The 72,089-nt window shown below is 36.0% G+C and overlaps 4 protein-coding genes across 4 annotated transcripts; 3 read left to right on the forward strand and 1 right to left on the reverse strand.

Moving 5' to 3' along the window:
* Positions 1–22,410: 22,410 nt before the first annotated feature.
* On the forward strand, positions 22,411–22,869 carry LOC122504844. The gene has a single exon (XM_043616135.1). The coding sequence runs from the start codon at positions 22,411–22,413 to the stop codon at positions 22,867–22,869; it is 459 nt and encodes a 152-aa protein (XP_043472070.1).
* A 30,826-nt stretch (positions 22,870–53,695) lies between these two features.
* Positions 53,696–54,559, forward strand: LOC122504846. Its single transcript, XM_043616136.1, has one exon. It carries the CDS (start codon positions 53,696–53,698, stop codon positions 54,557–54,559), a length of 864 nt encoding a protein of 287 aa, XP_043472071.1.
* A 108-nt stretch (positions 54,560–54,667) lies between these two features.
* Positions 54,668–56,392, forward strand: LOC122504847. Its single transcript, XM_043616137.1, has one exon. It carries the CDS (start codon positions 54,668–54,670, stop codon positions 56,390–56,392), a length of 1,725 nt encoding a protein of 574 aa, XP_043472072.1.
* Positions 56,393–66,365: 9,973 nt separating this feature from the next.
* Positions 66,366–69,926, reverse strand: LOC122504848 (odorant receptor Or2-like). Its single transcript, XM_043616138.1, has 3 exons — positions 69,796–69,926; positions 66,605–66,737; positions 66,366–66,478 (listed from the first exon to the last, which is right to left on the reverse strand). The coding sequence occupies exons 1-3, from the start codon at positions 69,924–69,926 to the stop codon at positions 66,425–66,427; spliced, it is 318 nt and encodes a 105-aa protein (XP_043472073.1). The 3' UTR covers positions 66,366–66,424.
* Positions 69,927–72,089: the final 2,163 nt, after the last annotated feature.

Here is a 72,089-nt window from a genome sequence, read left to right on the forward strand (position 1 = left end):
CTTATGGTTTTAGTACAAAATCAAATCCAAAGAAATTTTGAGAAATTTTGACCCCCTCCCCAAGGGGGGTGTTCCAAATTTTTGGTTTTAAGCTAGTCACATGTCCATACTTGATGTTAACAGTCTGATGTTCGGAAGTCTAAAGTTCTGGGCTTCCAGTATATATGTATAAATGATTTTACTGCATGTTACGTTCATGTTTGTTAAAATTATTTTTAAGTTTTATAAAATTGTTTTAAGATACTTCAAACGTCAATGTCCTATTTTACAGTATTGATGTCTATGAGAAAACGCAAAGAAAATCTTGCTGATGAAATGTAAAATAATTGCAGAAAAATTCAACTGGTCTTTCGGAAATACATAGAACATCAATGATTATAACAAAAAAGTTAAAAAACATTTTATTTGAATATATTTTTAATCATTATTTTTTCACGTTTTTAACATTTAGTCGAGGAGCTTCTCAGTTAAGATTCCGTTAGATTCATTTAAACATTGCTTGACAGATTTTTACGAAATAATGCTAAGTTGAGCGTTTTACCTAGTTCCTTGCGCACGTGTTCAATGACAGACTTTCACGAAATCTAACATAATTGTAGTATTGTTGATACAGAGTATGACAAGATCAGAACCAGAATTTTACGTTATTTCATGAGTGAGAAACCCCTCGCATTTAGTAAAGAATTTTAAAAAGTTCTTTTAGTGTTTTTTTGTAGAATCACGGTTTAAAAGCAAATAAAATGAAACTTGTTAATCTATCTTGTTGTTTCTTGTAAGTATTATAAATGATAGTATTTAATTGAAGAATTTCGTTTTCATTACTTCCTATTTCCCTTATTATAAGCTGACTGACACAGTCAGCAGAAAAACAAAATAGTAACTGTAGTACAACAAAAAATAGTAATTTTAGTTTTTAAAAAAATTGATCATTTGTAGGTTTGCATAGAATAAGGAGAAGAGCGCGTGGTTGGAAGAAATAATATCAGTCAGGTAGCAGTGATCGAGTCATGGCTTGTCACTACTACCCGACTGTTAATATCCCTTCCAAACCGCGCGCTCGTCCCTTTATTTTATGGAGAACATGGGAAAGAATGTTCGATTTACGGAGAGTGCTCAAAACTTCGCTCGATCGTAAATCGACTCTTCCCCACATTATACAATATATTTTTTTATCACGAATGCACGATTTAGCCAGTTACGACCTGGTTCAAGCGAACCTAAATTTTAGTTTTTCGATTCGGTGCGAGAGACGAATGTAAATATACTACCCGTCTGAAAACATTTATCACTACAGAGCATGCGCGCAGCTCATGACAGCTGACTACAAGGTATGTGTAAATGGTTCGTTTCATGCATGTGACGTCACGTTTTTACTCCCTAGAGAGTAAATTGTGAATTTAAGCGCATCTGCGCACGCCGATCGAAAAGCTGAGATTTAGGCTCGCTCGGCGGGTCGGAAAACTGGCTAAATCATGCATGAGTGATGAAATTTTTTTTTTCATACACGGAAAAAATCTTGGGTGACGTGCCGTTCCAAGTAGACCGAAAATGTACGAATGCGATACGACTTTAGTTTGGAGGAGCTGCATTTCCAACTTGGGCGTGCTGAACGCCCAAGATGCGGCTATTGCAGTCCCAAGGTTTTGAGTCTCAAATCTTGGGTGTTCAGCGCCACCAATATGGGAACTTAGATTTCCCGAATTGAGAACGTAGCACATCCAAACTATAGTTCCCCCACTTTCCGACGATTGGGATTGCACGTCACCCAAGATTTTTTCCGTGTATGCATAAACATTAAGGCACTTTTCCTATGTGACGGCCGAAATTTCAGGCTTTTTTCAGGAATTTTTTTTTTCACTTAAAATAAAATATAATTCTATAACTGATTTTACATGTTATAATTGGTGTCTAAAAGTATACAAAAAAATTTTTTTTAGTGATTTTTCAAATCATTTAATAATTATTTTTGTGAGTCAAAGGTGACTCCTTTGAAAATGCACGGGTGAACGGTGACAACGATACCTTTTTTCAGTATTGTCTGAAATAAAAAAATCAATAGTAGTTTTACTCAGTAGGATTACTGTTATCTTGTGAACCTCAATAAACAATTTATTTTAATAAATAACAAAATGGCGGACTAACAAAAATCGATTTTTGAAATTTTTTTTTAGTCCGCCATTTTGTTATTTATTAAGATAAATTGTTTATTGAGCTTCACAAGAGAACAGTAATCCTACTGCGTAAAACTACTATTGATTTTTTTATTTTAGACAATACTGAAAAAAGTTATCGTTGTCACCGTTCACCCGAGCATTTTCATAGGAGTCACCTTTGACTCACAAAAATAATTATTAAATGATTTAAAAAATCACTAAAAAAATTTTTTTTGTATACTTTTAGACACCAATTATAACTTGTAAAATAAGTTATAGAATTATATTTTATTTTAAGTGAAAAAAAATTCCTGAAAAAAGCCTGAAATTTCGGCCGTCACATAGGAAAAGTGCCTTAAATGTATGTTTTTACCAGTTGAATTGTTTTTACAAAAGAAAATTAACTTACCTTAAATTTTTATAACTTAAACGAAAAACTGGAGTGGTTTGGCTGCCTAAATGACGTTTAACGTCACACAAATCAAAATTAAAGTCGCATTAGCCGCTGACAAGGATCGAATTTGACTGTCAAATAGAGAAAATAAATTATGGATAGAGTCTCAGACCCAATCTTACCTCGGCCGGGTTAGGGGCGTACCGTAAATACGGGCGTAAATATGACCATGAATACGACCCTAAATACGGGCATAAATACGAGCCTCAGTAGGGTGGTGTAATTGAAACAGTAAATACAGCCGTATTTATCCCGCATTTAGGGTCGTATTTACGGTCGTATATGAATACTATTTTTCCCATATATATTAAATATAATATTGCACTAAAATAATATATTTTTTCAGATAAGTACTAAAATATAATTTGTTCTTAATTAATTTGAAATTTTTAAGTGTTAAAATAAAAGAAATGCAAAATGAAAAAAACTATTTAAGGATATAGTTAGGAATAAGGATAGCATTATTTAACATTAGTAGAAGATGATGTTTTATTAGTATCCCTGGTAAAAATTTCGAAATAATTCCGGATTATATATGGACAGATAAGTACGCAATAGTCCGAAAAATGTACGAAAAAGGTCCGAAAGTGATCCGCGCTAGTCTGATATCAATCTGAACGAAAACCTAAATCCAAAAACACTCCGGAGTAATCCTAAATGTCTACGAATTCAGTCCGTAATTAGTCCGCAACAATCCAAATTTATGCCCGGTGATGAATTCTTCTAAAATAAGTACGGAATTATCCAATATCAATATGTAAAGAATACGGAATCAGTCCGCAACAATCCGAGTTTAATCTAGTTAAAAAAAACTTAATCCGCAAATTGTCCGGAGCAATCCGAATTCTGTAAGCAAGAAATTTGGTATTAGTCCGCAACAATTTGAAATTAAGTGTGGGAAAATCCTATTCCGAAAGAAGTACGAAACAATCCGAAATCTGTATGCTAAGAATTCGAAAATTGTCTGCAACAATCCGGATTTAATCCAACTAAAAGGTATAATCCGAAACAAATACGAAATAATCCGAAATCTATACACAAAGAATCCGACATTAGTCCGCTTCAATTCGGAATTAGTGTGGTAAATTCATATTCCGAAACAAATACGAAACAATCCGAAATATGTATTCTAAGAATCCGGTAATAGACGGCCACCCGAATCATATTATATCCCTGGTAAAAATTTCGGACTAATCCGGATTAAATCCGGGTATATTAGTGTGGATTCGTCCGATAATTGTACGAAAATGATCCGCGTTAATCTAACATCAGTACGAGTAAAATTGTGAATCATAAATCAGTTTGGAGTAATCTTAAATGCCTATGAATTAAGTCCGTAATTATTACGCAACAATCCGAAATTATGTCCGTTGAAAAACTCATTTAAAATAAATACGAAATAATCCGAAATCAATATGTAAAGAATACGAAATCAGTCCGCAATAATCCGAATTTAATCCAGTTAAAAGATTTAATCCGAAACAAGTATGGAACAATCCAAAATCTGTATGCAAAGAATCCGGTAAAAGTCAGCGTCAATCCGAATAATACCCGATCAAAATGCCCCAGTCCGAAGTAAGTCTTACTATTATAAGAATTTGTAAATATATACAATCCACAGACAGTTCAATACAATCCATATTCAATCTAATTCAAAGACTTAATCCGGAATGATTTTAGAACAAAAACCTGTCCATAAGCAGACTGTTTCGGATTAGCTGCGGATTCACTGGTTTAACCAACCGGATTACTTCTGCATTTACTAGTTGCATATGATCTGACTAACTGCAGACTAAACCGGACTAATTACGGATTCAATAGTTATAAAAAACGGTATTGATTTCAAACTTAATTCATGGTAAAAAATCTCCACAATAAACCGTACTGTTGTGGACAAATTTCGGATTAGTCCGAAATCGATCTAATTTTTTATTCAGGGTACTAACTTATGGTAAATAAAATATTTAATTCTGCAGTCAATTTGTTTTTAAAAATTTACTAGTATTATTCGATTTCGGTGAGTTATAATGTTAGATAGGTGTAGGTTCAAATCCCCAAGCGTTAGAAATTTTCAGTTAATGTAATTAAAATTGCGATAGGTAAATCGAAAAATATGTTGAATGTACCATAAAGTAATAATAATAATTAATATGTGTAACTTGTATAATTATTTTTTTATTAACATTCACTAAATTCGGACTAACTTTTGACTGTTTCGGACTAATTTCGCATTCACTAGTTAAAATTAACTAATTAATTGCGGACTTCATCGAACCAACTCCAGTTTCACTAGTTGTTCACAAACCGTAAAGAATTTGGATTTTTTCGGATTAATTTCGGTTGACAAAAACCTGACCTATTTCGGACAAATTTCGGATTAGTCCGAAATCCGCCGGCTTTATAATCAGGGATTATAATTATACTATAATTATAATTATTATTTAACATATAGAAAATATAACACAAACAAATATATATATCACTTTATTTTATTCACAGTCAGAAAAATACACATAATACAATTTTTGTAAAAAAATGGTAATTTTGATTATTTAACATATAATTTCCAAAATGAACAGTAGACACTACACTAAATCTAAAATAAATTAAAACGCCTTACTTGTAAGTTTTTCTAAATAAAAAAAATCTGTAAAATTTTAAAAAATGAGAATTTAAAAAGTTTTACATTAATTTCCACAATTTTAACAGTTTTTTTTAAACTCAGTACATATCTTGCAATGTACTTCATTTTGACAGAATTCACAGCGGACAAAAAATTTAAGATTTACGAAACAATCGAAGTCTACTTTGTAAAGGAACGAAGTTAATTCGTTTTCAGCAAAACTTTTTAAAGAATTTGTTTTTACGAAAGTTAACAGCCTTTTTAATAGTTGTCACATATTTATTAAAAAGAAAAGATCACTTGAACTTAATTAACTTTTTTATACTTTCACTTTTTAAAAGATTAGTATTAAAAACGCAAAACAAAATTAATTAACGGAAGCGAATCACAACACCGCAAGTAAACACTACTCTTAAAGAGGTTAGATATACAGAGATGGGAAGTTACGTGTAACTTGAAATATTGAGATGTATATATATATATATTATGTGTATTTTTGTGACTGTGAATAAAATAAAGTGATATATATTTGTTTGTATTAAATTTTTTATATGTTAAATAATAATTATAATTATAATACTAATAAAACATCATCAGCTACTAATGTTAAATAATACTATCCTTATTCTATATGTACTGTGCCAATAAAAATTGTCACTTTTAGTGACATTTAGTAGTATAATTCAGATATTGTATAACTACTAACAAAAGTTAACAAACACTAACAAAAGTGTGATTGGCCCTTATTTTCTGTTTAAACCTTGTTTACCTTTAGTCCATCATTGATTACCATGTAGACATTCTGATGATGGTTAAAATGACTTAAATCATAGATTAACTTTTAATCGGAGTTGGTGAAACTGGCCCTCAACATTTAGGGCCAGTTTCACCAACTCCGATTAAAAATTAATCAACGATTAAATTCTTAACCGACCAATCATGGGCGATTAAAATGACTTTAATCATTGATTAACTTTTAATCGGAGTTGTATAATGATGTGCACTGTCGATTATTGTCCGGTACACACCATTAGAACTCGACTGTTGATAAACCGGTTGAACTCAGGAGAGGTTTTCTACAGTTTCCCTCTCCACTGGCGAGAAAACCTATTAGACGGGTGGTCCAGGCAAATGCGAGTACTCCTAATTTTCAAGTCGTTCTGTAGCCGCAAAAATTTAGAATAAGTTTATAGTACGTAAGAAAATTTCTTTGGGGATACTTGTAAACGCTAGTATTAAGGCATAAAGATGAGTGTTTAAATAAATAAATAATAAGAATTTTTAGTTTATTATATCAATAAAAATATCATTTATTAGACTTTTACGTGACACAATTTTTTGCTTTTTACCTAGCCGCAGTAAGTTAATAAAAAGTCAATTTTTGTTGGAAACTTTCTTTTCTCCAGATCCCAAGTAGTACCTATCTGTTAATTATAGAGAACTGCTTCGTTCAATCACGGAGAAAACTGGAGTGTTAAATTTTCATAGTTAAAAATTTGTTTAGTAAATCAGACCTTATTTATAATACAACTTACACTCTATCATATTTTTCTTTTAATAAATAATACATATGAGGCATTCCATTTTAAAACGACCCCCTTCGTAAACAATTGCCAATATAAGACAATTTTTAAATGAATATTTCTTCCATTCTGTAGAACCAAATTACTTTTTATATTAGTGATTTTGAGAGTAGAATTTCTGAACTTTCTAAAATAAAAAAATATATTTTTTTAATAATTTAATTTAAATAGAAAATTGAGTTTAAAAGTTAAACTTTGAAAAATCTCAAAACACGTTACCTCCGATTTTAATAAAATTCATATCAAACGAAAGCTTGAATATTCTACTTTTTATTTATCAAGCGATAATAATGGACGTTTCAGTAAATTTTAATTAATTAATTAAATTTTACAGACATTTAGAAGGTTATTATGTGTCACATGCCACGTGTGTGACCTTTAAGTAACCTTAGACCAGACCTGTTACCAAGCAAACTTGACAAACACCCATCGATGAGCAATCTTTTTACAACCCTATTACGTCGATACACGGATGTGATCTGGGTATATAAGGCCCTAAATTTGGATCCAAAAGTCAGTATCTAGTCAGCATCCAGTCAGTATCTAGTCAGCATCCAGTCAGTATCTAATTTAAATCAAACCGATCGACATCATCTCTGTACCAGTAGTCAGTGCGAATCTATACTCGTTACCTACGATTATCCCAGTCTAAGTAATACCCATCTCGTGTGTGACCGAGCCATTGTCAAATCTCCAAGCAGTAAAAATTGGAAAGGCGGTGCATCTGAACTGACTGTGGACGCACGAGCGGAGAACGGGTTTTCAGCTTCGAATAGAAGCAATAAAGGTAATTAATTAAATCTTTTCATCATATCCATTCAATACAATTTCTATATCTAATAAACGCCTATTTGTTAAAGGTGTTTATGGGAAAAGGAACTGGTCTTCTCTCGGCAACATACAAATAACGAACTTCAAGAAATCATTATATACAATTTTATAATAAATTTCATTTGAACTAATTCTTAACTTTTATTCATTGATTCTTTTTTTTCCTCATTCCCAAATAAGATTTCTTCGGAATTTCTTATTTAAAACGAGGATAACAAATGTTAAGAGGTAAGTTACTTTTCACGTAACATACCCTCTTTTCTTGGTGCATCGGCCGGGAAATTCCAGTGGCGGAACTACCATAGGGCAAACCGGGCGAAATCCCGGGGCCCCGCGACTTTGGGGGCCCCGCGATTAAGACGATTTAAATATGAAACTTAGATTATTATTAATTTTTTAAATTATTTTATTTATTTATTATATTTATTATTATTTTTCATTTTATTAAATTAATAAATTATTATTGATATTTAATATGAACATATTTGAAACTAAAAATCTTGTTTAAGGGGGCAGTCTGGGTATTTTGCACGTATTTTGAAGAATTTTTTTTTCATAGTAAAATTTATTTAAAAACATTTAAAAATTTTTACATATTATTACACATATATCAAACTAAATAAAAAAAAAAATTTCTATTTTTTTTGTTCTTATTAGCGAAGAAATGTCGACTTGAAAAAAAAATCTCGAAAATCTGGTTGACATGATATCTTTAGTCAGAACAGACGGAATCAAAAAATTCAAACGGATTAGTAAAATATAGGTAAGTGGTTACAGCCGGAACTAAAATAAAAAATTTTCATTGAAAAATAACAAAATGGTGGACTTTTTACTTTTTTAAACCTTCTTTTGCAACTAAAATTGTTTAAAAACAGGTTAAAAATTATTTAAAAATTATGATTTTAGTTCCGGCTGTAACCACTTACCTATATTTTAATAAATCCGTTTGAATTTTGAGATTCCGTCTGTTCTGACTGAAGATATCATGTCAACCAGATTTTCGAGATTTTTTTTTCAAGTCGCCATTTCTTTGCTATTAAGAACAAAAAAAATAGAAAAAAAAAATTTTTATTTAGTTTAATATATGTGTAATAATATGTAAAAATTTTAAAATGTTTAAATAAATTTCACTTTGAAAAAAAAAATTCTTCAGAATACGTGCAAAAGACCCAGACTGCCGCCTTAAATAAATTCTAAAGATAAAATTTTTACTTTAATAAATATTGTAATTATTCTATTATCAAATTGTTATAATAAATTATACTAAAATTTTTATTTATGACTTTGAGTAAATATACTTTAAGCTTGTTATCTAGTCTCAACATTCTTCCATAAATATTTCTTACGACTAGAAAAACTTAATAAATGTTTTGAAAGAGAATCAGGAGTAATTTTATTATTGCTGTAAGGTATTTGGTATTTCCCACTGTTAATCAAATTTCATTTCTACTAGTGGGCCCCAAGGCTTTACTCGCCCCAGGGCCCCGGCCTTTCTTGTTACGCTACTGCCGGGAAAGCCATAAAGAATCAATGATATTATTTTTTCTAATTCTTATTTTTTCCAAAAATTTATTTTGAGATATAAAAAATATACATGTTTTTAACAATTCTAAAATTTTCTATTAAAATTTGAAACATTTAAAATCAATTTTTAACTCTTATTTTTAACAATTCTAAAATTTAATAAAAAATTGAAACACAAACCGAGAGAGAATCAATTCCAATGATTAAATCATTTCTTTTAAAAATTAATGTCTACTTCTAAGGAAAATATTACACAAGATAAACATACAACTCGATCAAAAATCAAAGAAAACCCTACTTTAAAACTTAACCCAGGAATTTCCTATTTTAAACCTTTAGCTACTGGTACACCTAGATACTCTAACGAAAATCCAAACCCTTTTTGCAAATCCGAATTAGATTCAGGAATTTGTCATTAATTATTTGATAACAATTCTTTTAATACTGACGAAGAAAGTGATAATACAATTTTAGAAAATAACGGTTCTTTAAATTCTACATTACGAAATAATTTTAAACAAAGACTCGAAAATTCCATAATTAGCACACACGATAGTGACGACGAAAACAGTCACGACGAGAACAGTGATAGTGAAAATTTAACTGAAAATAACGAAATGGCTCTACCAACAAACCAACAAGTATCTTTACGTGACGCTTTAGAAATAGTTCCTTGGTTTGACGGGACTAACATTCCAATTTCACATTTTATTGAAGGGTGTTTAGAAGCAGAGCAAATGCTTCCAGAAGGAGTAGCTCGAAATAATTTAGCAAAATTATTAAGGGCAAAATTAAGTGGGGATGCGCGAAAATGTATTTACGGAACTCAAATAGCAAATGTAGGCGAATTAATAAATAAATTAAAACGCGTATATTTGCCAGTTAAAACAGTGTACCAATTACAGGGAGAATTAGGAAATATATATATGTGGGAAAAGGAAAATATTACATCTTATGCTGCGCAAATAAAAGAAATTGCTGATAAAATTGAAGATGTTCACAGGTTAGGTAATAACAATGCAGTTGACGATGTTTTTAAAGAAAATCTAGAAAAAGACGTGAAGCATTGCTTTGTGCGCGGATTAAGACCCGAAATAGAAATTCGTATGAAAGAAAAACCCACATTCCGAGAGATAGTAAACGACGCGATTGATATAGAAATGAATTTAAGTGCTAGTTCAGATGTTCGAAAAAGCAAAATTAATGAGGATTATAAAGCTATAAAAATACACTCCTTACAAGATTCTGATTTACCTTGTTCGATTTGTAAGAGACGAAATCATAAAACAGAAAATTGTTTTTATTTACCACAAAATAAAACATACAGTTCACCAAGACAAACACAAGGATTTTCAAAACCCTATTTTAATAATCAAAATTTTTCAGAAAATAGAAATCCCTTTAACAATGGTAACAATTTTTATAGAAATAATAATAACTCTAATAATTTTATGAACAATCGTTCAAGACATTTTCCAAATCAACGATATAATAATAATTATTTTTACAATAACAATAATCAGAGATTTCCTAAAAAAGATATTACTTGTACTTATTGTAACAAATCAGGTCACTATATTTATGAATGTAGAATTAGACATCCTAGAAGAGAAGAATCATACAATAAACAACAATCTCAACCACAACATATTCAAAAATCACAAGAACAACAACCTCATTTTTCGGGAAACTTGAATTCAACCCCCAGCAAGGGTGGACTGAGGGTAGAATAAATTTAAAAACACCCGTTTCAAAAGAACAAATTACTTTAAACAATTCGCAAACAAATACAATTCCCTCAATTATTATCTCTGCCGACGGTTTAAAATTTCCAGCTCGAATGATGATAGATACTGGAGCTGGAAGAAATTTATTAAAATTAAAAGCAATTGATCCAAGAATTCCAATTGACACAGAAAATATTTTAAAATTAATCGGAATAAATGATTCACGTCTTTACACTTTAGGGCAAATAAAATTAAATATTTTTGGTCATCAAACAATATTTAATATTATCCCAGATGCAGTCCCAGTAGACGAAGACGGTGTTTTAGGGACAGAATTTTTTCGAGACAATAACGTAAACATTAATTACACTTCAAAATGTTTAGAGATAGATAATAATCTTTATCCTTTTGTTTCCACAAAAATTTTAACAATACCAGCACGAACGATAATAACAACTACAGTTTTTTTTGACGAAACTAATAAAAATGAAGGTTACATACCAAGATTGAATATAGGTTCAGGAATTTATGCCGGAGACGCAGTAGTAAAAAATTACGACAATAAAACATTTTTAAAATTTGCAAACACTAATGAAACTTCAGTAACTATTTCAATTCCTACAATCAAATTAGAAGAGTTTGAAGAAATCAACCCTTATACATCTATCACACAAACTCAAAAATTTGATAACAATGACATGACTAATAATTTACTAAATAATTTTTTAATATCAGAAAATTTTTGTACTTTTAATAAAATGACAATTGAAGACAGAATAGAAGAAATAAAACGACTTCTTCGTTTAGACCATTTAAACCAAGACGAATACGATCATGTAGAAAATCTTATAAAAAATAACGCTGACAGATTTCAAATGCCTGGAGAACCTTTAGAAGCAACTAATATTTTAAGACATTCAATACCAACTACAGATGACTGCCCAATATTTTCAAGACAATACCGTTTTCCTCAAATTCACAAAGACGAAATAACTAAACAAGTAAATGAACTTTTAAAAAATAAAATAATTAAACCTTCTCAATCACCTTATAACACACCGGTATGGATCGTACCTAAAAAACCTGACTCAAGCGTAAATTTAAAATGGCGAATGGTATTAGATTTTCGAAAATTAAACGAAAAAACTATAGGTGACTCATATCCATTACCTCATATAAATGATATACTTGACTCAATTTCTTCCGCAAAATATGTACTTTTCTGTTTTCGACCTAGCAACCGGATTTCATCATATAAGAATGAATCCCAATGACTCACACAAGACAGCTTTTTCAACACCTCATGGTCATTAAGAATTTGATAGAATGCCATTTGGTTTAAAAACAGCACCCGCGACATTCCAAAGACTTATGGACTTAACATTAACTGGACTAATTGGAACAGAACTTTTTGTTTACCTTGATGACATTGTTATTTACGCAGACACACTCGAAGAACATGAAAGAAAATTTAATAATTTAGCTGAACGACTTAGAAACGCAAATCTTCATTTACAACCAGACAAATGCGAATTCTTACGACCGGAAGTAGGATATTTAGGACACATTATTGATAAAAATGGTGTTCGACCCGATCCAAGGAAAATTATTGCGGTTAAAAATTTTCCTATACCGAAAACAACAAAGAACATTAAACAATTTTTAGGTTTAGCAGGATATTATAGAAGATTTATTAAAAATTTTTCTAAAATTGCACATCCACTAAACCAACTTTTAAAAAAGGATACACCTTTTATTTGGTCAGACAAACAACAATTAGCTTTTGACACATTAAAACAACTTTTTTCCGAAGAAACTCTTTTACAAAGACCAGATTTTTCCCAACCCTTCGTGCTTACAACAGACGCATCAGGTTACGCGATTGGAGGAATACTTTCACAAGGGAAAATAGGAAAAGACAAGCCTATTGCATATGCATCTCGAAGCTTAAGCGATACGGAAAAGAAATATGACACTTACGAGAAGGAAGCATTAGCTATTATTTTTTGCGTATCTCATTTTCGACCATATTTATACGGTAGAAAATTTACTTTAGTAACTGATCATAAACCATTAGTATGGTTTCAAAATTCGAAGGATCCTTGTTCACGTGTTTCGCGTTGGAGATTAAAATTAGCAGAATATAACTATGAAGTAGTGTACAAGGCAGGTAAAATGAACGTCAATGCAGACGCTCTTTCAAGAAATCCAATTCCTAACGAAGAAGAATTATTTAGGAATCAAAAGGTGCTTGACGGTGACACATTTTTAACATTCGGGGATAATAAAAAATCAGGTGAAAATATTCGCGATAGTGATAATAATACGTCTACATTATTACTCTTATTAACTTCTTTGCTTAACCCAATACTTACAAAAGCGCAATGGAAAACCATTCTCACTAGGGCACAACGAAAATTAGAAGAAAGGGGAATTCAAGAAAAACTTACGGAAAACGTAGAAGAAATATTGCAGCCCATTATCAAGAGGTCGTCCTAAAAAATTAAAAAATAAACTTCCCATACAAGAAGACAAGGTTGGTACCAAAAGAAGAGGAAGGCCGAGGAAAGACAAGAAGCCAATCTCAGAAGCTGAATAAGAAACTGATCCAGAATACTTCGATGAATTAAGAAGAAATAAACGACTTAAAAAGACAAAGGGGAAGAAGAAAAACAAAATCGTAATTCAAGAAAAACAAAATGAAGACAATGAAAATTACTTTTCATCCACAGAAGATGATAGTTCAGAAGAAGATGACGACATATTCGAAGAATCCCTAGATGAAGAATTTTATGAAGAAGAAAATGAAATCTTTCAAGACGCCATGGATAACGAAGAAATTTTTGAAGAAAAAGATAAAATACAAGAAAGTGAAATTGAAGAAAATAACAAAAACAAAGGGCGTAATCTAAGAAGAAAAGAAGAAATTACTCAAGCACCTCCTATTCAAGAAAAACAATCTACGAGTAATAAAATTTTGATAGAATGTCGTGACCAATTAACAATGCGAAAAGACAATTATTTATATTTTGTAAGTACTAACGGTACCCCTCTCGACAATGGATCTAAGAGTTTAACAAAAAAATCAATTCTACCCAAATTTAATAATTTACAAAAGGGTTTAGTAAAAGAATTTAAAAAGGGAAAATATTATCATTTTGCACTTCCAATTCAAGAAAATGTCAAAGAAAGCTTAACTGATACTCTAAATACAATCAAATCATGTTTTAAGTCTTTACTTTCAATTAGTGATAAATTAAACATTCGGACTATTAGTATAGCAAAAACATCTCAAATTAATCACATTCCTTGGGAAGATATTAAAATTTTAATTCAAGATATTTTTTCAAACTCTAAAACAAAATTTATAATCTGTAATGGGATTACGCAATACCCTAATAAAGAAATTAGACAACAGATATTAGAAGAAAATCATTCATCGGCAATCGGAGGCCATAAGGGAGTAACAAAAACTTTAGCTAGAATTCGTCAAAAGTACTATTGGGAAAATTTAAAATTAGATATTCAAAAATACATAAACGGATGTTTACAATGTCAATTAAAGAAATTAGTTCGCGTGAAAACTAAAAATCCAATGATTATCACAGACACACCTACAACTGCTTTTGAAAAAATTTCTATGGATATTGTAGGACCTTTTAACCCTCCAACTAAATCTGGCAACACGTACATTTTAACAATTCAAGATAACTTCACAAAATACTCTTTAGCAATCCCTTTACCTAATCATCAAGCTGCTACAATAGCAGACGCATTCGTGAAAAAATTCATTTGCATATTCGGTTCACCTAAAGGCGTACTAACAGACCAGGGAAGAGACTTTTTGAGCAATTTATTAAAAAGATTAGCAAAACGTTTTAGAATTAAACAATTTCGTACAACAGCTTTTCACCCTCAATCTAATGGGTCACTCGAACGTTCGCATCATGTTTTAGCAGAATACTTAAAACAATTTATTGAGAAAATTTCTGAATGGGACGATTGGTTAGAATTAGCAATGTTTTCTTACAATACTAGCATACACGAAGGAACAAAATGCACACCATACGAACTTGTCTTTGGAAAATTAGCTCGTGAACCCTCTAGCGAATCTCCTTCTCAAAACGAAAAATTACAAACATACGATGAATATTTAACTACCTTTGTTACACAATTACACGAAATGAGAGCACAAGCAAGGGAAAATTTAATTTCGGCAAAGGAAAAATCGAAATTTTATCATGATAGAAAAATTAATCCCCTAGAAATAAAAAATGGCGACTTTGTATTTTTATTAAACGGAGGAAAAATTAAAAAACTAGAAAACCAATACTCAGGTCCTTATGAAATTTTAGAAATATTAGGAAAAGGTAATGTAAAAATTAACTTTAAAGGAAAACCTTTAATAGTCCATATTAATAGATTAAAGAAATCAAAAATTAATTCTTAACTTAACAAATATAAAACAATTATCTAATATAATTTTTTCTCGTTTCAGATCTGAGAAGCAGAACATATATTTTCAACAGGAGTACTAATCATATATTTTTTCTATTTTTCACCAATCCTTATTTAGCAATACCCATTTTCCTCACCTGGGAGGAATGTATTTTGAAAATGATAATTACCGATAAATTTATCTTTTCTGAGATACACATGAAATACAAACTCATATTTAAAACTAATTCATATTTCCAAATGATTATGAGATTCAATATTCTTTAAAAATTATTTACAAAGTCATTTTCTGTATTAAAAAGACCTTCCTCCAGATTTCCACGGATATATTATAAATAAAAGATTAAAATTTTTATCAAACCTTAACGTGTAAGGTTACATCAACCTTAACGTGTAAGGTTATCTCAACCTTAACGTGTAAGGTTACCATAGCCTTATCATATATACTTACCACACCCTAACATGTAACCTTACCTCCATGGCGGAAGTTTTTAGTTCACCTTAGGTCTACCACAGCAATATCGTGTAACCTTATGAGCCTTACGATTAGTATTAAACATAACGTTACCTCATACTATTGTGCTATGTGGGGTAACTACTAACAAAAGTTAACAAACACTAACAAAAGTGTGATTGGCCCTTATTTTCTGTTTAAACCTTGTTTACCTTTAGTCCATCATTGATTACCATGTAGACATTCTGATGATGGTTAAAATGACTTAAATCATAGATTAACTTTTAATCGGAGTTGGTGAAACTGGCCCTCAACATTTAGGGCCAGTTTCACCAACTCCGATTAAAAATTAATCAACGATTAAATTCTTAACCGACCAATCATGGGCGATTAAAATGACTTTAATCATTGATTAACTTTTAATCGGAGTTGTATAATGATGTGCACTGTCGATTATTGTCCGGTACACACCATTAGAACTCGACTGTTGATAAACCGGTTGAACTCAGGAGAGGTTTTCTACAGTTTCCCTCTCCACTGGCGAGAAAACCTATTAGACGGGTGGTCCAGGCAAATGCGAGTACTCCTAATTTTCAAGTCGTTCTGTAGCCGCAAAAATTTAGAATAAGTTTATAGTACGTAAGAAAATTTCTTTGGGGATACTTGTAAACGCTAGTATTAAGGCATAAAGATGAGTGTTTAAATAAATAAATAATAAGAATTTTTAGTTTATTATATCAATAAAAATATCATTTATTAGACTTTTACGTGACACAATTTTTTGCTTTTTACCTAGCCGCAGTAAGTTAATAAAAAGTCAATTTTTGTTGGAAACTTTCTTTTCTCCAGATCCCAAGTAGTACCTATCTGTTAATTATAGAGAACTGCTTCGTTCAATCACGGAGAAAACTGGAGTGTTAAATTTTCATAGTTAAAAATTTGTTTAGTAAATCAGACCTTATTTATAATACAACTTACACTCTATCATATTTTTCTTTTAGTAAATAATACATATGAGGCATTCCATTTTAAAACGACCCCCTTCGTAAACAATTGCCAATGTAAGACAATTTTTAAATGAATATTTCTTCCATTCTGTAGAACCAAATTACTTTTTATATTAGTGATTTTGAGAGTAGAATTTCTGAACTTTCTAAAATAAAAAAATATATTTTTTTAATAATTTAATTTAAATAGAAAATTGAGTTTAAAAGTTAAACTTTGAAAAATCTCAAAACACGTTACCTCCGATTTTAATAAAATTCATATCAAACGAAAGCTTGAATATTCTACTTTTTATTTATCAAGCGATAATAATGGACGTTTCAGTAAATTTTAATTAATTAATTAAATTTTACAGACATTTAGAAGGTTATTATGTGTCACATGCCACGTGTGTGACCTTTAAGTAACCTTAGACCAGACCTGTTACCAAGCAAACTTGACAAACACCCATCGATGAGCAATCTTTTTACAACCCTATTACGTCGATACACGGATGTGATCTGGGTATATAAGGCCCTAAATTTGGATCCAAAAGTCAGTATCTAGTCAGCATCCAGTCAGTATCTAGTCAGCATCCAGTCAGGATCTAATTTAAATCAAACCGATCGACATCATCTCTGTACCAGTAGTCAGTGCGAATCTATACTCGTTACCTACGATTATCCCAGTCTAAGTAATACCCATCTAGTGTGTGACCGAGCCATTGTCAAATCTCCAAGCAGTAAAAATTGGATAGGCGGTGCATCTGAACTGACTGTGGACGCACGAGCAAAGAACGGGTTTTCAGCTTCGAATAGAAGCAATAAAGGTAATTAATTAAATCTTTTCATCATATCCATTCAATACAATTTCTATATCTAATAAACGCCTATTTGTTAAAGGTGTTTATTGGAAAAGGAACTGGTCTTCTCTCGGCAACATACAAATAACGAACTTCAAGAAATCATTATATACAATTTTATAATAAATTTCATTTTAACTAATTCTTAACTTTTATTTATTGATTCTTTTTTTTCCTCATTCCCAAATAAGATTTCTTCGGAATTTCTTATTTAAAACGAGGATAACAAATGTTAAGAGGTAAGTTACTTTTCACGTAACATATGCATAAATGGAGAAAAACAAATGCCGCCCTATACTTAATAAATGGTTCTCTCAATATAACCTTCGAAATGTTTGTAAAATTTTATTATTTTCTCAAAATCCACTGAAATGTCCATTATTATCGCTTGATAAATAAAAAGTAGAATGTTCAAGCTTTCGTTTGATATGAATTTTATTAAAATCGGAGGTAACGTGTTTTGAGATTTTTCAAAGTTTAACTTTTAAACTCAATTTTCTATTTTAATTAAATTATTAAAAAAATATATTTTTTTATTTTTAGAAAGTTCAGAAATTCTACTTTCAAAATCACTAATATAAAAAGTAATTTTCTCCAACACTTGCTCTGAAAGGAGTACTTTTCTTGGTAGAAAAGTGTGGCGAAAGTAGAACTTTTCTCTACTGCTCTGAAGAGCGTGGCGAAAGTAAAATTCGTCTTTTATTATATTAAACATAAGAACATTTTTAATTAAAATTATACGAAACTCACGAAGAAACCTTTCCTCGCAAGGCGTTGGAGAAATCGTAGTGCACAACTCGTGGTGAAAGAATGATTTTTCGCCACTAGTTGTACAATGTACTATGGTTCTACAGAATGGAAGAAATATTCATTTAAAAATTGTTTTACATTGGCAATTGTTTACGAAGGGGGTCGTTTTGAAATGGAATGCCTCATATATACTATAATTTGTTTTACACTACAGAATATTTATTTTCATCAATCCGATATTCAATTGTGCAATACGCGAGTACAAAAGAATTTGAAATAATAAGTGAATGTTGATATACAAATTTGACATTTGTCAGTTTGACATTTAAAAACTGTGGTTAGTTTTTGGCAGTAAGTGTATGAAAACATTGATTTATAATAATATTAGAGTGCTTAAATTATATAAATAAATAATTATTATATAAATAATAATATTTCTATAAATTAAAATTAATTTATAGAATATGACAGCCTGTAAATACACCTACATTGATCGCATGAAAACCGGGAACATCAGTAAAAATATATTCAAAAAACCGCTGCCAAGTTGTACATACTTATAATTTTTGTGTTCATTTCATGAACACTTTGCTTCCTCATAGAAATAATAATAATTGAAATATAAAAATTACTTTTTATTAAAGGGTTAAAAATCTTTAAATCTTGGTCTAAAAAATGTGTTTTTATATATTCTATAAGATGGTAATAATAGTTTAATAATTACACATAAATTAATAAACAAGAATGTTGAAAAAATGATATTTTCCACAATTTTTTATTTTTCAAATACCAATAATTTCATAATTTCTGACCGATTCAGGATCAAAAATAGGTCAATCGAAGCGTTTTTTAATGCTCTTCAAGTTGGTAATAATTTTTTGAAGTTAATTTTACATAATTTTAAAAAAATCTTATAAAAGTCTTATTTTTCAAAATTTTAGATTTTTAAAAGTTTAATATCTTCGGTTAATATGGACGAAAAATGTTAAATTGGGGCTTAAAAGATGCGTTTAAAAATACTCTACAAAAATAAATACAAAACGAAACTAAACTTCTACACTTTTTAACAAAATTTTTAAAAAAGTCTTATTTTCCAAAATTTTTGATTTTTAAAAGTTTAATATCTCCGGTTAATATGGACGAAAAATGTTTAATTAGGGCTCAAAAGATGCGTCTGAAAAAACTCTACAAAACTAAAGAAAAAGATTTATAAGTGTCCTAATATTTTTTTAAGTTATGTCCTAAAAACGTTTTTTTACTAAATGAAAAATGCAAAAAAAAATAGTTAAACTTCATGAATCGGGCTGAAAATACTCTTATTTTATGTCCCTAAGGGAGACCTACAATTTAAAAAAAATTGATGCCTTCAGCTCTTTCTCGTTCTGAGATATTGAGGCAAATGTAATGTTAGTACACACACACACACATCGGGACAAATTTTTAAAATCCGTTTTTTGGACTTCGGAGGTCAAAATATGTCGAAATTTTTTTTTATTTATTTAGAACATTTATACGGGGAGTTCCTGTGCATATATAAAGTACTAAAGTATTAGGCATAATAAAAAAAATTTATAAATATGTCAAAAAATGACAATCCAAAATTTTGCTAATACAAAGCTTCCTTTATGAGGAAGCAATATTTCAAGGTTGGTAATATGTATACAATAATAATTTCTATTAATTCTAAATGTGTTTAATAGTAATCGATTTTTCCTTGTCGTTTGAATAAAAATAAGAACTGTAAAATCAAGGTTATAAACAATCTACTTACATAAAAATATGTTTTAGTTTTTAATCTCGTATATTTCGAAAATAATTTTTCAGAAAACGAGATTGATGACGAATCATTTAATCTTCTAAGTAATAAAGACATTAAAAATATGATTGCAAATTTTTGAAATATTATAATTTATTTAAAGAATTGGTAGATTTTATGTTTTTTATAAAACTTTTTATTATTATTATTATTTTTATTATTATTTCTTTTGCTTAGAGGCTTTTGAGAAATCTGCCTACAGATACCTTGGATTCCGCACTCCAAGGTTATGTGGTGTTGGTTCAATGAAAGAAAAAAAAATTATAAAAAAAGTAAATAAATAAATATTATAATAATTTTAATAAACTGGCGACCTACTGCCAGCCCGACCCACTAAAACTCGTAACCCTTCTTTTGGAGCCCTATACCCATCCTTGGAACTGTCGTAAGACTTTAGCCTTCGAGGGCGGCGCTCTAACTCCGTCGCTGATGCGACCTTGTTCGTTCCCTGCGGCTCTCCTGCGTCAATAGTTAAAATGTAAAACCATTTTAATGTCAAAGCGGCATTAACAACACAACAATAAAAAAAAAGTCTAAAAATAAAATTGTAATTAAATTAATTAAATTAAACAGAACAAAGTAAAATGTTGATTAAAGACATAAAAGTTGTGGTGTGAAATTACACCTTTTTTCTACTTTTGGTCCTTGCGAAAGTCTTCTTCGCCTCCTCAAGGGCAGTTCGGAAGACCCTGCAAGTTCCACTTCCCGCAACGTGATGAACGTTTTTCGTTTCTGGGAACTTCTCCTTACACAAAAAGCAAGAAGCAATCCACAGCCTTGTGATCGACTTCACCGCACTTAAGGCACGCAGTTGATCTATCCGTCCTGTTACATTCTCTTGCTAGGTAACCATAGCCGAGGCATCGGTGACACCTCACCATCATAAGCCTCCTTCTGATCGGGCATGACATAAAACCAATTTTTATGCGTCCGAGTACCTCCAGCTTTGCAGTCTGATCCTGGTCGGTGACCACAACTGAGAGTTTCATTCCTCGCTTGTTAGGTCCAAGAACCGTCACTCTTCTGCTTTCTGCCGGTTCACTTATAAGACCCGATAGTGTCTCCTGCACCTCGTCCTCCTGGGTAAGGCAATCCAGGTCGCGAATTTCCAGAGTAATCCTTCGGTCCGCGTTTTGCACCTTACCCAAATCACCCACAACTATGGTCACTTCCTCAGTAAACCCGTTCTTGTCTGTGGAACCACCTATCCTAATGAGGAGGTCTCCATTCTTGGTTGGTCTTGCTCTAACTACTCTAGTCTGACTTTTCTCCGAGTTTACCTCCTTGCGGACCTTTCCCAGCACCTCGCAATAGCGAGAAAATCTTCTTAGACAAAAGAAGATCGAATTAGATGATCGAGACACAAATCTCGCTAATTAAGGAACTTATCAGAAAACCCAAGCAGGATGAAGCAAGTCGAAGTACGGCTTAAGCATCGCCAACCACTTTATTCTCACGATGTAATGTGAAAACGGTTTCCGGAGAATTAAGATAGGCGAGGTCGAGGAACGTTCTTTTTTAGTGCATACTATTGTGAAAATACTTTTTGTTTTTATATCTCTTTTTTTCATAATGTATCGTGTACATTAATTTGAGCTTTAAGGCAAACTGAAGGAGATTTCCTTCCCCTCCTTTCGGGCAGTAAAACTTTACCGGTTTTCCTATATCTAAGATCAGCCACTGACATGGAGAACTGTTTAAAAGAATTTGTAGATAAATAGAAAGAGGTATTAAGAAGTGGATTGTTTAGGGACCATTCTCCTCTGCGGCCGATCGGATTCCTGTTTGTTTTCCGCTTCTTGCTCCTGCAGTTCTTAGTACCGATGAGGATGGATTTGCTATCTGTGCGAATAATCCTGTGTTCTAACACTCGATTTTCAAACGGAAGCGATGACTACTTGCTTGGGCTAAACCCCGCTGTCCTTGTGGTTCCAGTAACCCTATGAAGAAATGTTCGTTTGGTCGTTCTTTCAGACTGGGGAAGCTGGTCATCCAACTCTGGAAATAGAACTGTTGGACTCTTAGAGAGGGGAAGCACCGGGTCTCCGTCCTGCGGTCGACGGGAATGGTGCACGGTACAGATCCCACCTCTGATAAGTTACTCCAGAAGACACAAACACACTGACATCTTTTTTCCACACGCGCATGTTAAATTTAAAAAGTAAAGTACACACAAAGACACAAAACACGCATGAACCTCGACGAAACCATAGTCCAAGAAGATGTTGTATTGGCGGTCCGAGGTGCACTTGGCAGGCCAGACTTAGAAGTTCTGTGTCAGCTTTTCGCTCGGTATGGTAACACGAAGAAGGCCATTCTGCGGCTTTCGGAAACGGAAGCGGAGTCGTTACTGAAGGCCAGGCGAGTAAAAATAGGGTGGGTCAACTGCAGAGTCCACGCCAGAGTGGAAGTAGAGAGGTGCTTTAGATGCCTCTGTTACGGCCATCTGGCTGGAGGATGCAGTGGGCCGGACCGAAAGGAGGCTTGCTGGAGGTGTGGCGGTCTCGACCACAGGAAGAGTCAGTGCAAAGGGGTAGCCCAGTGCATTGACTGTTCCGATCGTGGGATGGAAGACACAAAACATCCTTCAGGGAGCAGAGCCTGCCCGGTGTACTGGAAGATACTAAAAGATCTAAAGTCCAGAGCTTAGGTTTCTCCAGGTTAATCTCAGGAAGGGAAAAGTCGCGCAAGATCTCTTGATGCAGACTGCCAGAGAGAGGGGAGCTGATATACTGCTTTTCAATGAGCAGTATAGGAAGTTAGAATCCTCTGTCTGGTTTGAGGATGCATCCAAGAGATCAGGTATTCAAATATGTAATCCGGACATCACCATTGGTGACTTTCTGGAGACCGACGCGGGTTTTCGTTTGGGTGGAAGTGGCGGGAGTACGCGTTTACAGCTGCTACTTCTCTCCAAACGATCCTTTTAAAAAGTTCAATGCCGAGGTTCAGGCTCTTGAAGAAAGCATCAAGGCTTTCGGCGGAGATGTCCTCATTGCGGGAGACTTTAATAGTAAGTCGCCGGAATGGGAAGAGACTCGTCTAGACAAGAGGGGAACCTTGGTATCGGACATGGTCGCAGCAAACGATTCAGTGGTGGTGAACCGGGGACAAGAGTTCACGTTCAGGCGCGGGGTGTCAGGGTCTCTCATCGATTTGACAATTGCGTCGCCCCGCGTGGCCCGTAGAATAGTGCGGTGGGGAGTGCTGGACGAAACGACTATGAGTGACCACCAGTACAGAGTTTAAAGTCGCTGAGAAAAATCAGGAAGGAACACCAGGCCGCATGTTGGCCACAATAGACCCTCCTGGAACCTCAGACGGCTAAATCGGGAGAAGTTGGCGGAGTCTCTGGCCGAGGCTCGAGCTATACATGAGCTAGGCTGGATGACGAAGCCAATTTCCGTGGGTGACAAAGTGCGTGAGGCGAGGCGAGTTATTATTGCAACGTGCAATTACTCTATGCCTCGCCGGCACCAAACAAAAGCTAGGAAGGGTGCTCTGTACTGGTGGAGCGACGAATTAGCCCGCTTAAGAAGAGAATGCAACGCAGCGAGGAGGAAATACACCCATTCAAAGGGAGACCTTCTGCTGCAAGAAGAGTGGCACAAAGCCAGGCATATTTTTAAGCGGGCTATAAGGAGTAGCAAAAAATCGTGTTGGAAGGACCTGATCGGAAAAGTGGAGAAGGACCCATAGGGTTTGGCTTCACGCTGGAGGAGTTTAAAAAGGTGGCAAAAACGTTGAGGAACGGCAAAGCGCCAGGCAACGACAGAATACCCAACGAGATCCTCAAAAAGGTAATCGCTGTGTATCCAGAGTTACTCCTCGACGTCTTTAATACATGTCTCGAGAGTAGAGAGTTTTTCAGTGACTAGAAAACACAGAGTTTGGTCCTCCTGAGAAAAGGAGATAAACCTTTAGATAAGGTCTCATCGTTTAGACCAATTTGTTTATTGGACACGATGGGTAAACTTCTAAAGGGAATGATTCTAGAACGACTTCAGGGAATTCTAGTAGGCGAAAATAGCCTATTAGAGAATCAATTCGGTTTTAGGAAAGGCCGGTCGACAGTAGACGCGATCTTAGCAGTTCTCGAAAAGGCGAAAAAAGTCAAAGAGGAGCGGAAGAAGGGCTTTTGCGCGCTCGTTTCAATCGATATCCGTAACACGTTTAATTCCGCGAAATGGGACATTTGTATGAAAGCAATTAAATGTAAAGGGGTACCAACGTATCTGTTGCGAATGATAGACAACTATCTTAGCGACAGATGGGTTGTCTACGAGAGCGATGCATGTCATATCAAAGAGAAAATGACATGCGGAGCTCCCCAAGGATCAAAGGTGGGACCAACCATCTGGAACGTTATGTATGAAGGTTTTCTGAGGTTGGACTTACCCAAAGATACGTCTATATCCGGGTTCGCGGACGACGTGCTTTTGATATGTTACGACGAGAATTTGAAACTGCTAAAAATAAAACTTGAAGATAGTCTGCGGCGAGCTGAGTTTTGGTTATATCGGCATGGTCTGAAAATGGCCCTCGAGAAGACCGAAGCTCTACTCGTCACAGACAGGAGAGTTTATGAAGCCCCGAAGATTAAAATGGGAGGAACTGAAGTCGCATGGGGAAATAAGCTTAAGTACCTGGGAGTGTGGTTGGACAAACGTTTAAGTTTTGGCCAACATATTAACATCTCAACACTCAAAGCCACCGAATGCATGGGAAACCTCTCGAGGATGATGCCCAATATCGGTGGCCCCAGGGAAAATAAACGAAGACTGGTGGCGACTGTGTTTCAATCAAAGCAGCTTTATGTTGCCCCTGTATGGGCTTCAGCCCTTAAGATCCACAGCATCTCTGACAGACTTCTCTCGGCCCAGAGAGAGCCAGCAAGGAGAATAACTTCAGCCTTCAGAACGGTGTCTGATTGCGCTCTTCGGGTGCTTGCTAGATTACCGCCAATGGATTTGTTGGTGATGGAAAGGCAGGAGAATTTCCAGCTCTCGAAAAATCTAGTAGGCAACCCGGAGCGTAGAGAAAGACTCAAAGCTTTAATCCGCTTAGAGTCAAGAAAAAGATTCGTTCTGAGTTGGCAGGAGAGATGGGATGGGGAATTGAAAGGTAGATGGACCCATCGCCTGATTCCCCACCTCGACACATGGTTGAAAAGACAACACGGTGAAGTAGGCTACTACCTTACACAAGCGATTTCGGGTCATGGTTGTTTCAAACAGTACTTTTATCGGTTGAAAATAGAAGCAGACGCGAAATGTGTGTACTGCAACGGTTCGGGTGACGACGAAGCAGAGCACACTGACGACGCGGAGCACACGCTTTTTTCCTGCGGGCACTGGCGTGAACTTAGGGAAGCCATGTTTTCGGCCGTGGGCACTGAAGTCACGGTCGAGAATATGGTTTCAATTATGTTGCAGAGCGCGGACTCATGGCGAGAAGTCGAGACTTTTGTCATCGAAGTTATGAGGAGGAAGGAGAACAACTGAAGGGCGAGATTACCCTGGAGAATTCCTGCTGCTCGGCGGGGCGCTCGCGGAAGACGGAGGAGACCTTAATTGGAACTCTTACCTCTTCAGCTGGCGCCTTGTTAAGGACTTGGATCTGGAAAAAAAGAAAAATAAATATATAAAATAGTAAATTAAATAAACTGGCGACCTACTGCCAGCCCGACCCACTAAAACCCGTAACCCTTCTTTTGGAGTCCTTTACCCTCCCTCGGAACTGTCGTAAGACTTTAGCCTTCGAGGGGGGCGCTCCAACTCTGTCGCTAATGCGATTTTCAGCTTTTCTCTGCGGTTCTCCTGCGTTAATAGTTAAAAATTTAAAACTATTTCAATATAAAAACGGAATTAACAGCACAACAATAACAAAAAAAACAAATGTTTAATTAAGTGTTAAAAAGTCAAAAGATAAAATTGTAAACGGATATATAAAAAAAAATAAACGCGTATATAAGATTGAAAACATAATACTGTATAAAGACAAATACAAACATAAAACAAACTAAAAAAGAAAAAAATGTATAAGGACAAATAAATCACATAATGAGTTAAAATTGTATAAGGACAAATAAAACACAAAATAAATGCCAATTCTCTTCTGACTGGGTCATCAGCGATACCATGTTCTCCGGTGTAACTTGACTGTTTACACCTTCGAACATGGCCTGCCTCTCCAAGTCCCATTTCTTGCATGAGAAGAGGGTGTGCTCCGCGCGTCCTCAGGGAACTGGCAATATGCACACACCTCGTCCTCGCGTAATTTAAAGCGACACAGGTACGAGTTAAAACACCCGTGACATGTGAGCGCCTGAGTCATATAATAGGAAACCTGACCGTGTTTCCTATTTATCCAAGTGGCGAGTGCCGGGATAAGGCGATAAGTCCATCGACCTTTTCCTCACCATCCCATCTTTCTTGCCATCTTTCTATGAGCCTGTGCCTCGCTTCTTTGCGGATCAGGCCCTTGCTTAGTCTTAATTCCTCATTCAAGGAACTGCTTTCTTTAGAAAAGAGAAACATTTCTTCCCTTTCCCTCGCCAAAAGATCTGCTGGCGGGACACTTGCAAGGACCTGCACAGCACTCGTAGATACCGTCTTATATGCAGAGATGATACGCGTTGTTATCGATCTCTGCGCAGACAGTATCTTTTCTTAGATGGTCACACATCTTTTACTCCTCAGGGATAAGGCCCACGCTGGTGCTGCATAGAGCATTTTAGCGTGAGCGACACTCGCCACCAGTCTTCTTTTTTGTTCACTGGGTCCGCCAACATTTGGCATTAGCCGTGAAAGATTATCCGCACACTCGATCGCCTTATTTGACGCCGTAGCCATGTGGTGGTGAAAGTTTAACCTTCCATCTAACTCCACACCAAGATATTTAATTTGCTTACTCCACTTGACCTCGAATCCGTCTATCACGATTCGTAGGAGCTCATAACCACGTCTGTCTGTGAGCAGCAGTGCCTCGGTCTTTTCCAGGGCCATTTCAAGACCTCTGGTATCCAGCCAGCTTTTAGCTAGTCGCAGACATTCGTTCACCAATGTCCCAAGAGCCTCCTCACTTTCGGCAGTGCACACGAACAACGCGTCGTCCGCAAAGCCGATGATCACCGCACCTTCGGGCAGATCCATTCGCAGAAAATCATCGTAAGATACATTCCATACAAATGGACCCACCCTCGAGCCTTGAGGAGCCCCACGCTGCATCTCTTCCTTGAGAGTGCAGGTGTCTCCCTCATATATAACCCACCTGTCGCTAAGATAATTATACATTATCCGCAACAAGTAGGGCGGCATGTTTTTCTTTTCCATCGACTCGATGAGATCTTTCCATCTTGCGGAATTAAACGCGTTGCGTATGTCAATTGCTACCAACGCGCAGAAGCTCTTCTTTTTCCCAGGTCCCAATTTGTTTTTTCCTGCTTTGGCTATGTCCACAACTGCCTGGATGGCATCGACCGTGGACTTGCCTTTATGGAAACCAAATTGGTGATCGGATAGACGATTCTCTTCGGTCAAGTGGCTTTGCATTCTCTGCAGAACCATATCCTCTAGAAGTTTACCCATCGTATCTAGCAGGCATATAGGCCTGTACGATGAAACCTTATCTAGAGGTTTTTCACCTTTCCTTAGGAGGACTAACCTCTGTCGCTTCCAGTCGCGGAAGAACTCTCCTCTGTCAAGGCAAAGATTGAAGCATCGAAGCAGAATCTGGGGTGAAGTGTCGATTACCAACTTTAGGATCTCGTTACTTATCCCATCGATTCCAGGCGCCTTGCCTGTTTTCAATCTTTTGCCTGCTTTTTGCAGTTCACTAAGTGTGAAGAGTTCTTCCTCTTCGACTTTGCAAAAACTCCAGTCCCTTCTAAGGTATGGTTCCGCAGGAGGAAACAAAGAATTTATTATCTTTCTGACCCAATCGGGATTGTCCAGGCCGCGGGTCTTTTGCCTCGTCGCTAATTTCTTAGTAACAATTTTAAAAGCCAGACTTCATGGGTCCTTATCGACTTCCTCGATTAGGTCCTTCCAGCTACGGCGTCGCGACTTGCGGATCTCTTTCTTGAGGTTCTTTTTCGCCTCCTTAAAAGCCTCTTTCAGCAAGGGATCTCCCTTAGATCGGGTATATGTCCTTCTTGCTTTGAGGCATTCCTTCCTCAAGGAGGCTAGCTCCTCTGACCACCAGTGCAAGGATTTTCTTACGGGAATGGCGCCTTTGCGTGGCATTGACGCATTGCAAGCGGTGACTATCATGTTTCTCACCGCTCGCACCTTCCCATCCAGACTGCTCGGCCTCTTCACCCAGCCCAAGTCCTCAATCAAAAGGGCTTCTCTTAGGGACCGGCCGAACTTTTCTTTGTCGAGTCTCTTCATACTCCACGAGAAGGTTTTGCGACTAGGAACATCCTGTCTTTTTTCTCCTCGTATGCCTCCCATCGAGACTGAGAACTCAATGTACTGGTGGTCACTTGCGGTATATTCCTCTGAGACCCGCCAGTCGCTTATGCGGCTAAATAGTTTAGACGATGCGATCGTTAGATCTATAATTGATCCGATCGCACCTCGTCTAAAAGTCCATGTATTGCCTCGGTTCACAGCTAATAAGTCGTTTCTAAAGATCATTTTTCCAATACGAATTCCTCTCTTGTCGAGTCTCGTCTCACCCCACTCTGGCGACTTTGCGTTAAAATCGCCAGTGATGATGACATCCAGCCTGGATTCTGTGAGGCTCGCTTCTAGGTCTTCGATATTGGCTTCGAAGTTTGTCAGTGGGACGTTGGGTGAGAAGTAGCAGCTATACATACGTATATTAGCTACCTCTATCCACACGAACCCACTGCTCGTCTCCAGAAACTTGTCAACCTGCAATTCTGGGTTGCACAGCTTTATGGCGGCTCTCTTCGCTTTATCCTGATACCAAGGGGCGAGGTCGCTTCCTTGATACTGCTCACTGCAGAACAGGACTTCGACCTCATTTTCCCTTGCCGTTTGCATTAGGAGCAACTGTGCATCCTTACTTGTATGCAGGTTGACCTGCAAAAATTTTAAGGATTTGCCTTTTTAATCTTTTGCAGTTCTTCCCAGTAAACCGGGCAGGCTCTCTTTCCGGACTCATGATTTGTTTCTGGCTTTCCCAGGTCCAAGCATGTAAGGCACTTCGGCTTAACGTTACAGCTCTTCGCGAGGTGTCCCTCTCCGCCGCATCTCCGACAGTTTTTACTTCTGTCGGGGCCTTTGCAGAATAGGGTTCTGTGTCCGTAACCTAGGCACTTTTGGCACCTAATTACTTCAACATGCTCACGAATTGGAGCGTTTATCCAGCCGATTTTGATTCGGCCAAGTTTAAGCAGAATGTCACTTTCTGCTTCTGCTAAGCGGATTAGAGCCACCTTAGTACTTCTAAAGCGCGTCAAAAGGTGGCACTCTATCTTCAGATCAGGTTTGCCCAGCTTATCTCTCAGAACTGAAATCACCTCATCCTCCGTCGTGGTTTCATCCAGCTCCTTGATCTCAAGAGATCTTTTATTTACGAGAGCAGTGACGTCGCATGGCAAGGCGCCATGCAGAGCCGAGGACAGTGCTTCCGCAAACTTCAAGGTATCTCCAACCTTTTCACTATCACAAGAACCTCCTGTTTAAAGGTTCTCCTGATTTTATGAATTACGGTACCAGTGTCTTCTGGTTTAACCTTTGCTTTTATCAGCGGCAAGATACCCTCATAAGATTTTGGGTCTCTTGCCGTGATCTTTACCGCTTCCGTGGTTCTAAGCTTCAAAGGGTGTTTTGGGAGCTCTTTTTTCTCGCCTGGGGGCTTTTTTCTTGGAGCCCGTTCCCTTCTCTTTCCAACAACCTTAAAGCCGTCCTCATTGTCCGCTCCGTCTTTTAATACGGTCTCAGCATACGTCTTGCTGGGACTACTTGAGGGCGCCTCTTTTGCTCCAACTAGCGACCCAGAATTAAGCTGTGGAGCATCCTTTCGCTTAATCCTCTTTCCGCTCCGAGTCACTTGTTAAGGACTCTTATCCGGGCTTACACCTTCTCTGGGGCGCTTACTCACCTTCTTTTCCTTATTAGAATCTGTAGCTGCTGCACTATCAAGAGTTGCAGCAGCACTTCTCTTTTGCCTTGGAGTTCCCACAGTTGAAGTCCGTGGCTCCTGATCTCTGAACGGTTCAGGGATAAAACGCAGATTCCTACAAATTGTTAAGAACGCACTCTCCAAAACCGCCACACCATCCTGGATGTCGCGACTGACGTTTTTTTGGCGCTTGAATGCCTGGTGCACGCTCTTAAAAATCCCGGGAATAGCCAGGAACTGATTTGCGACATTTGATTCGTAGCATGTCAGCTGGCTATCTATTTGGCTTTCTCCAAAATCCTTGGAGCCATCTGCACCGACTATCGGGGCTTGCACCCGATCAGAATCGGTGGTGGGATTACCCTCTTTCGAGGTACCCACTATTATTATTATTATTATTATTATTATTATTATTATTATTATAATTATTATTATTATTATTATTATTATTATTATTTTTTTTTTTTTTTTTGCTTAGGGACTTTTGGGAAATCTGCCTACAGATACCTTGGATTCCGCACTCCAAGGTTATGTGGGGTTGGTGTGATAAAACAAAAGGAGATAAAAAAAGAAAAATAAATAAAAATAAATATATAACATAGTAAATTTAATAAACTGGCGACCTACTGCCAGCCCGACCCACTAAAACCCGTAACCCTTCTTCTGGAGCCCTTTACCCTCCCTCGGAACTGTCGTAAGACTTTAGCCTTCGAGGGTGGCGCTCCAACTCTGTCGCTAATGCGACCTTTTGCTTTTCTCTGCGGTTAACCTGCGTCCATAGTTAAAAAATTTTTTTTTTAACTATTTCAAAGTATAAGCGGAATTTACAGCACAACAATAAAAAAGCAAATTCTAAAAAGTGTAAAAAGTCAAAAGATAAAATTACAAACGGATATATAAAAAAAAGAAAAAATAAACGCGTATAAAATATTGAAAACATAAAACTGTACAAAGATGAATTAAAAACACAAACAATTAAAAACTGTATAAGGACAAATAAATCACAAAATAAACTAATAAAAAACAAACAAAACAAATTAAAAGCTGTTTAAATTACGCTTTTTGGCGGCCGTCGAGATCCTTCCTCGACATAACCGAGATTATGAAGTTCTCGACTTCCCGCCAATTCTCTTCCGACTGGGTCATCAGCGATACCATGTTCTCCGGTGTAACTTGACTGTTTACACCTTCGAACATGGCCCGCCTCTCCAAGTCCCATTTTCTGCATGAGAAGAGGATAAGGCGATAAGTCCATCGACCTTTTTCCTCACCATCCCATCTTTCTTGCCATCTTTCTATGAGCCTGTGCCTCGCTTCTTTGCGAATCAGGCCCTTGCTTGGTTTTAATTCCTCATCCAAGGAACTTCTTTCTTTAGAAAAGAGAAACATTTCTTCCCTTTCCCTCGCCAAAAGATCTGCTGGCGGGACACTTGCAAGGACCTGCACAGCACTCGTAGATACCGTCTTATATGCAGAGATGATACGCGTTGTTATCGATCTCTGCGCCGACAGTATCTTTTCACAGATGGTAACACATCTTTTGCTACTCAGGGATGGGGCCCATGCTGGTGCTGCGTAGAGCATTTTAGCATGGGCGACACTCGCCACCAGTCTTCTTTTTTGTTTACGGGGTCCGCCAACATTTGGCATTAACCGTGAAAGATTAGCCGCACACTCGATCGCCTTATTTGACGCCGTAGCCATGTGGTGGTGGAAGTTTAACCTTCCATCCAACTCCACACCAAGGTATTTAATTTGTTTACTCCACTTGACCTCGAATCCGTCTATCACGATTCGTGGGAGCTCATAACCACGTCTGTCTGTGACCAGCAGTGCCTCGGTCTTTTCCAGGGCCATTTCAAGACTTCTGGTATCCAGCCAGCTTTTTGCTAGTCGCAGACATTCGTTCACCAATGTCCCAAGAGCCTCTCCACTTTCGGCAGTGCACACGAACAACGCGTCGTCCGCAAAGCCGATGATCACCGCACCTTCGGGTAGATCCATTCGCAGAAAATCATCGTAAGATACATTCCATACAAATGGACCCACCCTCGAGCCTTGAGGAGCCCCACGCTGCATCTCTTCCCTGAGAGTGCAGGTGTCTCCCTCATATATAACCCACCTGTCGCTAAGATAATTATCCATTATCCGCAACAAGTAGGGCAGCATGTTTTTCTTTTCCATCGACTCGATGAGATCTTTCCATCTTGCGGAATTAAACGCGTTGCGTATGTCAATTGCTACCAACGCGCAGAAGCTCTTCTTTTTCCCAGGTCCCAATTTGTTTTTTCCTGCTTTGGCTATGTCCACAACTGCCTGGATGGCATCGACCGTGGACTTGCCTTTATGGAAACCAAATTGGTAATCGGATAGACGATTCTCTTCGGTCAAGTGGCTTTGCATTCTCTGCAGAACCATATCCTCTAGAAGTTTACCCATCGTATCTAGCAGGCATATAGGCCTCGGTTCACAGCTAATAAGTCGTTTCTGGAGATCATTTCTCCAATACGAATTCCTCTCTTGTCGAGTCTCGTCTCACCCCACTCTGGCGACTTTGCGTTAAATTCGCCAGTGATGATGACATCCAGCCTGGATTCTGTGAGGCTCGCTTCTAGGTCTTCGATATTGGCTTCGAAGTTTGTCAGTGGGACGTTGGGTGAGAAGTAGCAGCTATACATACGTATATTAGCTACCTCTATCCACACGAACCCACTGCTCGTCTCCAGAAACTTGTCAACCTGCAATTCTGGGTTGCACAGCTTTATGGCGGCTCTCTTCGCTTTATCCTGATACCAAGGGGCGAGGTCGCTTCCTTGATACTGCTCACTGCAGAACAGGACTTCGACCTCATTTTCCCTTGCCGTTTGCATTAGGAGCAACTGTGCATCCTTACTTGTATGCAGGTTGACCTGCAAAAATTTTAAGGATTTGCCTTTTTAATCTTTTGCAGTTCTTCCCAGTAAACCGGGCAGGCTCTCTTTCCGGACTCATGATTTGTTTCTGACTTTCCCAGGTCCAAGCATGTAAGGCACTTCGGCTTAACGTTACAGCTCTTCGCGAGGTGTCCCTCTCCGCCGCATCTCCGACAGTTTTTACTTCTGTCGGGGCCTTTGCAGAATAGGGTTCTGTGTCCGTAACCTAGGCACTTTTGGCACCTAATTACTTCAACATGCTCACGAATTGGAGCGTTTATCCAGCCGATTTTGATTCGGCCAAGTTTAAGCAGAATGTCACTTTCTGCTTCTGCTAAGCGGATTAGAGCCACCTTAGTACTTCTAAAGCGCGTCAAAAGGTGGCACTCTATCTTCAGATCAGGTTTGCCCAGCTTATCTCTCAGAACTGAAATCACCTCATCCTCCGTCGTGGTTTCATCCAGCTCCTTGATCTCAAGAGATCTTTTATTTACGAGAGCAGTGACGTCGCATGGCAAGGCGCCATGCAGAGCCGAGGACAGTGCTTCCGCAAACTTCAAGGTATCTCCAACCTTTTCACTATCACAAGAACCTCCTGTTTAAAGGTTCTCCTGATTTTATGAATTACGGTACCAGTGTCTTCTGGTTTAACCTTTGCTTTTATCAGCGGCAAGATACCCTCATAAGATTTTGGGTCTCTTGCCGTGATCTTTACCGCTTCCGTGGTTCTAAGCTTCAAAGGGTGTTTTGGGAGCTCTTTTTTCTCGCCTGGGGGCTTTTTTCTTGGAGCCCGTTCCCTTCTCTTTCCAACAACCTTAAAGCCGTCCTCATTGTCCGCTCCGTCTTTTAATACGGTCTCAGCATACGTCTTGCTGGGACTACTTGAGGGCGCCTCTTTTGCTCCAACTAGCGACCCAGAATTAAGCTGTGGAGCATCCTTTCGCTTAATCCTCTTTCCGCTCCGAGTCACTTGTTAAGGACTCTTATCCGGGCTTACACCTTCTCTGGGGCGCTTACTCACCTTCTTTTCCTTATTAGAATCTGTAGCTGCTGCACTATCAAGAGTTGCAGCAGCACTTCTCTTTTGCCTTGGAGTTCCCACAGTTGAAGTCCGTGGCTCCTGATCTCTGAACGGTTCAGGGATAAAACGCAGATTCCTACAAATTGTTAAGAACGCACTCTCCAAAACCGCCACACCATCCTGGATGTCGCGACTGACGTTTTTTTGGCGCTTGAATGCCTGGTGCACGCTCTTAAAAATCCCGGGAATAGCCAGGAACTGATTTGCGACATTTGATTCGTAGCATGTCAGCTGGCTATCTATTTGGCTTTCTCCAAAATCCTTGGAGCCATCTGCACCGACTATCGGGGCTTGCACCCGATCAGAATCGGTGGTGGGATTACCCTCTTTCGAGGTACCCACTATTATTATTATTATTATTATTATTATTATTATTATAATTATTATTATTATTATTATTATTATTATTATTTTTTTTTTTTTTTTTTTGCTTAGGGACTTTTGGGAAATCTGCCTACAGATACCTTGGATTCCGCACTCCAAGGTTATGTGGGGTTGGTGTGATAAAACAAAAGGAGATAAAAAAAGAAAAATAAATAAAAATAAATATATAACATAGTAAATTTAATAAACTGGCGACCTACTGCCAGCCCGACCCACTAAAACCCGTAACCCTTCTTCTGGAGCCCTTTACCCTCCCTCGGAACTGTCGTAAGACTTTAGCCTTCGAGGGTGGCGCTCCAACTCTGTCGCTAATGCGACCTTTTGCTTTTCTCTGCGGTTAACCTGCGTCCATAGTTAAAAAAATTTTTTTTTAACTATTTCAAAGTATAAGCGGAATTTACAGCACAACAATAAAAAAGCAAATTCTAAAAAGTGTAAAAAGTCAAAAGATAAAATTACAAACGGATATATAAAAAAAAGAAAAAATAAACGCGTATAAAATATTGAAAACATAAAACTGTACAAAGATGAATTAAAAACACAAACAATTAAAAAATGTATAAGGACAAATAAATCACAAAATAAACTAATAAAAAACAAACAAAACAAATTAAAAGCTGTTTAAATTACGCTTTTTGGCGGCCGTCGAGATCCTTCCTCGACATAACCGAGATTATGAAGTTCTCGACTTCCCGCCAATTCTCTTCCGACTGGGTCATCAGCGATACCATGTTCTCCGGTGTAACTTGACTGTTTACACCTTCGAACATGGCCCGCCTCTCCAAGTCCCATTTTCTGCATGAGAAGAGGATAAGGCGATAAGTCCATCGACCTTTTTCCTCACCATCCCATCTTTCTTGCCATCTTTCTATGAGCCTGTGCCTCGCTTCTTTGCGAATCAGGCCCTTGCTTGGTTTTAATTCCTCATCCAAGGAACTTCTTTCTTTAGAAAAGAGAAACATTTCTTCCCTTTCCCTCGCCAAAAGATCTGCTGGCGGGACACTTGCAAGGACCTGCACAGCACTCGTAGATACCGTCTTATATGCAGAGATGATACGCGTTGTTATCGATCTCTGCGCCGACAGTATCTTTTCACAGATGGTAACACATCTTTTGCTACTCAGGGATGGGGCCCATGCTGGTGCTGCGTAGAGCATTTTAGCATGGGCGACACTCGCCACCAGTCTTCTTTTTTGTTTACGGGGTCCGCCAACATTTGGCATTAACCGTGAAAGATTAGCCGCACACTCGATCGCCTTATTTGACGCCGTAGCCATGTGGTGGTGGAAGTTTAACCTTCCATCCAACTCCACACCAAGGTATTTAATTTGTTTACTCCACTTGACCTCGAATCCGTCTATCACGATTCGTGGGAGCTCATAACCACGTCTGTCTGTGACCAGCAGTGCCTCGGTCTTTTCCAGGGCCATTTCAAGACTTCTGGTATCCAGCCAGCTTTTTGCTAGTCGCAGACATTCGTTCACCAATGTCCCAAGAGCCTCTCCACTTTCGGCAGTGCACACGAACAACGCGTCATCCGCAAAGCCGATGATCACCGCACCTTCGGGTAGATCCATTCGCAGAAAATCATCGTAAGATACATTCCATACAAATGGACCCACCCTCGAGCCTTGAGGAGCCCCACGCTGCATCTCTTCCCTGAGAGTGCAGGTGTCTCCCTCATATATAACCCACCTGTCGCTAAGATAATTATCCATTATCCGCAACAAGTAGGGCGGCATGTTTTTCTTTTCCATCGACTCGATGAGATCTTTCCATCTTGCGGAATTAAACGCGTTGCGTATGTCAATTGCTACCAACGCGCAGAAGCTCTTCTTTTTCCCAGGTCCCAATTTGTTTTTTCCTGCTTTGGCTATGTCCACAACTGCCTGGATGGCATCGACCGTGGACTTGCCTTTATGGAAACCAAATTGGTAATCGGATAGACGATTCTCTTCGGTCAAGTGGCTTTGCATTCTCTGCAGAACCATATCCTCTAGAAGTTTACCCATCGTATCTAGCAGGCATATAGGCCTGTACGATGAAACCTTACCTAGAGGTTTTTCACCTTTCCTTAGGAGGACTAACCTCTGTCGCTTCGAGTCGCGGAAGAACTCTCCTCTCTCAGGGCAAAGATTGAAGCATCGAAGCAGAATCTGGGGTGAAGTGTCGATTACCAACTTTAGGATCTCGTTACTTATCCCATCGATTCCAGGCGCCTTGCCTGTTTTCAATCTTTTGCCTGCTTTTTGCAGTTCACTAAGTGTGAAGAGTTCTTCCTCTTCGACTTTGCAAAAACTCCAGTCCCTTCTAAGGTATGGTTCCGCAGGAGGATACAAAGAATTTATTATCTTTCTGACCCAATCGGGATTGTCCAGGCCGCGGGTCTTTTGCCTCGTCGCTAATTTCTTAGTAACGATTTTAAAAGCCAGACTTCATGGGTCCTTATCGACTTCCTCGATTAGGTCCTTCCAGCTACGGCGTCGCGACTTGCGGATCTCTTTCTTGAGGTTCTTTTTCGCCTCCTTAAAAGCCTCTTTCAGCAAGGGATCTCCCTTAGATCGGGTATATGTCCTTCTTGCTTTGAGGCATTCCTTTCTCAAGGAGGCCAGCTTTTCTGACCACCAGTGCAAGGATTTTTTCCTTGGAAAGGCTCCTTTGCGACGTGGCATCGACGCATTGCAAGCGGTGAAGATTATATTTCGCACCGCTCGCACCTCTCCATTTAGACTTTTCGGCCTCCTCACCCAACCAGAATCCTCAATTAAGATAGATTCTTCTATGGACCGGCTGAACTTCTCCTTGTTGAGTTTCTTAATGTTCCACGAGGAGGTTTTGCGACTAGGAGCATCCTGTCTTTTTCCTCCTCGTGTGTCTCCTATCGAGACTGAGAACTCAATGTACTGGTGGTCACTTGCGGTATATTCCTCAGAGACCCGCCAGTCGGTTATGCGGCTAATTATATTAGACGATGCGATCGTTAGATCTATAATCGATCCGATCGCACCTTGTCTAAACGTCCATGTTTTTCCCCGGTTTACAACTAATAAATCGTTCTTGGAGATCATTTTTCCAATCAGAATTCCTCTCTTGTCGAGCCTCGTCTCACCCCACTCTGGCGACTTTGCATTAAAATCGCCAGTGATGATGACATCCAGCTTGGATTCTATGAGGCTCGATTCTAGGTCTTCTATATTGGCTTCGAAGGTGGTGAGCGGGTCGTTGGGTGAGAAGTAGCAGCTATACATACGTATATTAGCCACCTCTATCCACACAAACCCGCTGCTTGTCTCCAAGAACTTGTCAACCCGCAATTCTGGGTTGCACAGCTTGATGGCGGCTATCTTCGCCTTATCCTGATACCAAGGTGCGAGGTCGCTTCCTTGATACTGCTCACTGCAGAACAGGATATCGACCTCATTTTCCCTAGCTGTTTGCATCAGGAGCACCTGTGCATCCTTACTTGTATGCAGGTTGACTTGAAGGAGCTTTAGGGATTTGCCCTTTTAAGTTTCTCCAGTACCTCCTTGTAAACCGGGCAGGAAATTCTTCCAGGGACATGGTTGACTTCCGTTTTTCCCAAATCTGTACACGTAATGCACTTTGGCTTGTCGCTAGTACAACTCTTGGCGAAATGTCCCGCTTTGCCGCATCTCCGACAGTTTTTTGTTCTGTCGGGGCCCTTGCAAATTCGGGTCACGTGTCCATAGGCTAGGCACTTTTGACATCTTGTCACTTCTAAGTGCGTTCGGATGGATGCGTTTATCCAACCAATACGCACTTTGCCTAGCTTAAGCAGACTCTTGCTGTCCGTTTCACTCAAGCGTACTAGTGCCACTTTCGTACCACCAAAACGTGTCAGAAGTCGGCAAGTCACATCTAACTCGGGCTTTTGCAACTTCTGCTTTAAGACGGTTAAAACGTCCTCTTCTGAAGTTGTTTCGTCAAGTTCCCGAATTTCGAGGGTCTTTTTACTGACAAGAGCCGTAACCTCGGCCTTGTCCTGAAGAACGGAGGTAAGATTCTGAGCGAACTTTGAAGTTTCACCCCCCTTTTTTACCACAACGAGAACCTCCTTTTTAAGAGCTCTCCTAATTTTCACAATCTCTGTGCCAGTTTCCTCTGGATTTACCGAAGTTGTTGCCAGCTTTATAAGATCATAGTAGGTCTCTGGATTCCGGGCCGAAATTTTTATTGCCTCCGTTGTTCTAATTTTGGGGGGGGGGGCGCTTCTGAAGTCGCTCCCTCTCCTCCGCTTTCTTCAAGGCCTTTCTCTTACGGGCATCCCGTTTCCTATTGGAGACGGTTTCAAAGTCTTTTTCGTTTTCAGGCTTATTTTCCACAGTTGCCTCCGAATAAGAAGCAACCTTGGCCGAAGCAGCCTTACTCACCTCCGTCTCCATAACAGTAGGGTTTGGCTTGGTCTCCTTGCTCTTAACCCTCTTACCCTTGGGAGTGGTCACAGTAGAATCAGTCTCCGGAGCTTCATACTCTCTAGGGCGCTTCTTTGGGTCGATGGGCTTGCTCTCGCCAGATGTGGCGTGAGACATCGATCTAGGAATTTCAGGATTCGACTCTGGTTTGCTTGGGCTAATGAAGGGCCTAGGTATAAAACGCAGGTTACTGCGAAGCACCTCGTGCACCTTCCCCAATTCCACCATTCCATCCTGAACATCCTTGCTAATGTTTCTTTGTTTCCTGCAAGCACGCCACATGCTGTCAAGTATTTTTGGGATCAGATCGACCTGTTCTAAAACATATTATTATTATTATTATTATTATTATTATTTTTTTTTTTGCTTAGGGAATCTTGGGAAATCTGCCTACAGATACCTTGGATTCCGCACTCCAAGGTTATGTGGGGTTGGTATGATAAAACAAAAGGAAATAAAAAAAAAGAAAAATAAATCTATAAAAAATTAAATTTAATACACTGGCGACCTACTACCAGCCCGACCCACTAAAACCCGTAACCCTTCTTCTGGAGCCCTTTACCCTCCCTCGGAACTGTCGTAAGACTTTAGCCTTCGAGGGTGGCGCTCCAACTCTGTCGCTAATGCGACTTTCTGCTTTTCTCTGCGGTCATCCTGCGTTAATAGTTAAAAATCTAAAACTATTTCAATATAAAGCGGAATTAACAGCACAACAATAATTAAAAATAACAAATGTGTAATTAAGTGTTAAAAGTCAGAAGATAAAATTATAAACGGATATATAAAAAAAAAGAATTATTATTATTATTATTATTATTATTTTTTTTTTTGCTTAGGTCTGCCATGTCTCGATAAGTCTGTTTCTCGCGTATTTGCGGATGCGGTCCTTGCTAGGTCTTTCTTCCTCTGGGTACTCGGGATTATTTCTTCTTTTAAAAAGAAGAAATACTTCCCCCCTTTCCCTTGCCATAAGATCTGCCGGCGGGACACTTGCAAGGACTTGCACAGCACTCGTCGAGACCGTCTTATACGCAGAGACGATACGGGTAGTAACTGTTGAATGTTTAAATAAAACAACTGCAAATCCAGAGCAATTTATTTATTCAGAAAAATATGTTGAGAAAAAATAAAATTACGAGTAACGCAGTACTCTTGGTAAAGGTTCGTAGACAACTGAAAAATCAAAGGGAAAACAGGTAAAGAGACGTAGTCATTGCTCACACAGACATACACCCACACAGTTAAGTTTTCATACCTAGAAGGGCTGTACCGCAATAAAACAATATAAAAAAATATCTTTGTTATATCTTTGGCACATCTGCAGTTTTTCCTGTCCTAACACGTTTTAAGTTTATTTGCTTCTCAGGTCAAAAATATCAAAATTACAAACTTTCTCTTTTTGAAATCTACACGATTTTACTTTAAGTGAAATATTCAACACTCCCACTTAATTTTGATTGCCGGTTATCTGTAATCTACTTCTTAAACTACAAAACTGTTGCTTTGACAAAGGTTTTGTGAAAATATCTCCTAGTTGATCCTCAGATGGAACATAAAAAATTCTAATTTCATTACTATTTAACACATCTCTAACATAATGAAATCTAACATCAATGTGTTTTGATCGTTTATGAAAATCTGAATTTTTAGCTAATTTAATGGCTGATTGATTGTCAACATACATAGGAACTACAGTACAATTGCTTTTTAATTCATTAAATATACGTTTTAACCAAACAGCTTCTTTTGTGCCATGAGCCAAGGCAATATACTCTGCTTCGGCAGTTGACAGAGAAACTACGTTTTGACGTTGACTTGACCATGTTATTGGTCCATTGTTAAACAGAAATACAAATCCACTTCTAGATTTTCGCGATTCTATACAACCCGCATAATCAGCGTCAGTAAATCCCGTTAATTTGTCGAAGCTCCCACTGTTTCCATAAACAATTCCATGATCACGTGTATCAATTAAATATCTTAATATTTTCTTTACAGATTGCCAATGCTCATGGCCACAAGATTCTAAAAATTGACTCGCGTAATTAACAGCGTACTCGATGTCAGGGCGGCACACTCGTGACAAAAACAAAAGCGCCCCTACAGCTTCTCTATACGGAAAATTAACATTCTCATTCGTTTCATTTTTACATAAATACAAACCAGGCTCCGCAGGAACGCTGGATGATTTTGCATTCTTCATTCCAAAGTTATTTAAAATTTTATCAATATAAGCCGATTGACAAATTTTTAATGTACCTTTTAAACGATCACGTTTAATTTCCATACCGAGAAAATCACTTGCACAACCGGTAGTTATTTGAAAAATACTTTTCAAATAATGAAGCACTTGGTTGATAGCATCTATACTATCACAAATCAAAAGGCCATCATCAACATACAGTGCTAAATACACTGTGTGATTGTTCACTACACCCGTAAACACGCACTTGTCACTTTCCGTTGCCTTGAAGTTGAAATTTTCCAGGAACTCCACAAATTTCTTATTCCAGCATCGAGGAGACTGCTTCAATCCATAAAGGCTCTTATGCAATTTGCAAACTAGATCCTTTTTCTCTTCGTTGATAAAACCTGGTGGTTGTTCCAAATAAATTTCTTCTTGAAGTTCACCATACAGGAACGCTGTCGTGACGTCAAATTTTGCAATTTCAAAATCTTCTTTTGCCGCAATTGCCAATAGAATTCTAATTGATTCATAGCGTACCACAGGTGCGAATGTTTCAAAATAATCAACACCTTGTCGTTGCGAAAATCCTTTCGCCACAAGTCTTGCTTTGAATTTGCTGTTTTTTCCACTGGCATCTGTTTTTATCGAAAAGATCCATTTGCATCCCACCACTCTTCTTCCTGAAGGCAATTCTGCTAAACTCCAAGTTTCATTTTTATTTAAGGCTTGCATTTCATTTTTTACAGCAACTTTCCATTTTTCAGCATCTGGACCAGACATTGCTTCTTCGTAAGTCATAGGTACATTGTCAACCATGTACGCTACTGGAACTCCATAGTAATCTGGACCCTTGAGTTGATTTCTATCACGTAACACTCTGATCGGTGGTCCATCGATAGGGACATCCTCTTGACGTTGTACAGGTGCATGTTGAATAACTGCTTCATCAGGAACCGCTGCTTCTTCTGGAACCACTTGTTGAACAGGAATCACAGCTTCATCATCGTTGTTTTCAAAAAACATTTCCGGACAGAATAAATTTTCTTTGTTTACTGAAACAACTGTTTCATCTTCATTGAAATCAACATCACTGCTGATATAGATTTTGCTTGTTGATTTGTCCCATAGTCTGTAGTTTGATGACTCATTATCATAGCCAACGATAATGACCTTTTTACTTTTTGCATCAAACTTCTTCCGATGTTCCTTTGGGACATTAAGATAAGCAGTTGTTCCGAAAACTCTCAAGTGTTTGATTTGCGGGATTCTTTTAAACCATTTTTCAAAAGGTGTCTTCGTTTCACCTTGTCGTAAAATCGAACGATTTAAAACATAGCAGGCGGTATTGACTGCTTCTGGCCACAGTTTTTTATCAACATTGCTAGCAAGCAACATTGTCCTTGCACTCTCTACGATCGTCCGGATGTCTCGCTCAGCACGACCGTTTTGCTCATGAATGTAAGGCGACGAAAATTCTTGAATAATTCCTTTAGCTTTAGAATATTTAGTAAATTCTTCTGATATGTATTCACGACCGTTATCAGAGCGTAGAATTTTAATCGTGTTTCCGGTTTGATTTCGCACAATATTCTCGAACTCTTTAAATTTATCGAGCGCTTCCGATTTCTGTCTCAGGGAATATACTTTTCGATAACTGGTAGATTCATCTTTGAAAAGTATAAAATATTTTGATCCTCGCGGAGATTCGATGTTAATTGGGCCGCAGATATCGGTGTGAATTTTCTCTCCCGGTTTAAAATTATTCTCGCGGACGACCGACACATGTTGCTTTCGGGTTTGTTTACCCATCACGCACGGTTCACAAAAGAAGTCCTCATTTTTGTCAATCACGAAATTTTTATCATTAAAAACTTTTGACATGTTTTTAATTGCACTAATGTTCACATGGCCAAAACGTTCATGCCAGAGTTTCAATTTGATTTTCTCTGTTTTCACTTCCTTATTCGCGATATTACACTCTGTTGGCATTTTAACTTTAAACGACATTCTAAAGAGTTTGCCATGGCGTACACCACACAACACTAATTTTCCACTTTTGTCTTTAATCTCACATCCTTTTTCATTTGAATGAAAAGAATAATTTTTATCATTGACAGTTCCGATAGAAAAAAGATTTCTTTTTAATCCTGGCACATAAAGAACATTTTCCATTTTTCTTTCATGAATAACACCATTAATTTTTTCAACTATTGTTATAGTACCTATCCCGACCGCAGGTAAAACTTTGTCATCGGCAATTCTCACAAAATGATCATCATCAACTGGTTTCAGGATTGTGAAAAAATCCTTCCGAAATGTCATGTGCATACTGGCACCTGAATCTGCTAACCACATTTCTTGATCACTATATTTCATGTCCGAATAACACGCAGTCACATTACTATAATTTACACTTACATCACAAACCAAAGAGGAATCTTCGACCACTTTTGTATTGGTGTCACCATGTCCATTTTTATTGTTTTTTTTCTTTGGGCACTCTTTAAACCAATGTCCTATTTCCTTGCAAATTCCGCACTTGGTTCTCTTCTTCAACTCTTCTATCTTCTTTTTTCTACTCTGCTTCTTTTCTGCATTATTCTTTCTAGAGTCCTGTGGTTGATTCTTCAAATTAAACGCTTGTATTTGAAGAGCAAGTGATGAAATATTCTCATCTGATTCTGAGAGTCGCTTTTCCTCTCGTATGAGCCTTGCTATGAGAGCATCCTTTTTTCTCTCTGCTTTGGGAGTGCATTCCCAGGCCATTCTAAAAGTTGAGAATTTCTGTGGCAAACTGCTGAGTAATTTTGTCTCTATTGATGCATCTGACAGTTTCTCATTTGCATCGGTGAGCTTCCTGCAAATATTTTCAAATTGTTCAATTTGAAGAGCTACCGATTCTCCTTCTTTAATACGAAAATCATAATATTGTTGCCACGCATTATGTTTCGTATCTTCACTACTGTCCGCATATAATGCAGCAAGTTTGTCCCAAATTTGTTTAGGCGTTGAACAATTTATTAAATAAGGGAACATCGACTTTTCAACAGAACCGATGAGAATAACCGCAGCTTGCGATATTGCTTTATCCCATTTTTTCCACTTTTCCAGTTCAGTTGCCTTATTCGGCTCCGGTTCACTGTCGTCAATGTAACACGTAAGTCCTTTTGCCTTCAGTGCAAAAGTAACACCGAATTTCCATAATTGATAGTTGTTGCCATCTAACTTCGGTAAATCTAAATTCTCTTTGCTTTCCATGATGGAGAATTGCTGTATGTTTCACTATAACACTAATGACCGAAACACCAAAAAACTATCAATCACACGAGTTGTAACTTGACCGATTCACTAACTTAAACTTTTTATTTTTTTCCGACGCGATACTTGTCAAAGTATATACTATTTTCTGATAAATTTTACGCTGGCGCAGTGGAAGCGTGCTGGGCCCATAACCTGTTGAATGTTTAAATAAAACAACTGCAAATCCAGAGCAATTTATTTATTCAGAAAAATATGTTGAGAAAAAATAAAATTACGAGTAACGCAGTACTCTTGGTAAAGGTTCGTAGACAACTGAAAAATCAAAGGGAAAACAGGTAAAGAGACGTAGTCATTGCTCACACAGACATACACCCACACAGTTAAGTTTTCATACCTAGAAAGGCTGTACCGCAATAAAACAATATAAAAAAATATCTTTGTTATATCTTTGGCACATCTGCAGTTTTTCCTGTCCTAACACGTTTTAAGTTTATTTGCTTCTCAGGTCAAAAATATCAAAATTACAAACTTTCTCTTTTTGAAATCTACACGATTTTACTTTAAGTGAAATATTCAACAGTAACACATCTCTGGACAAACTATCTACGGTGCCAGCAGGAAGCAGGAAGGTGACGGTCCTCGGACCAAATAAGCGAGGTATTAAGCTCGCTGTCGTGGTCACCTCCAAAGAGGACGCTAACAAGCTGGAGAAGATAGGGCACATAAAGATTGGATTCGTCTCCTGCAAGTTAAGAAGAAGAACTATGGTCACAAGGTGTCATAGTTGCCTTGATTATGTCCATATAGGTAGAGATTGCCAAGCAGAAGATAGGTCGGATGCGTGCTTCAAGTGCGGAGAAGCCGGCCATAAGGCAGCGAATTGTAAGAAGAGCCCATGCTGCTTCTTATGCCAGGCGAAATTCGGCGAAAAGGAGAACATCCAACATGTCGCTAGATCAGGAGAATGCAGAGTCTTCAGAACTGCCATAGAGGAAGCAAAGAAGACTTTGTCAAGGACAAGGAGGAAATAAGGCCAGAACAAGAACGGCACGGAAGAGTCGCGCCGGCGACTAAATGGGACCATCCATCTGCGAAGTCTGAAGCCGAAAGGTAGTTCCGTAGGTGGATAGAAGGTTCGAAACCCAGGGGAATCAAGAAGAGGTTTTAGTCGGTATTGTGACTGCCGTAAAAGCAGGTATGTGAGGTTTCTTTTTTTTCTTTGCATTTTGTGCGAGTCCGACATACCCCAGGTAAGTGGGATCTTCCTGGGCATGCGTTAATGCATTTCCTCTTCTCCCCCGTAAATAAAAAAAAAATATTATTATTATTATTATTATTATTATTATTACTATTATTATTATTAATTTTTTTTCACGGGGGAGAAGAGGAAATGCATTAACGCATGCCCAGGAAGATCCCACTTACCTGGGGTATGTCGGACTGGCACAAAATGCAAGGAAAAAAAAGAAACCTCACATACCTGCTTTTACGGCAGTCACAATACTTTGGATCTTTTAGGAGGTCCCTTCTCCCTTTTCCTTTTTGGATCCTTCGCAAGCTCAGGATCACTTCTCTTTCGCTTCTGAGCATCCAAGACGACGTTTCTCAACACGATCGCGTTACAGCGATCTCGTCTAACTCTACGATCCTGTCTGGCCTCTTCCGACCAAGCCAATCCCTGGTAGAGACTCTCATCCTTTTTCGTAGCTGCTACGTGCTTCTCCTTGATCTCCTGTATGAGCGATTTCATGCTTTTGAGTCCGTCCTTGATTGTCATATTGACGAGGCATTACTGAAGACCGAAATGCAGCTGGCTTGACTCGTCACGCTGCTCGTACTCCCTCGTCTCTCCGACCTGTCCACGATGATCTGTGACACTACCAACGCGTTGTTGCCCTCCTGCATCCTTGGGCCACTGGCCACCGCCCTCACGCTCGAAAGCGCTTGACGATCGGAACCAGTGAGGGATTTAGCCGTAGCATTACCCCGCAGGTACTCTTCCTCGTTTTTACAATCGCTCATGATGGATGTTTCTTGTTTGCTGGTTTTGGTCCGCGTCGAGTATTTGATTTCCTCGATACTACCTATTTCTAGGAAGCTAACCTATCCGCTACCTGGCACGCGTCCGATAGAGGACCAGCAACCCCGCGCAAAAGAACAGCTCTAATGCGCCCCAGGTAGAACAAAAGTTCCAATTAGAACAAAAGTTCCAACCGGGCACGGATTTATTATTATTATTATTTTTTTTTTGTAGTAGGAAGTGGAAAATCTGCGAATTCAGATACCTGGGTAATGAATTCCAGGTTATGTGGGGGTGACCGCTCTTGTTCTGGTCTGCCCACTAAAAACCACTCCCGTCTTAATTTGGGACACTTGATCCACCTGCGGAACTACCGTCAGGCCTTCAACTTCGCAAATGGTGGTCCCCTTGTCCTACTCCTTAACTGGGCCTTGATCCGCTCTAGCTTTGTGGGAACGTGGGTGGGAGGAAAACTAAATGATTTTCTCCCCCCCACACTCACACACAGCTGAGCACTGGACTCCTCCGGTCAACATCGTCTTCCGTCTCTTGCCGCTCTTGTTCTCGCATTATTTCCTCCTTGTCCTTGACAAAGTCTTCTTTGCTTCCTCGAGGGCAGTTCTGAAGACCTTGCAACCTCCTGATCCGGCGACATGCTGGATATTCTCCTTCTCGCCGAACTTTGCCTGGCATAAGAAGCAGCATGGGCTCTTCTTACAATCTGCTGCCTTATGGCCAGCTTCTCCGCACTTGAAGCACGCAGCTGACCTATCTACACCTTGGCAATCTGTACCTAGATGGCCATAGTCAAGGCACTTATGACACCTTGTGACCATAGTTCTGCTTCTTATCTTGCAGGAGACGATCCCAATCTTTATGTGCCCAATTTTCTCCAGCTTATCAGCGTCTTCCTGATTGGTGACCACAACAGCGAGCTTTACTCCTCGCTTGTTTGGTCCTAGAACCGTCACCTTCCTACTTCCTGCTGGCACCGTAGAAATTTTCTCCAGGGCACACAGTACGTCATCTTTTTCTGTAAGGGCATCCATATCGCGGATTTCCAACGTAGTTCGCCAGTCCGCCATCTGCACCTTACCCAGATCGCCGATCACCTTTGTCACCTCTTCGGTGAACAACTTCTTGTTTGAAGACCCCCCAATTTTAATAAGCAGGTCTCCCTTTTTAGTGGGTAAAGCTCCCACAACCCTTGTCTGACTGGCCTCCAGGTCAGCCTCTTTTCGAACCTTCGCCAGCACCTCGGCGAAGGTAGCTCCTTCAGCCACTTTGACGACCACTGTGGCTCTTCCCTTCTTAACTGGATTTGGCTTTGGTGCCGGTTTGGTCTCGTTACCTTTAGACCTTCTAGAAGGTCCCTCCTCCCTCTTCTTTTTGGGTCCTTCGTACTCTCAGGATCACTTCTCTTCCGCTTCTGAGACTCCAGGACATTGACATTCTTCTGGACTTCGCAGGACTTCAGCATCTTGCTGACCTCTTCTTCCATTTCTAGAATGCTTGCTGCCTCTTCCGCCCGCAGCTTCACGCATTCATCTCGATGTTCATTGCAGCTAGCAATGTCAATCGCAGAAGCATTACTGAATACAGAAATGCAGCTGGCTTGACTCGTCACGCTGCTCGTACTCCCTCGTCTCTCCGCCCTGTCCACGATGATCTGTGGCACTCCCAACGCGTTGTTGCCCTCCTGCATCCTTGGGCCACTGGCCACCGTCCCCACGCTATGCGCTTGACGATCGGAACCAGTGAGGGATTTAGCCGTAGCATTACCCCGCAGGTACTCTTCCTCGTTTTTACAATCGCTCATGATGGATGTTTCTTGTTTGCTGGTTTTGGTCCGCGTCGAGTATTTGATTTCCTCGATACCACCTATTTCTAGGAAGCTAACCTATCCGACACCTGGCACGCGTCCGATAGAGGACCAGCTTTTAACGAACCTACAAGTATCATCAAAGAATTAATTCCATCTGCATCAGATGAGTCAAATACTGATACATTGGATGAACATTTTTCTGATGAACAACAAGACGGACTTCTGTTTAAAAATGTGTGTACAAAAATTACACAGTTGATACTTTCAATGCAATTTTTTCTTTAAATCAGCTTTTCTTAAAATGGTTTTATATTTTAAATGTTAAAAATTTTCAGGGTTTGTATGTTTATCTTTCAACAAATATTGAAGGTCGTTTGGTTTAAATAGAAAAAAATAATAAGATTTCTAAATATAAACAAAAAAGTAATAAATAAAATTATTTAAATTATTTTAGCTTACTAATTATGTCAGTATTTCAAAAGAAATATTCATAAAAGCTGCAAAAGAAATAGTCCTAGCATATCCTACCGAGAAGTCATTTATTTATTTCATACCTGCTAAACCAATAACGAAAAATGGTGTAAAAACATTTGACGTGGGAAAATTATGGCATCGATATCACAATGTGCAGAAAGCTTTAGGTGGTCGCTTTAAAAATAGTGATCTACAAGATGAAGAAGTTGTAAACTCTACACCTATCAATGAGCCTTCCGAACAATCTGAAGCGGCTTTTCAATATTTAAAAAGCAATATTGATAATTTTGAAGAAATTAAACACTTCTGGCAATATTGCATTTCACAGCGAGAAGCATTTTTGAAATCAAATAACATATTTGAATATTTCTGTTTATTCCCTGCTTTACGTGTACAATTTGGGTACCAATTATTACTGGAGGATTTTAATTACAAATATCCTGAAAAAAAACTTTGTTATATTCTGCGTGGGAATATTTTTCGCGTGGAATTATAAACTTAGGCATTAGAAACAAGCATTTGTCAGAAGAAATACGTTTAAAAAGAACTAATGGTAAACTAACATTCTCATTATCTTGTTTTCGTAATTTAGATTAAGTCTTTAACAAAAAGTTATTCCTAAATATATTAAATAAGAATTATTTACTACTTTAAAAAATGTTAAACAGAAAAGTTTTTACTATTTTTGAATATAATTTTTTTAATCAGATATTTTTTTTAGATTCTGTAGTGCTAAAGTTTTTTGCCGCAAGTTTTTTGTTCCGGAACGATTCGTAACAAAAAAACCGGAAAAAACTTTAGACCATCAAAGTCAGAATTAGTAGAAACATTCTTTCTTCATGTTAAAGTAAACTATTTTCATAATTTATTTAAATGTTTGTTAGTAATATTTAAATTTAAAAAAAATTAAAAACCATTTAAAAAAGGTAATTTATTAAAAGAATTTGTATTATTCGAATAATAATTTTTAATGCAGATTAATTTATATTTAAAATTTGTTTGATATAGAACTTGACAGATCTAGAGTGTGAGCTTAATCGTATAACTCGAAGAGCCACAAAAAGAAATGATACTGTGCAAGCTTTCATTTTAGTTATTGGAAACACAATTGAAAATATTAACTCAATTTACGTTTATGTTGATTCTATTAAGTATATGATGGAAAGTTTGCTTCAAACATTGGATGTATGTTTCAAAATTTACTAATCTTTAAATGCTCAATATCCTAGTACTGCTGTACATATTTGAAACTTTATTCAGCGCTATATTTACAAAATATTTACCCCAAATGATATAGAAAGTGTCTCGCAGGCTGAAGTTTCAGTTGATCTTATCAACTTGGAGCCTGCTCTGAAGTATGTTTTATATTTATAGATTTACATATTACATGTTAATACAGTTAATACCCAATGTTAGACAAACTCCCGAGTTAAAATTTCGCCTTTATATTTTGCGTCAATGCTCTCTTCATGCTCTCTCGCCCTTTTTCACTTTCTTTCTCTCCTCCCTCCCGTGGGACCCGCTCTCCTCCTCTCTTCCCCCTTTCGACCTAATGTTACTCAAAATTGCCTTTGCCTATCATTATCCTTTGACCAGAGCGAAGAGTCATAATTGGAATTAATATTAATAGAAATCATATTTATACAACAAAAAGTACTATCTCAATCATCGTAGTGTAAAAAAAGACAAAGTGCATCTCAAACTTATAATTATATAATATCAAAGTATTTCTCAAACAAAACCAGTGTATTTTTCGCTTTTAAAATTAATGCCAACTAATTAAAATAAATTAACATTATATTTTGCCAGACTTCTCCTGAGTGAACTCATTTGGTGCCCTTCCCCCTTTTTTCAAAAAGTGCGTTTTCTTTATTTTCTTAACATTGGTCCTTCGAGCCGGATTGTGAAGTGAGTTAAAGTGTCGACAAATTATTGTGCGGTATAATTCAGTTTTCGCATCAGTGCGTCGCCATAGTGAAATTAGGCGTCGTCACGTACACCAGTGTTTCTCTTTCTCTCTCAGACCCGAAGACTGAGATTCCCCCCTTTCTTTTCGCTACAGTGCTTCTCCTGACCTGCTCAACTACATTGTATCTCTCTCGTTCTCGTGTACAATTTACTGCTCAGTGACTCTCCGTCTATCTAACGATGTCGGAAATGAAAATAGAACTTCAACGTAACCGTATGAGTTACATTACTGACTTAGCCGCGGAATGAAAATCAGGAATGAAAAATCCAAGAATTTAAGATCTTATAACGAGACTTGATCTTCTGCAATCCAACTGGAGTAAATTTGAGACTACTCATGAACGTCTTGCAGAAGCAAAGACGGATGCACTACTCTCGAACGAATATTATACAGAGAATATGTATAACACCTGTCTCTCTGCCTACTCTTATTCTCTCTCCGAATTACGCACGCTCAAGGACGATCTCGAGAAGACTCTCAACCCTACCGGACCTACTTTCGCTGATACCTCTCTCACTGCTCCTGCTCATTCATCTCGCTCTTTCTTACCCAAAATCACCTTAAAGAACTTCTCAGGGGAATACAATGAGTGGCAAGCATTTTCTGATCTCTTTACTACCTTAGTGGGATCCAACACAAAATTGTCGAATGTTGAAAAAATGCATTATTTGCGCTTTACTCTCACAGGTGATGCATCTCTTCCTAACTCTAGAGCATCATTCACTACAGCATGGGGAATGCTCGTAGAAGGTAGAACGTTTCGAGAATAAACGGATCCTCGTCACAGCTCAACTCAACCGACTTCTCTCCCCCCATCGACCGACTCAAAATCTGCAAATAATCTTTAGGCTCTACTCAACTCATCAGCTGATGCTGTCAATTCATTGAGACTACTAGGTGCACCAGTGGATTATTGGAATATGATGTTGGTACACTTACTCGTAAAAAATTTAGACCATGCTTCTCACGAAGCTGGTAGCTGTATCTAGAATCCCAAGTAGAATACCCCACTTTTGAGGAACTACGTACATTTCTCTTTGGAAGAGCTCGAGCCCTCGAAAATATGGAGATAGAGAAACAAAAATCCCGACCTTCTCAACCTAGTAAGGCTACACCCCCTCGACTTCCTCCCCCTCGTACAGTAACTCGTGCTCACGCTGTCACGACTGAACGCTCTCACCTGTGGCCACTCCTTCCACAAGTCATCCTTGCGACGACTGTAATGAGCCACACTTTATAGCCACATGTACAACTTTTAAGAATCGAACTCCTGAGCAACGAGCCGAGATTGTACGAGATAGATGGTTATGCTACAACTGTTTAGGACGTCATAACGCACGCTCTTGTCGGAATCCTGCTCGATGCAGATCGTGTAATGAAAAACATCATACCTCACTACATGAGTCATATCTGTAGTCATCTCTAAACAACCAGCCAGCTCTAATCAACGAGGACACGCTCAAAAACAAGACCACTCACATTCCCTAACTGGAACCGTCTCTCTTGACAGAGAAATGTCAACAGAACCAAACTCTGTCACTGATATTGATTCATCACATTGACTAACTACCTCTCTCAACTCAAGGTCTCTCGTACTTCTCGCCACTCTACAAGTACTTCTCATATCTCACAATTCTACACCTCTCAAAATTCGAGCATTGTTAGACACTGGACTCGAATTGAGCTTCATCTCGGAACAGGTGGTATCCTTATTACACCTCAGAAGAACTTTCTCAAAATTACCCATTGTGGGTATCGGTGGAACTCCCTCCGGACAGACTAGAGGAGTGGTAAGAATCAAATTACTTTCTATTAACTCACCTTCTGCTTCGCTTTCGCTTGATGCGCATGTGCTTTCTCAGCTCACTGCTTGCTTACCTTCTATATCTGTCAATTCACTTAGTTGGCCTTCTTTATCAAACCTTGCTTTAGCTGATCCCGACTTTCTTGCATCTGGACCTATTGATCTTCTCCTAGGAGTTGATTGTTATTCTTAATTGATAAAACCTAACCTTATTTGACATCCGCAAAACAATTTAATTGCACAAGAAACCCACTTTGGATGGGTTGTATTGGGCCAACTCCCTTCTTCGTACCATTCTTTCAATATTTCTATTGATAATACTGATACCTCTGACATTCATGATCTCCTTATTAAATTTTGAGAATTAGAAGAAATCCCGTTGAATCAGCCTCATTCCTCCGTACAACTCTCCCCAGACGAACTTATCTGTGAACAACACTTTATTGACACACATTCACGCAAGTCAGACGGCAGGTACGTTGTTCGTCTTCCATTTCAACGATCTCCTACGTCTCTTGGTGATTCAAAAAATATAGCTCATGCTCATTTACGAAGCTTATTGACCAGACTAGCTCGCAACCCTTCTTTCGCACGACTATATCACGATTTTATGAATGAATACCACTCTATGCAACATCTCAGAAATCTGAATTCCTCTCTACTCGACAAACACCCTTACTTCTACTTACCTCATCACGGTATCATGATTGCAATTGAAGATCTACTCAAGATTCGAGTTGTATTCAATGGCTCCTCCAAGACTTCTTCGAATGTCTCTTTGAATGATGTCCTCCATACAGGTGCAAAGTTGCAAGCCAATTTATTTGACATTCTTCTTTACTTTCGTCAATATGAATTTGTTTTCATAACTGATATCTCCAAAATGTTCAGGCAAATAGAGATGCATCCCGATGATTGGCGATTTTAAAGAATCCTTTGGTTAGATGATCAACAACAAATTTTTACTCATGAACTCACCACAGTGACTTACGGTACGCGCTCAGCTCCCTTCTTAGCAGTTTGCGTCATGAATCAACTTGTACAAGATGAAGAACATCGCTACCCCTTAGCAGTTGAACCCATGACCAAGGGACGTTATGTAGACGACATCTGTGGAGGAGCTGATGATCTTGAACAGCTCGACTGTGTGGCTCTTCAATTAATCCAATTATGCAAAGCTGGTGGATTTCCATTAGCTAAGTGGAAATCTAATCATCCTCAATTATTGTCTTCAATTGTTTCCAGTCCCGAGTCCAGTATTGAACATTTCTTCGACTCTTCTGATAGTAAGATTCTTGGGCTTCTTTGGATCAGTCACTCCGACGTTTTCAAGTTTAATCTAAAATTAACACCTAGCACTACTCTCACTAAGCGCAGTATTCTCTCTGAGATTGCACGCATTTTCGACCCACTCGGACTTATTTCACCCATCGTCATTCAAGCTAAAGTAATTTTACAGTCTCTATGGCTCGAAAAGCTCAATTGGGATGAACCCCTCTCTCCTCGCTTATCTCAAAGATGGTTTAACTTACAAAATAGCCTAAATAACCTAAGTCTCATCACAATACCTCGCTGGATTCATTTCCCATCTTCAAACCAACCAGTACAACTCCACGGATTCACTGATGCCTCTAAGGTAGCTCTATCAGCAGTAGTCTATCTAAGATCAATTCATCAGGACAACGTCAGTATACGACTCATTTGTGCCAAGACAAAAGTTGCCCCACTCAAACCATGCATCATTCCACGACTTGAACTGGCTTCCTGTGCTCTACTAGTGAAACTAGTTTCTCAAGTCTGTGCAACCCTCCCCATACCTGATCAGGAAATCTTTCTTTGGACTGACTCAAGTGTGGCACTCGCTTGGATAAAGGATCATCCATCAAGATGAAAGGACTTCGTGAGAAATAGAGTACATCTCATTCAGGAAACTCTCCCCAAAGCCAAGTGGTGTCTGACTCCAGGAACGCAGAATCCTGCAGACTGTGCTTCCCGTGACATGTCTTCCACTCAACTATCTCGTCACGATCTTTGGTGGAATGGCCCTCCTTGGCTGTCTCTAGCTAATTCACAATGGCCATCTCTCACTCCTAAAATCACGAACCCGATACTAAAGGAGGAAAGACCAGGATCATCATTGTTAGCCAGGCCTCGTGATCACCAACCATGGGACTTGTTAACCCGTTACTCGTCCTTGAAACGCCTTTTGACTATCACTTCGCTCTGTCAGAAAGCAGTGGACAAATTCAAACGTCAACCTTCATACTCAAAATCAACATTAGATCACGAGGATTATGAACGTGCTCTACTCTTCTGGATTCACTCAACTCAACATGTCTTCTTTGCTGATACCATTCATGATCTCTCCAATGACCTCTCCTTGTCCAACTCCAATCCTCTGCTTCGCTACACTCCCTTCCTTGATCATAAAGGTACCCTATGTTTGGGAGGCCGACTCAAACACTTCTACCTTGACTCCAATGCAAAACACCCAATTATTTTACCAAGACATTGCCCTCTATCTGACCTTCTCATTGCAGATGCACATGACCGGACGCTCCACGGAGGTACTCAAGTAACCATGGCAACCCTGAGACAACGCTTTTGGATTCTTGGTGGTCGAGCTTTCGTTCGCTCCCATATCCTAAAGTGCATCACTTGTGCCAGATATCGAAGTATTAGAGCTCAACAACTCATGGGTCAGCTACCGACTGTCCGAGTCACACCTTCTCGACCTTTTCTACACACCGGAGTGGACTACGCCGGACCAGACGTTCTCAAAACTCGTTTAGGTCTTGGCGCTAAAACGTATAAAGGCTGGCTTGCCATATTCACGTGTTTCTCAACATCTGCCGTCCACTTAGAAGTCGTCTCGGACTATTCAGCCAATGCATTCCTGGCTGCTTATCGACGACTAGTTGGTAGACGTGGAATTTTTCAAGTTCTATATAGTGACTGCGGTACTACTTTCCAAGGAGCAAACTCTACATTAAGACAATTATTCTCTGACGCTTCTCTAGATCATGATCATCTCAAGCAACTTCTCTTGAACGACGGCACCTTGTGGAAATTTAACCCTCCCGCAGCCCCTCATTTTCGAGGTAAATGGGAAGCCGCCGTTAAATTGGTTAAGTTTCACCTCAATCGCACCATTGGAGACACACCGATGACCTTTGAGGAACTGACCACTCTACTGATACAGATCGAATCTGTATTAAATTCGCGGCCGTTATCAGCCCTATCTGAGGACCCGGACGATCTCAAAACACTCACGCCTGGGCACTTTCTCATTGGACAAGCTCTCAACACGATCCCGAAACCTTCACTACTCGACATCTCTACTTCACGATTAGACCGCTGGCAATTTCTACAACAACGTTTGCAATACTTCTGGTCTCGTTGGTCATCGGAATGCCTTCAACGTCATCTCTCAAGATCAAAATGGTTCCATCAACGCAACGAAATACAAGTTGGCTCGTTAGTGTTAATCACCAATGAACACACACCACCTTCAAAATGGCCCTTAGCACGAGTCATCAAGTTACACCCTGGTAACGATGGATTAACGAGGGTTGTGATTATTCGGTCTGCAACAACTACTCTAAAGCGACCAATTGCCAAGCTCGCCATACTACCGCTAACACCACAAGACGACATCACTGATTCAACGCAGACCACTCCAAATTCTGACAACACAGTTGCCATCGCGGGGGAGAAATGTTAAAAAAACTTCCGAGTTAAAATTTCGCCTTTATATTTTGCGTCAATATAATATCAAAGTATTTCTCAAACAAAACCAGTGTATTTTTTGCTTTTAAAATTAATGCCAACTAATTAAAATAAATTAACATTATATTTTGCCAGACTTCTCCTGAGTGAACTCATTTGGTGCCCTTCCCCCTTTTTTCAAAAAGTGCGTTTTCTTTATTTTCTTAACACCCAATAAGATTTTTAATAAATACAATTTTTTCCAGAAAATATTTGTGGAATGGTTCAAACGTAAACAGAAAAGGATAATTTAAGAAGAAAAAAACAAGCTAGAATTAACTGATCTTGTTGGTTTTAATTTTTCAATTTACTTAGACGAATTTATTATTCTTTTGTTTTATTTCTATTTTAAAATGCGTTGTCATTTATGTAAAATACGGTAGGGTGCAAAGATGCCTTCTTAGTTTGAACGTGTCGCACTCATATGTTTCCATGGAAACATATGAGTGTGACACGTTCAAACTAAGAAGGCATCTTTGCACTCTACTGTACCTTGCAACACATCTTTAAAGGCCTTAATTTCACATTATCGTATTTTTCATAACGTTAACGAGAAGAGTAAATATTGATACCGGTCACTATAGAGGGGAGTATCTGGATCAAAGGCCAGTTTGATTCTTCAAATAAAATTCGAATTCACAAAAATTAAATAAAGAATTGAATAACCATAAAGGCGGAGTTCGGTATTCACGTTGTGTGTGTGTACTCTAATATTGAGAGGACATCTAACTCAACGTTGAAAGATATCGAGAGGCAACCAGCTCGATACTTTCCGATAATTAGAGTGCCGAGAGGCAACCAGCTCGGGGTACTCTAATATTGAGAGGATATCCAACTCAATGTTGAAAGATATCGAGAGGCAACCAGCTCGATACTTTCCGATAATTAGAGTGCTGAGAGGCAACCAGCTCGGTGTACTCTAATATTGAGAGGATATCCAACTCAATACTGTGCTATGTTTAAAGACAGCGGAGGGGGGTGCATGAAAATAAATGAATTTAATTGAGTCAAAAGCATGTAAAATTTCAAAGACAGTTTATTTTTAAAAGTACAAATCGATGAAAAAGTTTAAGTATCGGAGCTCGGGAAAATATTTTAAGTTCCTAAGGACGAAAAATACTCTGAGTTCAAAGTTCGACGAAAATATTCTAAGTTCAAAGTTAATCGAAAATATTTTAAGTCCGAAGTTGGACGAAAATATTTTAAGTTCAAAATTGGGTGAAAATATTCTAAGCCCCAAAAGTGGAAAATAGTTTAAGTCCCACAGTAGTGTTAGCAGTAGGCAAGGCTAAGGAGAGGAGGCAACCAACCTCTTAGTGAGCTCTGAGAAGAACTGACGTTTTGGTCCAGTGCATCGAGCTCCCTCGATCGCAATTTCCCAAAATGTACAGTGGGAGAATTTCTCAAAGAGAGAGGGCAAGATCGCGTCTGCGCTCCCTATCTCTGACACAAAACGATGCGCGTACGGTTCACGCATTTCGCTTGGACCAGAGGTAGAGTCGCGCGTCTTCTCGCGAGTTTTTCCTATATGTCAAAGAATTCTCTTAAAATAAAATAAAATTACTTAGCCTTTCCTAATTACTAATTAACTAAATATTTATTTGCTTCAAAAAACCCTTTGTTTAAACAATTTGCCGCGAAAGAATGTTTAAAAAAAAGTCTAAAAAGTAAACTAAAAATTGTATTACAATTTTCCTTTAGGATAGTAACATTAGCTCGGCCAAGACTATGCGGGAACGAAAAATAATGTTTTGTTTTTTTCCTACTATTTAGTGACCTGTATCAATATATTTGTTCAATATGTGAAAGATCATTTCCTTCCTTGAATTCCTTTAAACGTCATATCAAACTTGATCATTCATCTAAATTTCCTACTAAAGAACTCACTTCTCCTTTTGATAAGAACGTCTCTTGATCAAGTGTCAGTAGTGTTTGCATTAGCTCATCCTCGCCAAGTACATCAAATTTTTCTGTTAAAGTTCTTCCTGATGTATCTATTGCTAGCGCGTTTGACAGTACACACACATTAGTATCTAATTTAAAGCAGTTTTATTATAAGAATATTTCTTCTGACAAAGGTCCTAATGTCTCTTGTGTTAAAAGTAATCGCGTATTAGAATCGAGTAAGTCACATTTCCCTTCCTTTTTTTCTTCTTCTTCCACTTCTTATGATTCAACTTTAAGCTCTAATAGTGCTCCTGATTCTAATAATAATTGCAAGGAATCAAATGATAATAATAATATCAACATTTCTAAGAGCGAGGAACAATCTAATCTAACTGATTTAATTGAAGGAAAAATGAATCGCATGATTACAAATATTTACAGCAATCCATCAATACCCAGAAACATGGTTCAATGTGTGATTGATGAAATGAATAATATCGTAACCATTCCACTAAAAACAATGCAAGAAAAAAATAAACAGATTTTAGAGAAAAATTCGATACCTCAAAATGAACAAAAAGAAATTGATTCAATGTTTCAAGTTTTACCTGACATGCTAGAAAAAAAAACTGAATATTTACGTTTAAAAAACTTAAGAGAAAGTGGAATTTACACTGATCCTACTTCTCATACAATTTGTCAAGATTTCGAAGTAATTGGTAACAAAGAAGTTCCAAAAAATAGATGCGTTCAAATTATTCCATTAAGACATCTTTTAAAATCTTTTCTTAAAATTGAAAGTGTATTGGATATAATATTAAATTACATGTCCTCCTTAACCCATTATGGACCAGACGGACGGAAAATTTCCATTGACTTTGAGGACCTTGTTTTTTAATAAAATGCATATAAAAAAATTTGCACATACCATTTTTAATGTAAAATTTACTCCTCTTTCAGATTCTGCTATTAAAATTTGTTTTTACCGAATTGTTAAAAAGTTTTAAACAATTTTTTCCAAAAAAACACGATTTTTCGAGAAAAATATTTCATTTCAGACGTATTTTCACCGGAAAAAGTAGACAGATACTCTCAAAAGCTCCAAATATCGCGTCCATGGACCCTCAGCTACAAATCCCTAAAGCGATCAATTTTTTTTAAAAATGGCGGACACTAATATGGCGGCTAAAACTAAAAAAATGGTTCACATGAAACATAGTGCTCCAACTTTTTCAAGTCACTGAAATGGCCTGAAACTCTCTACTGGGGGGTTCTTGGAGTCGCTAATTACGAATATGATGTGCGTTTTGAAAAATTCAAAATGTCGGATCCAATATGGCGGACGAGTTATGTAAAAATTAATGAGATTCACCTGAAACTTGTTACTCTGGGGTTCTTGGGATCGCTGATTACGAATATGATGTCAGTTTTGAAAAATTCAAAATGGCGGATCCAATATGGCGGACGAGTTATGTAAAAATTAATTGGACTCACCTGAAACTCTCTACTCGGGGGTTCTTGGAGGCGCTGATTACGAATATGATGTCAGTTTTTAAAAATTTAATCCTTAAAGCGCACCCTGGGTTTGCGACACTCATATTCTAGCTTTTTACTCAAATATCTCGTTTAAATTCGTAAAAATTGACATTATTGTCCCAAGTGTCTTTGTGTATTTGATAACTTTATGAAGTTGACGGCGAAACATTTCTATGTGGCTGACGCCCAGTTATCGGTTTAAGGTAATTTCAGTAGTTTAAGAAATTTTTTTTGTAGATATTAAGATTAAATAAATTATTATGAAACCTATTTTTCTTCAAAATAGATGTACTGACCTACAATAAATAATAATTTTTATAAAAGATAATATCATATTTTAGCTTGAAGAACACACAGTAAAGTCCCCGGGTGTCGCACTCCCAGGAGAAAAAACAAGGCTTTTTTCCGTGACTTCAATTCATGCCTTTTTTAGGTAGTAGTTTCACCGGATTTCGCGATGAATTTCTTGCGTTTAGCGGTTAGGCCACGCCTTAGCCCTTATTGGCCTAAGCTCGTTGCAAGAATCTCACCGGGAAAAACCGTGAGCGTCCTGCATTTGTACTGTGAGAAATGTTAAAATGTCGAATCTGATCAAAACTCGTCACTCAAGGGTTTTTGGGGCTGATTAAAAATTCGGTGTTAGTTCTTCAAAACTTTAAATTGCAGTTCCAATATGGCAGAATTTTTTAAAAATTATCCTGATTGACCTAAAACTGTTTACTTCTAGATTTTGAAGATCACTGATTACAAATCTTATGTCAGTTTTCGACAATTAAAAATGGCGGATCCAATATGGCGGACGAAAAATTTTAATGTCGTCTATTTCACTGGATACTTGTCACTCTGGGGTTTTCGGAGTCGTTGATTTAGAAACTGACATTATATTCGTAATCAGCGAGGCCGAAACCCCCAGAGTGACGAGTATCCAGTGAAATAGACGACATTAAAATTTTTCGTCCGCCATATTAAATCCGCCATTTTTAATTTTCGAAAATTGACATCATATTCGTATTTCAGCGCCCACAAATAACCCCCAAGAAGAGAGTTTCAGGTGAATCTAATTAATTTTTACAAAACTCGTCCGCCATATTAGATCCGCCATTTTGAACTTTTGAAAACTGACATCATATTCGTAATCAGCGACCCCAAGAACCTCCGAGTAACGAGTTTCAGGCCATTTCAGTGACTTGAAAAAGTTGGAGCACTATGTTTCATGTGAACCATTTATTTAGTTTTAGCCGCCATATTAGTGTCCGCCATTTTAAAAAAAAATTGATCGCTTCAGGGATTTGTAGCTGAGGGTCCATGGACGCGATATTTGGAGCTTTTGAGAGTATCTGTCTACTTTTTTCCGGTGAAAATACGTCTGAAATGGAATATTTTTCTCGAAAAATCGTGTTTTTTTGGAAAAAATTGTTTATAACTTTTTAACAATTTGATATAAACAAATTTTAACAGTAGAATCTGAAAGAGGAGTAAATTTTTCATTAAAAATTGTATGTGCCAATTTTTTTATATGCATTTTAATAAAAAACGAGGTCCTCAGAGTCAATTGGAATTTTTCATCCGTCTGGTCCTTAATGGGTTAAAAACTGATTATCACTAATATCGTACAAGCAGGAGTATGGAAAAGTAATGATAAACACTTCAAGGAGGAAATATGTCTTCCTTTAGCATTGTATTTTGATGAATACGAAACGGGAAATGCTCTTGGTTCTCATAGCGGAATCCATAAACTAGGCGCAGCCTATGTTATTCTTCTGTCTGCCACCTCAGTTTAGAGGAAAGTTAGAAAATATTTTTCTAGCATTGTTAATGCATCATGATGACCATAAAAAAGCTGGTAATTTGCCGTAATTTTAGAAGATAACCTTGGCTTAAATGAAATTTTGGGATACAGCGGAGGTTTTTCTGCTAATTTTTATTGTAGAATATGTAAATTAATTAAGTCTAAAGCAAAGTACGCTACAGAGATTATGGATTCGGATATTAGAACAGAAATGATGTACAACACAGATGTAAAAGACAACAATTTTCAAGAAAGTGGTATAAAAGAGGAATGTGTTTTTAATAATATTCCTTTTTTCCATTGTGTAAAAAATATAGATGTTGATATTATGCATGATATTTTGGAGGGTGTTTTACCAGACAAAACGGGCTTAGTATTTCATCGTTTAATTATTGTAGATAAATTAATTAAATTCGATGAATTTAATTCAATAATTCAGAATTTCAATTATCAATTTGAATCGTGCAAACCACCTCTTATAACTCTAAAACAACTGAAGAATAGATATATAAAAATGGCCGCTGCTGAAATGTTGACTTTTTTTACATACATGCCTATTATGTTTGGTCGCTTTATTCCTGAAGACAATAAATATTGGAAGCTTTTGATTCAAATGAGGAGAAATCTCTCTTTCTTAAAATCTCATTCCTTCGATCTAGAATGGCTTGATTATCTAAATAATCTTATTTCAGAACATCATTTAGATTATATTGAACTTTTTGGAGCCTTAAAACCTAAGTACCATTTTATGCTCAATTACACTTATGTTATAGATAAGATGGGGCCCTTAGAGCACATTCAAGCAATGAGAGGTGAAGCAAAACATAGAGAAGGGTTAGATTTTCTAAAGTGGACTTTAAATTTTTAAAAGTTGAAATTTATCAGTGTAAATGTGCAAAAAGATAGTTCTATTAGAGTTACGAATAACCTGTAAATTTTATTAAAAAATATTCAATTGTTTATTTTTTATAAACAATTGAAATTTTATCCATAACATTTTTTTTTGCAAATTCTTGCAAATTCTTTTTGCAAATTAACTATGAAATTACAAACTTTATAAAAATAATGTTTACTCCATGGAAGCTCTTAATTTGTTATAAAAAATAATTATTTATTATAAACAAATTAAAAATAAAACGTGTTCTGGATAACCATATTTAATTTTATAAATAAGAACTTTAAGAGAATTTATTAAGGATTGCATATCAAAAAGAAAAAATTGTTTCAAGCAAATATTTTATTAATTATGAATTTTTTTGTAAGCGCGCGCAAGCTCCGTGATGTGGGCTCCCGCGTCTGGCGCTTTAACTTGTTTATTTTGGAAGGTTTTCTTTCATAATTTTTTTCAAATTTGGTTTGTATGTTTTGAACTAAAATTCAATTGGAATACTTGTTTATAATAAAATTAGTAATATATTATTTTATTTATATTTATTTATGTAATCTATTTTAAGTTTATTGTTTAATTGTTTTCAGTTGAATATTTCTTGCTTCCAGAAAAACAAGTTTTAACTAATTTTTTTGTATTATATAATTTAAAAATATTTTTAATTTACTTGTAAACTTCCGTACCTATTAAAATTAAAAAGTAGTAATACAATATATTTTACTACTAAACAGATTAAAATTTTTATGAGTGTTTTAATGCAATCTGCTCGGTAATTTTGTTCAAAATTACGTAAAGGTAAAAAAAATGTTACTCAAACTGAAAGGATTTTTATAAAATTTATTTTATAAAAAAATTATATTGTAATTTATATAGTATAAAATAAATTTTTTTAAAATCCTTTCAGTTTGAGGATTTTGTAAAATTTTATTTATAAAAAGATAATATTTTAACATAAATTTTTTAAAAGTTCGTTCAGTTTGAGTAAAATTTTTTTTTACTTTTACGTAATTTTGAACAAAATTTTACCACATTATGCTTACCGAGGAAATTGCCTTAAAACCCTCATAAAAAATTGTAGTCTGTTTAGTAGTAAAATATATTGTATTACTACTTTTTATTTTTAATAGGTACGAAAGTTTACAAGTAAATATATAAAATTATAGAATTAAAAAAAATCAGTTAAAACATGTTTTTTTCGAAGCGAGAAATATTCAACTGAAAACAATTAAATAACAAAAAAACAGTTTTGTTTTAAGCGGATTCCTTTTTTTTTAATGCATATTTTCCTCTTGAATATGGCTCAAAAACAATCATCTTATCTTAAGAGCAAAATACTCTTCCATTAAGTGTAATATTCTTGATTCAAGAGGAATTTTCCTCTCAAAAGAAGAATATTTTTTCAGTGAATAAACTTAAAATAGAAATTATAAATAAATAATATAAATAAAATAATGTATTACTAATTTTATTATAAACAAGTATTCCAATTGAATTTTAGATCAAAACATACAAACCAAATTTGAAACAAATTATGAAAGAAAACCTTCCAAAATAAACAAGTTAAAGCGTGCAAAGCGGGGCACACGACATTCGTCAGACGCGGGAGCCCACATCACGGAGCTTGCGCGCTCTTACAAAAAAATTCATAATTAATAAAATATTTGCTTGAAACAATTTTTTCTTTTTGATATGCAATCCTTAATAAATTCTCTTATAGTTCTTATTTATAAAATTAAATATGGTTTTCCAGAACACGTTTTATTTTTAATTTGTTTATAATAAATAATTATTTTTTATAACAAATTAAGAGCTTCGATGGAGTAAACATTATTTTTATAAAGTTTATAATTTCATAGTTAATTTGCAAAAAGAAAAAATTCAGCCGATATCTGTCTTAAAGACTATAAAGCGAGTGAATTTGTAAAAATATGTAATACTCTATATCGTTGTAATATTGTAATTGAAATTAACCTTAATTAATTATGCACAGTTAATTAAATACTCACCAGTTTTATTTTACGAATATTCGGACAAAAAGTTTGTAATTACTAAAAGCGAATTGTAAAACATTTGATGTTATTTAATAAAATTAGGTTCTTAAGGACTTTTTAAAGAATTTTAATTATACTTTATTTTATCTAAAAAAATATATCATTCTTTATTATAATTAAAATAAGCTAAAATTTTAAAAATGATTTCTAGTCTTACAAAATTTATGCCAGTAAATATTTAAAGAAAAGATTTATATTAAAATTATTACTAATTATTATTAATTGCCCATTTATTATAATTACACAGGCCAACAAAATTTTGTTGCCCAACCAATGGAAGCCAATTCTTATAGGATTTTGTCCGTAGAAGCCGAATTTGACCTTGAAAATATTGGATTGGCTCTAGTTTTCAAACAATTTACGTTTCAATACGCAAAATAAGCATTTTTGGCATTTTTTGAATGAATGTAAAACCAAATACCGAAACAGTAAATCTGTCTGCATAGGACCAAATTACAGCTTAAATACTGCTCTTTAATATCCAAAAACAAAAAATTTAATTTATATACACTTTTACCTTTAATGTCCAATGGAACATACGCTGTTTCATAAACGTATTGAAAATAACATTACTTTTGACCAGGTAAGACAATTTAAGTAAAAATTTGTCTCTCTGGGGGTATTTGTAGTCGCTGCTTAGAAATCCGCATTCAGATTTTAATATTCAAAATGGCGGATTTAATATGGCGAATTTTTTTTTTATTTGGCATTTTTATCATAAAGGTGTAAACTATTTTTAAAAATTAGTCCGAAATTTTTAATTTTTATATTTCATAGCAGATTTATAAGCAGCGACCACAAAAACCTTCAGAGAGACTAATTTTTACTTAAATTGCCTTACCTGGTCAAAAGTAATGTTATTTTCAATACGTTTATGGAACAGCGTATGTCCCATTGGACATTAAAGGTTAAATTGTAAATAAATTAAATTTTTTGTTTTTGGATATTAAAGAGCAGTATTTAAGCTTTAATTTGGTCCTATGCGGACAAATTTACTGTTTCAGTATTTGGTTTTACATTCATTCAAAAAATGCCAAAAATGCGTATTTTGCGTATTGAAACGTAAGTTGCTTAAAAACTAGAGCCAATCCAATATTTTCAAGGTCAAATTTGGATTCTACGGACAAAATCCTATAAGAATCGGCAATAACATTTTAGGCAACATGCAATTGATGAAATTTTGTCGGCCTGTGTTATAATTAATTAATTATTATAATTATTACTAATCATTTTTCATATAATGATAATAATAAAATAAAGTATTATTACAATTAAAACATCTATTTAAAAGAACAATTATTTAGAATTAATAATATTAGTAAATTATTATTATTATTAAAATTTTTATTATTATTAGTAAATTATTAATAAATAGTAAAAAATAATTTATTTATTCAATTGAATTATTTCCACAATTAAACATCTATTTGAAAAAATTACGATTAACCGATAAAATATTAAAACATAAATTCCTGGATTGCAAAATTAATACTCCCTAAAATTAATTTTTAATTTAAAAGTGTGAAGATAAATCTGAAAGATTGTCAAACCAAACACACTGTTTTGATATTACGTAGATAATAACCTACATATAACAGAGTTTTGTCCCATAGTTGACACAGGAAATTTTTTAAGTTTTACACTCCTCAAGGTAATTTTCATTATCCTTTTTTCTCCGTGAAGGACAAGGAGTTTTTGGTAAGTATTACTCAAATAATAATTGTAACTCTATAGTTTGATTCTTATAGAAAATTGTTTATTGATAATATTATGTCTACAACTATGGATTTAAAGAAACTATTCAATTGCACTAATGTTTTTCTCAATAATTACATCTCATCCTCGAACAGACATCAGAACAGTAAAATAAGACATTGATGTTTGCAGAACCTTAAATTAATTCTACAAATTAATATTGAAAATTTTATTTATTAGAAAATAAATATTTTAATATTGTCGAACTTCAACTTCCTATTGATTGTAAAATTTAGTATGTAATTTAAAAATTTTTCTTACCCTCGTAAAAAATTGTAATGAAAGTATAAATATCCTGCCAACGATAAATGTGGTTGGTCTAGATACCCTTTCCAGAATTATGAGTAACAGTTTTCTTGTTTCAGTTGACAGACAATACCAATCTGCATTGTATCTATTAAAATCAATGTTAAACATTACATTTTTGATTCCTCAACACAGGATATTAAGAAAGTTTTAATTTATAAATTATCTGAAGATTAAATTATTTAACAAAATATCGTTTTTTCGCATTTGAGCAGTTCAATACGAAAAGCAATTGGTGGATCACCGATTTTTCTTAAAGTTTGTAATTTTGTAGTACTTGGGGTACTAAATAACTGTGTAAAACAGTTTTTCAAAAAAAAATTTTATTTGCAAGATATTTAGATCGCAACAAAAACATCTTTGATGCAAAAAGTTCCGCCAAGTAAAAGATTTTGTGACTGTCCAAACAATTAGTGAAATAAAAGTTTACCAAGTAAAATTTATAATTAAAATTTTAATAATGATTAATTTTAAATATTTTCTCTACTACACAACTCGAAGTACATATTGCAGTTGAAAAAACAACCCGGGCTTAGCTGTTGTTATTGTACATTGCGGCTTAATTACATTTTCGAATTAAGTCAATGTTCTTCATTGCATTTTGAATTGTAACAAATAAAATTTAACTTTATAATTAACATTAACAAAAAACGAAATCTAATTACTCGTCATAATAAAAAATTTCTATTTCATCAATTTAAAAATTTTGGCGTCAATACTTTTATTAATTACAAGTTAGAAGTATTATTGACGCCAAGATTTTTAAATTGATGAAATAGAAATTTTTTATTATGACGAGTAATTAGATTTCGTTTTTTGTTAATGTTAATTATAAAGTTAAATTTTATTTGTTACAATTCAAAATGCAATGAAGAACATTGACTGAATTCGGAAATGTAATTAAGGCGCAATGTACAATAACAGCTAAGCCCGGGTTGTTTTTTCTAACTGCAATATGTACTTCGAGTTGTGTAGTAGAGAAAATATTTAAAAACAATCATTATTAAAATTTTAATTATAAATTTTACTTGGTAAACTTTTATTTCACTAATTGTTTGGACAGTCACAAAATCTTTTACTTGGCGGGACTTTTTGCATTAAAGATGTTTTTGTTAAGATTTTAAAACTTTCTGCGTCATCTCAACTTTTTAATAAATGAAATAATTAATTGTAAAAATATTGTGGTCTTTGAACTAATAATTTAAAATAAAATACAATTAAGTTTTAAATAAGAATTTATTAAAGATATGATTCTTTACAGAAATTTTTACATAATTTTTAGAATTTTTATTCTATAACACTCTAAAAATAACATAAAAACAAAAAAGTTTTTAAATTAAATTTCAAGCTTTCAATCCATAATAATATTGTCTGCTTATGTTTAATATAATAAAAGGCGAATGTTTTGAGTGGAAAAGAAGTTAGATACAAAATAAATCTCGGTCAAAGAACAAGAAAAAAGAATAAATTCATGATTTACTTTCGCCACGCCAAATTTACTTTCGCCACGCTCTTCAGAGCAGTTGATAAAAGTTCTACTTTCGCCACACTTTTCTACTAAGAAAAGTACTCTTTTCAGAGAAAGTGTTGGAGAAAAGTCATTTATTCAAAATTGTAGAAAAAATGTCAATTTTTTATAATATTAAAAAAAAATTTAAGAAAAAATAATTTTTCAATAATTTGTTTAAACAATAATTTTTTATTGTTAAAAGAAAAGCAAAGGACATCATGGAATTTTCTAGAAAAATTATTTTCTCAAAATTTGAACCTTCCTTAATAAGTGGTTAAATTTTTAAAGAAGTGATTTTTGATATTTTTGAGAAAAAAATTTTTGAAGTTTCCGCTACGAGTTTTTGTGCTTTGCGCTAACTAAGCAGCGCCTATATCAGTGTATTTTAAAATATGAAATGACCTTCACTGCTCGCTCCTAATACATTTATTAATTATATACGTATATATTATTATTATAAACAGTTTAACAATACATTTTTACTTTTTTATAAACATTATTTTTATTTTTTAACCCATTAATGACCATGGGCACAGAAACGCATATATAAAAAGGTAGAAGGATCGTTTTTTAAGTTAAAAATTTTTTTAAACAAAATTAGTTTAATTAGGAGAGTTTTTGACGTTAAAAATTTTGTTAACAAAATTTTTACCTGAAAAACGATCCTTCTACCTCATGCAGTATAAATACAGGCTAATTGTTTATAATATTTTTACAACAATATGTCTTTTTTTTAAAATTATGTAATATACGTTCTCGTAGTCGTTTTTTTGCGTCGAATCGAATGGCGCTATCAGTTTTTTATGAAAATCAATTTTTTTTCATTTGCTTATAACAAATTGTTTAAAAAAATTTTTTTTTTAATTTTTAACGTCAAAAATTATCATTAGACCCTATGCCAGGATCCCAATAGTTACTTTTTATATATGCGTTCCTGTGCCCATGGGTATTAATGGGTTAAAAAAGGAAAATAATGTTTATAAAAAAGTAAAAATATATTGTTAAACTGTTTATAATAATAATATATACGTATATAATTAATAAATGTATTAGGGGCAAGCAATGAAGGTCATATCATCTTTTAAAATATACTGATATAGGCGCTGCTTAATTAGCGCAACGCACAAAAACTCGTAGCGCAAACTTCAAAATTTTTTTCTCAAAAACATCAAAAATTTATTTTTTTAATAATTTAACCACTTATTAAGAAAGGTTCAAATTTTGAGAAAATAATTTTTCTAGAAAATTCCATGATGTCCTTTGTTTTTTTTAAACAATAAAAAATTATTGTTTAAACAAATTATTGAAAAATTAATTTTTCTTAACTTTTTTTTTAAATTATAAAAAATTGACATTTTCTCTACAATTTTGAATAAATGACTTTTTCTTGTAGAATCAATAGTTTTCGAAATAAAAATTCTTAAAAAAGTCATTTTTTTCAGTTTCCGAATTTTCAAATCTAAATATCTTGCAAAAAAAATATTTTTTGCAAAACTGTTTGGCAGTTATTTAGTACCCCAACTACTACAAAATTACAAACTTTAAGAAAAATCGGTGATCCACCATTTGCTTTTCGTATGGAACTGCCCATTTCTCAATTGGCAAATATACTAAAATAATAAAAATTAATTATTACATGCAGCTAGAAATGCTGAGACTGTTATCCAGTAAATGTTGAGTTGGTAGAGTTAAAAAGAAAATATGAAACACTTGACATATTGCATAACATCCAAACCTTATACCATCTCCGGAACTCTTAGAACTCATTACGAACTGTATCACAGAACAAGATTAAATAGTAGCTTAATGTCCTATATAGATAGAAAAATTATTCTTCGCGAATCAACTAAAAGAGTTTATTTTCTTTAAATTTTATCTTTAATTCACAACAAACTAACTCTAAAAAAATTGCTTTAATAAACAATTTAACTAATTAATCTGCAAGACTTAAAATTTTTCTTTAAAGAAGTAATTAACAGACTTTCTCCAATTAAAGGATAGATAGAAGAACATTTAAAGAACGAAAAAGAACAATGAATCTATGACATTACAAAGAGTATGTAACGAATTTTTTAATATAAGGCCGTGTTCTTTTCATTCACAGGAAATAAATAATATTCATTTAGACCGAGTAATAAATTTACAAATTAGTATTTTATTTTTTATTACAGAATATAGATACAAATCATTTTTAATGATTTTAAAGTACTGACCTGAACTCCTGTTATGCTTAAATCGATTATACTAAGCCCAAATACCAAAAGATAGGCTGTTGAAAAAACATTTTGAACATCATTGACATATCTTGAAAATTGAAATATTAAAATCAATTTAAAATAATAAGTTAACTACACAGAAAAAATTTCTGTACGTCAGACGTTCCTACCTGTTAACCCTCCGTCACACACCTAGGGAGGGATTCCCTCTACGGTTTCAGTATTTTTTTAAATAACTTTTGTTTTCCTCATTGCAAAATAAAATCAGTTTCTATACCTTTCGACAATTTACTCCTCAACACATTTCTAAAAAACATTTAGTTTAAACATAATTAATATTTAATTATGAAGCTTCAAATGGAGAAAAAACTCGAAAAAGTGAGGTTATATTAAATAAAAAAATTAAGTTTTCAAAACATTTTTTGTTCCACTGTTGGTTAATGACAAAATTATATTATAAATATAATTAAAATAAATTATTTAATGATTTTTTTGCTTATTTGTTAATTTTAAATTATTTTTACATGTAAAGTATAATTCCTTCGAAGATGTACATTCGTGTAATTAATTTTTATTTTTGAGACCGAAAATTAATTTTATTAATTTAATAATTTAGAATAATTTACTACATATTTGTAAGTTTGTGTTAAAACTATGTAAACTTTTGTTGATTCCTTCGTTTATGTTGTAATGTCGCTTATTTTACAATGGGGTGACGGATTCCCTCTAAACGTGTGTAATTTTTTCTAAGGTGTGTGACGGAGGGTTAATATGTCTGTTAAGCTAAATGCTGAACAACTTTTTCCATCCATGTGGGTAGTCTAGATGGTTCAGATATTTTTTCCGTGTACAGTATTTTACAAAATTTTTAATTTAATTTAAGATATATTGATAATACAAACATTAAAACTTTTTTATGCATTGTTACGCACAGCTTAATTTCTCGTAGAAGATTTTTTCGTATTTTAATATTATCAACTGAACCAGAATTTTCTTTTATGGCAGTAGACAATCTATGTCTGTAAACAATGATTAATCAGAACTTTTAGACCACACTGACTATTCCTTTGCAATAATTAATAGTTTATCTGTACAATTTAGTCTAATCTAAAGTACTGAACACGATCATTACAGAGTGGTGCCTCAGGATAGCACTGGGTGTCAAACATCTTGTTTAGCTTAAGATTTTGATTTATTACGAAAAGATCGATGTGACCCAATTCCAAATTTTGTCAACCTCTTATAAATGTGAACGCCAGCTTATAAAGCTGGTTAAATGTGTTTTTATTTAGGATCATTGGGTTTATAAGGGTGTGAGTACAAAGGTACAGTGAATTGATTAATTCACTAGAGGAACTAGAACCAAGGGCATCTTCGATTGAGTAAAGGTTCACCTTTACTGTTTTCATATTCTGAATATTGGAACTAATGACAATGATTAACAAAAATTAACAATGATTAACAATGATAAATAATAATAATAAATAAATAATAATAAATAATAATAATAATAAATAAATAATAATAATATATTATATTATATTATTATATTATTATTATTATTATTATTATTTTTATTTTATTATTATTATTATTATTATTATTATTATTATTATTATTATTATTATTATTATTATATTATTATTATTATATTATATTATATATTTATAATAATATAAATAATAATAATAAATAATAATAATAATAATTAACA

The sequence above is a fragment of the Leptopilina heterotoma genome, unplaced genomic scaffold (genome assembly GCF_015476425.1).
Source record: "Leptopilina heterotoma isolate Lh14 unplaced genomic scaffold, ASM1547642v1 Lhet_323, whole genome shotgun sequence".
NCBI classification, from domain to species: domain Eukaryota; kingdom Metazoa; phylum Arthropoda; class Insecta; order Hymenoptera; family Figitidae; genus Leptopilina; species Leptopilina heterotoma.

Coding starts and splice junctions, on each gene's coding strand:
- LOC122504846 (XM_043616136.1), top strand. CDS start 53,696: ATGAATCAACTTGTACAAGATGAAGAACATCGCTACCCCTTAGCAGTT.
- LOC122504847 (XM_043616137.1), top strand. CDS start 54,668: ATGTCTTCCACTCAACTATCTCGTCACGATCTTTGGTGGAATGGCCCT.
- LOC122504848 (XM_043616138.1), bottom strand. CDS start 69,926: ATGAGTTCTAAGAGTTCCGGAGATGGTATAAGGTTTGGATGTTATGCA. Junction 66,738..69,795: donor CTCAGCATTTCTAGCTGCAT/GTAATAATTAAT, acceptor TGATTTTAATAG/ATACAATGCAGATTGGTATT. Junction 66,479..66,604: donor CATTACAATTTTTTACGAGG/GTAAGAAAAATT, acceptor AATTAATTTAAG/GTTCTGCAAACATCAATGTC.
- LOC122504844 (XM_043616135.1), top strand. CDS start 22,411: ATGAACCTCGACGAAACCATAGTCCAAGAAGATGTTGTATTGGCGGTC.